Below are 72,089 nucleotides of genomic sequence, written 5' to 3' on the forward strand. Positions count from 1 at the left end.
CATTTACTGGAGGAGAGAGGTGTTTAATTAAGATTATATATCAATAAAAACCAAATTATAATTTGTTTTTACCCATCATAGTTGTCTATATAGGAAAATGTTTTACAATAATAAAAATAACATTTGTTAACTATAAAATTTCAATTAATTTTAAAACACAAAGTGTAGAAAATAAGAGTTATCCATCTCTCATGCCCAGAAATATTTTATTTCCTTTAAGGAGTTTAGCAAATATCATTCAAAACCTTTCCTTATATATATATGTATAAAGTATATTTTAACTAAAATGAAATAATACTATGTGTAAATTTTACAACTTGCTTTTCCATTTAACAATATATACTGTAGACGTCTTTTCATTTGAATTTACATTGATTTATCTCATTATTTTTAAAGACTGAATAGTATTCTACTGTCCAGATGAAATAAACTATATTAAGCCCTCCCTACTTAGCCTGGCCCTCTCCTTCCTAAGGTTCAGGTCCCTGCATCTGAGAAGGGAAGACGTGGTCTGGGGGGAAGAGCAGGACATGCAGGCAGAGGTGAGCAGCCAGGGAAGCAGGGCTGGCTGACCACCACTTTCTGACCCTTCCCTCTGGCTGTCAGCAAGTATCCCTTCATCTGACAGTTACATGAACTGCCTTTTTCTCCTTTCAAGTTTCAAAATTCCCTGCACTCAAAGAATTTTGGAGAAACATTACATGAGCATTTTCTGATTGTTAATTTCAGGTTCCTCCTTCTCTCTGACAACAACACATCTGGCACTAATCTAATACTCACGTAGCAAGACCAGCGAACTCACAGAAAGCATGAGGGGAAGGACCCCCTTGATCTTTCAGTCAACATGGAGGGTTAAAATTGTCCAGTTTAAAATACAGCTGGGCAGATAAGAATAAGAGATATTAGAATTTTTAAATCAAATACTTCTGGTTAACTGAGTCATATTTCCAAGTATTTAAGTCATCCAAACTCCAAGAAAAATATTTTACCAGGAATCTGGCCCTTAACAAATCCTATAAAACAGAAGTCAAATAGAACTGTCTGCAATCTGATGTTAAGAATCTATTTTTCTCAGAATGCTGGGCCTTTAATTCCAGAATGAAATCCAAGCACCTTACCCAAGCAGCTTACACCTTATACAGCAGATGGTGGACATCAATGGGACAGTTCTGTATTACTTTGTCAACAACATCTGAGATGGATTCCATAAAATCCGGGTTGGCAAACTGAATTTTATACAGATATAAAAGAAACATTACGCATTTCTCTCAACAACTTTTTTAAAAAGTAACTTTAACAAATACAGAATTCACTATGCCTTTAAAACCATCACATTGGAATGAATGTGTCAAATTAATCCAAGTGACTCTGTGCATGGAGTGATGATGACATGTCCCCTCAGGAGATGAAATGTGTGGCTTTAGTGAAGGAAAAACATCAAACAGTAACAAAGACAGACCAGCCCTGCGTTAGAATACACAGTGACTCACAATTTATGTGAGATTGTAAAAACAAGTGCACAGTATATGTGACGTGTAATGAAAAATATTGTGAGTAGATAATGAGCATATCATGTATAGACACTAATGTCATGAAAAAGTTAGCCAGGATATAAGAAAAAACCTAGTCAGTGACTCACACTGTAAATCTGAGCTAGAAGACTGGGAAGGGGGAATGGTGGTGGCTTCTAAGTGAAACAATCAATATGGTAACAATCATGTTATTGAGTAAAAAATCTTACATTCAATTCCATAAGTGAAATAAGCTAAAGTATAAGTAATTCAGCTACAAAATTCTGAAATATGCTTTAATAAATCATTGAAAGTGTTAATGTGCTCGAGGGAAGAAGGCACCATGTAGCTGTTCACTGGACGTTGTTGGTTTATGTGTATTTTAACTGAAGACTATCACAAACGATGAGTACCGTGATATTAGGTACAGTCAGACATACATTGTGTGCAATTTCCCTGAACAAATGATCATACACATCGAAGAACAGGCAGTGGTTTGTATTTACCTATTAAATGTAAACTGAATGAGGCAGAAAAATATACAAAATACAAATAAAGTCCATTTTACTTAAACCTTAAAATATTGCCTCTTAGTTACTGCTTTTGCAAAAGCAGTAATCATTCTTTGTGACTACTCATTAAACTGATAATATCTCTAATTCTTCTTTCCAAGGCTGTCCTCAGACAGAAGCTTTAACTTGCAGCAGGGAACACAGCAGGACCAGCTGTCCTGGGTTAAAAGTTGGAATGAGGACGGATCGTCATGAGTGATGGGAAGGTTATATGTACACTATCATACTTTTACACAAATTCCAATCAGTCCTTGAGATTAACTAGTTTTCATATTAGTATGAAATGAATTTCAAATCCATTATCTTCTATTGCTCTTAAAGCTTCTTCCTAACCACAGTTGGTTTAACCAACCATTAACTGTTTAACAGATAGCCAGACCCAAAAAGGAGCACGCTGAAACACCCAGTCAAGTGGGTGGACCATGCAGGAGCCAGAGCAGCCACTGAGGCTGCAGCCTACACTCCCAAGGTCCTCCCTGAAAGGTGGCCACCTCACTCAGGAGCCCCACGGAGAGCCACTCTTGCACAAACGAGGTGGCAGCATCGCTCCACACACATCATTCTCTGCACACTCAGAAAGCAAATGTCTTACCTCTGGATGAAAGAAAATTTCAGGGCCTGGGAACCTTTCGTAGCCAACATCCATAATGAACTTCTTCTGGCTGATGGTATTATTCCCTGTGTGCTGTTTGATCTACTTCCACGGATCCACGTCATACTTGGCAAACTCCTTGATTATATCGGGGCAAATGTGACAATACTTCTCCTGCAGACACACACACAAAGATGTCACCAGGCATTAGCCACCACCCAGTCTGCCCTCCAGCAAACACCCAGTAGCTCCAGCATCACATACCCCGACATCAGTCCTGCCCATGGCCACAGCTCCAAGGGACACTGGGCACAGTGATGTCTAACACCTATGCTCTGGCCATGTACATTTGCTTTCTTTCTAGCTCTGCTGTTAGTCCCAGCCTCACTCTGTCACATGTTGCTGCCTACTATCTGAGATGATGTCTGACGTTGCCTAACAAGTCCCTCGTCTCCATCTCCTCTCACCTTACTTCTTGTATGCCCCCACTTGGCACCTGCCCAGGAACTCACTGCCACCCACTGGGACCAGCAGACCCGCATCACAGCCCAACCCAGATCTGAAGGCAGCAGATCTGGCCCTGTGCTCACCAGAGCCGATCGGCAGGTGGTTAACCTGCTTTGCGGTCTGACACAGCACTCTCAGTGGCTCCACAACAGAGTGAGTGCCTAGGAACGTGGGATGCACAAGGGACTAAAACACACACAGACCCCTGCCCACTGGCCCATACACTGGTTGAGAGTCAGAGAAACCAGTGATGGTGATAAATAAGTAAATGGCACAGCACTTTTTAAGGTTCTGGGACCATGAACCAAAGAAAAGGTCGACTTTGGCAGGATGGAGCTGTCACACATTGGGCATGAGAACATTCTCAGTGCCAGCCCCAGCCTGTGCTGTGCAAAGTGTTTCCTCAGCTGATGATGCCTGACTGGGGGTCTCTGGGTTGATCATCTGTCCTTAGAGCTAACCTCACAAAAACAGCAGGTGGCCCCTGGGTACCGGATTCTGAAAGTCAGCTTCCGGTGGGCCAGGTGGGCTTTGTTCAATGCCTGCACTGTGTCAGGCCCAAAGCTGGTGCTCAGGAGGACCTCTGAAGGCATTTTCATGATACTAAGTTCAAAATTTCTTAGAATCCCTGAAATGAAACCTAATACTATCCTTGGTATACTCTGCACAACTGTAAGACTGATGGGCCAGACGCTACACACCCCTGTGCTCACTGATAACTGAGTGAGTTAGTCCATACAACTTCAAATCTACCAGGCTGAGGGCAGAAATAGTAAGTTGTCCTAAAACACCTGGTCAATGTCTTGTAGTATCTCAGAGGCTTAACTGAACACAGGAAATACCTCCACAGAGTTGACGGTGTGCAGTGTGTCAGCTCCAAGACCTGGACCACCGCTGCCCCCACCAACAGAATCCACGCATCCACAGGCCCACTCCTGCCCACAGGGGCAACAAGACACAGGGTAACTCTGACCCACCCCCACAGAGAGAAGTGGGGCAAGAACTAACTGACAATGGGGTTGGGGCAGCTGACCTGCAGGGAACACAAGGAGTTCTTTCACTCCCGACCTTCATGGCTGAGTGATACACTGTCACTGCCCAAATGGGCCAAACCTGGTTCAGGGTCAGAGATGGACCCCAGAGAGCCAGTGAGGAAGGTAAAGCCCACTACGAGGACTAGGAGAGCAGCCTCTGTCAGTCAGCACACTCAGGGCCCCGCTCACCTGCATGACCACCCTGATGGTCACGAGCCAGAGGCTGTGAGACATATTGGTAACAGGAGTGGGTTGGTGAGGGAACTTGGGTCAAATATCCAAATTTATTTCCTTGAAGAAACACAAGGAAAGGACTAGGGGAAGTTCTAGGAAATATTTTAACATGAAAAGAAAGTTTTATGCTACTTTTGTAAACCTTCCCCCAGAGGGAAAGTATTGACTCCCATGGGCTGCCCAGGACCACACACCCAAGATCTGAGGTGCCCCAGCCCAGGAAACTCTAGTCCTGGGCACACCCAGTCACTTGGCCACCCTACTCACAGTAGCCCTGTCCCACACCAGTGCACCCTGTCCTAAAAATTCCTCTGCATCCACCAAGAGTGTCGTGCAAAATGTAGGACTCCCCCCAGACACTACATTTCCTTCAACAAGCCTGTTACTGGGTGCAAAGGGGGGAGGCTAACCTCCCTTAAACTCCCCTGCAGCTCAGAAACTGTGTGTTCAATGTCACATGTCACCTCCATGCTTAAATTCTTCTCCAAAAACAAAATCTTAGCTCTTTATATAATAATTATCCTTGTATTACTAAGAATCTCTTCATTTTGACTAAAACAAAACAAAAATGAAACAGTAATTTGTCCTGATTTTGCAACCTGAAAAGAAAATTGTTTCAAAAGGGGTCTGTCAACTGCTACCTACAGAGTGACACAAAGACCAAACTGATGGATGAGACAAGTAGGCATTTTAAATAAGGACCAATGAGCCATTTTCCTCCGAATCTTACTGATTTAATTTTAGAGCATCCTGTAACTCCTCCAGCATGGTAACGGAGTCTAGAAAGCACAGGTGGACTCTGTTCAATGATTCACCCTCGAACAGCATCCCTCTGAATGGTAATTCTCAGGGTACAGAACCAAACATAGCAAGAGCTGGAAATGAGTTTGAATTCTGGCTGACTGCACAGGATTCCTCACAGTCACTGCTGCTGCTGTCTGCTCCTTACTTGGGAAATGAAGCCTGGAGGGAGAGGTGCAAGACACATTGGCTAATTGAAGGTTCTGTCTAATCAGGCTCCAATTATATGACATCATACTACACAGGATGCTCAATACCAGTTATCAAGCTGCTCTCATTTACAGCTGGAACCTCCACAAGCATCCATGTTCAGAGAAGAGGCTGAGCTTTCAGCCCCTTAATTCAAGTGGTAAGCAGATGGATACCCACATTCATGGGGAGGGGAGGGAAGACATGATGGGAGCAGGGGTGGCAGCCACAAGGGGAAATGTGCAAACACCATTTCTCTCTCACCCCCAAACTGGCCCATTTCCCATCTTTTTTTACATTAATGGCCTTTGTAGTCTCCAGTGGTTGCTCAGGAGGGATTCCCACCTCCCTGTCCCTTGGCAGCTGTTGAATGAAATTCATAATATCTCTACCTGCAATAGGGATATGTTTGATGCAGCTTCCAATTACCTAACCTTCCAGAGACAAAGAGGCAAAACACCATGTGAGTAACCTCAGGAGGGAAGCCCTCCCTGGACTCTAATTTAGACTCCTGCCCCCACCTGCCCTGGCAATGCAAGCATTTACTGAATCCCCACTCTGTGCAAAGCTCAGGACTGGGGGTGGGGGGATAAAATGACCATGCATGCAATTCCATTAGGAGAACCTGAGATGATCTGTAAGCAACCAAAGTGGCCTTTCCATTAGGAATGTGAAGAGAAAACCACAGAAGGTAGTTAATTTCCAAAATGCTGCTGTCTGTCTGAACAATGGATCATTTTACTTTGTTCCTCTAACAAAAAGGAAAAAGTTTTAACTATTAATTTTATAAATATTTTTATTGATTTATAGGCATTTTACAATGTTGTGTCAAATTCCAGTGTAGAGCACAATTTTTTCAGTTATACATGAACATATATATATTCATTGTCACATACATTTTTGCCGTTTAACTATTAATTTTTAAACCAACTACAAATTGGCTTGCATTTAAAAGTCAACAATCTGGTTAGCATGCAGGACTTAGAGTGTAACAACCTGGACTCAGATCCTGGTTCCATATCTGTGGGCAGAGTAACCATGGCCACACCTGTTAACACATATGTTTCAGTCTTGGCACCTTCACCCATCATATGGGGCGAGTGGGTGCACAGAAGGGACCTAGTGACAGGCAGTGGGTCAAGCACACAGCATGGTTTAGGCATGCATTAAGGACTCAATAACCGATCTGCTCACTCTAGAAAGAGCTGCACTTGGTAGGAAGGAACAGTCTGGCAGGTTCCCCTCAACCCTATGCTATGTGATATCCATGCTGGGGGGAGTTTGGATCTGCTCACCCAGCTGCCCTCCCGGGCCAGTGACCAGGCTGTCAGCCATCACCAGCAGGACAGGGCCAGGAGCTGCTGTGTGACCCCAGGGCCTCACCAGCCCACCAGGGTGCCACTCAACATTCAGGCCACAGGTTGGGAAGATCCAGCTCATGCTGGTGGGAGCAGCTGGGCAGAGTGGACAATGTCCCCAACTGCACCAGGTAGAGGAGGCACTCTGAGCTCCCTGATGGCACTGGCTGCTTGTCACACACTCATGGAGACAGAAGGCTGGAGCAAATCCTCATCCATCTGACAGATGTATCAGTTCCACCGAGTACAAGCACAGACAGTTACCAGTGAAGTTGCAAGAACAGGTGACTGAATTCCTCTTATGCCTTCTGAGGTGCCCAACTTCTAGAAGTGAGAGAGTGTGTAGCCTTTCTCAGGTGTCCAAGCCAATTGTAAAATATTTAAGATCAAGATAAAAGATATGTACATATTATTAAAATCAAAAACTTAAATTCATAAGAACAGTAGCTCTCACAAACAGAAACTATTCACGATTTCTATACTCAATACATTACATATAAAATTTTCTAAAATTAATTCAATCCATATTAAGTAAGTATCAGCTTCATCACAGATTAAATATATTAAAATAACCCACAGCCAACAATAGGAAAACAAGTAAGTGAATTGTGCTATACCCACATGATGGGCTGTTAGGTTGTTACTAAATATTTTTCCACAGAGTATTTAACCATAAAAACACATCAGGGATAAATCAATATGCAAAACACAACTTCAGGAGCACATTGTACAATTAGAACATTAAATCAGATGGAGGGTATCCCAATTGTGTTTAAAATATGATCATGTGTCTAAGAAAAATAGCTCAGAAGGCTATACCAAAAAAGTGTGGCACAGTCCTCTGGGCAGGTTTGTGGGTCACTCTATTTTCTTCTTTACATTTCTCCATTTTATCTAAATTTCATACAATAAATAATTTTTATAATTGGGGGAAAAAACTGCACTAAGAAACAGAGAAAAATTTGAACAACAACTTTCTCTGTAGGCCTGCGTGCAGTGTGAAACTTGTTTTAGATGCACAGGGGAGGACAGGAAGCAGGCCCACAGGCACTGGCCCTGACCTTGGCCTGCACTGACCTCTGAGGATATGACCTCAGAGAGGAGCCAGGTAGGACCACACAGCAGGTGGCACCAACACACCTCACATCCACGAGGGGGAAGTTTTCTGAGACTGGCTGAAGGGGCTGTGAGCACAGAGCACGCTCTGCAGGCTTCCTGCCTCTCCTCACCCCAGGGCAAAGGGAACACTGGCAGGGTGTGAGGACAGAGGGGAAGGATTTAGTTTTTTCCTCCTGACCGCAGACATGTCAGCCTCCCCCTGCAGTGATTTCTGAACTTTGAGGAATTAAAGCAGCATCATATTAGTACATCATCCCTGCAACGTCCTGAAATAAAACAGTGATTATTTTTTAATTGAAGTAAATGAATTGTTTTTAAAAACCCTAGTTTACATTTTTAAATTTAAGTCTCAGTTGATTTACAAAGTTGTGTTAGTTTCCAGTGTATAGCATAGTGATTTATTTATTGCATTTTTAAAAGGAGCTTAACATATACACACATAAACCTATATTCACTCAAAAGATAATTGTAATACACAAAATAACAAACATCAGTATCAGGGGTTGCCTCCAAGAAGGGACCTGTTGGAGGAACGGCAGGTCTGACTTCCCACTGTAACTGCCTCCAGATAGCTTCAATTAATTTTCAAAAAAACAAACAAACAAACAAAAACCAAACTTTAAATAATTCATTTAACTAGTCCATTGGACAAATATATATAGTCTCTTGAAGCCTGAATTAGGAATCACTTCTGTAATATTTTGAAAGTTAGAACCGAAAAGTGACATTGCAAAGCATCCTGCAAGTCAAGGTGAACAATCTCTCCTTCTTGGCTCTTAAATAATTTTTAAAAAACAAGAAGCAATCCTCTCCAGCCCGATCTTGTCACAGAACACAGATTCACCGTCCAAATGGCCATGCAACACACCCACTGATTTCCAGATAACAGTTCAGAATGAAAGCCAGGAAGACCCTCCTGGCAAAGTGACACCAGGGCCAAGCAGAGCGCGGGGACATCAGACTGCACCTGACTGCAATAACTGCTACCACAAATTTCCAACTGCCAGTGCCAAAGAAACTGGGCATCTTCCACTTTCTCACATATCTGGGTTTAAAGACTCTTGTTACCTTTGCTAAATACAGGTATGTCTTCAAAAGTGGTGTTTTAATTAACAGAAAGGTTTTTTCCTTTCACTGCTTCCTTCACCTCAAATCAGGTTAGGCCCACAGAAAGAGCAGAACTGGGTGCCCTGTTGACCACTGGGATAGCATGAGTGACCCCGTCCCTACTGTCAATGATGATTCCTGTTAATGTGTATTCACCAACTTGTCATGATGTCCAGTACACACCTAAGGCCAGGCCTGCCTGCACAAAAGCCACAGAGACCATCAGCATGGGGACTTTCTCAAGTGTTCCACCAGCCTGTCCTCAGGTTTGAGCAATAAGCCCTTTCTTTCTTACTGAGTCTGAATGAACTTTCCATTCCCTACCTTCAATCTTCCTCCCAAATCCGAATTCCAAAGTGGACAACTAACATGTAAATTTGGTGCACTTAATCTGGAGGAATCAACTTCTCAGTAAGATAAATCAATGCTTTGCAAAGAAAAGCCAGTGAGAAAGGAATTTTATTGTGGAATCAGGAGGTTTTAATTTCTAATCCTCTGGTTTCCAGTGTGGGTCCACAGATGGGTTGCAATAAGACTACTTGTGGAGACTTTAGAAAGACAAAATACTGGGCCTGTCACCCAGAAATTCTCATCTGGCAGGACCAGGATGGTGGTTCTCAACCAGGGGCAATTTTGCCCCCAAGGAGCACCTGGCAACATATGGTACCATTTCTTGCTGTCACATTTGGGGGAGAGGAGGCTGGTGGTGGTGCTTCCCCTGGTGGGTCAAAACCAGAGATGCTGCTAGACATCCCATAACACACAGCTCAGTACCCACCTCTCCCCCAATGACTGTCTGATCCAAAGTGCTGAGGCTGGAAACCCATGGTCTGATATAAATTCTGAGAATGTGTACTTTGAAAAACCCTTTTGAGGAGACTTTGCTGCACAGACCACTTTGAGAACCACTGGTCCAGTGTTTCCTAAAGTGTCTCCTAGTCCATGGAACAGAAACAGCTTAGGGGAGAGGAAATATTTCTGGTTAAATTTGGAAGTGGTGGAGTAAACAGAGTTCTCTAATGCAGGCATTCTCAAAGCCTTTACAATGCTGCTGTGTACTGAGAATCAGCACACAGTGGACACAGCATGTGGAATTTTCCAAGTTAATCATCTATGCAACTCCTCCTCTTTTTTCCTACCTTAAGGAAATAGAAAATGCAGGAAACATTTTGGAAACAATTTTATCATTTATTCCCCCAAATTTCAGTCAATCCCCTTATATAGAGTGACAGATACATTACACCTAAAACCAACAACCCCCCCCAAAAAAAACCAAGCAGCTCCAGGGGAAGTTCTGCAAACTCATGGATCCACAGGAGCTCAGATCCACAAGGGGCAACCCTTGAAAGGCATTTGTTTTCTTTTCTTTTTTTTTAAAAACAGATTCTATAGTATGTTTTCTTTTTTATGTTCAGAAGTAAAAGAAGCCAAAGAACCACACCTACATCTTTATCTTGTCTCCCTGATGGTACCTTAGATTTGAATGCATGCAAACAGACATAAGCTGGACAAATTACACCAGCAGTAAAAACAAAAATCACAGAACTTACTCTGTACAGTGTTTGAGTTTGGACCTGAATGGGACGTGTTCGTGTGCACTTGAGTGAATGGGAAAGGAAACCACACAACACAAACTTACCGAGGCCTCTAGAATCAACATTTCTTCCATATTAGACAACTAAGGTCACTTGGGAATCATGAAAGTCACTTGTCCTTACCTGAACTGAAATGTAGAGTCCTAGTACATTATATAATTCAAACATAATTTCTGCAAGATATTCTCTATTTTCTGGTGTATTCAGGGGAGGTTCTGTCTGTAAGAAAACATTCACTATATTTAGTGTTCACCCAAATTTCATGTAATTACATCAGAACCACAAAAAGTTAATCTAAAAGCATGTTCATTAAGATGCTGTACAACTCCCTAATTTGACAGACAGTGTACACCTAGAGTGATTGATTAAAGATATTTTGGCTGTGGGGTTTATAATCTTTGAGAGAGCAAAGCCTCTCTAAACACTTCTGCTCTTACTAATCCCCCCCAAAACAAGAACAAGTTACAGAAAAGGAAACTCCACCTCGGATAACAGAACACCCAAACACCGTGAATCTGAAGAGATGTGCATTGAGCTGCCAAGGGCAATAACAACCCCATCGAGACCAGATGAGTGAGGACATGGAAAGTGAAGACCAGTGACTCCAGACACCAGGCAATAGCCAGTTCTCCAGAGAAGAGCAAAAGCAGAGAGCCCTTGCTTGGAACCAGAGCAGTCTGAGCTGCACAGATGCAGGACCCTTGCTCCCCAGGCCCCTGCCCTCAGACCACAGGCAGAAAGGTGGGATTGAACACCTCCACCATCAGCTGTGAGAAAGACAAGCCCAGGGCAGAAGCTGTTTCACCCAGATGCTGCCCGCCACCCAGCCTAAACTCTCACACACAGCCAGTTCAGGAAGAGCTCCCCTCACTCAAAGATGAGGAAAGAACACAAAAAGATCAGCCAAACACCATATAAAAACACTCATAGAAAAAGAGATGGGAGGGAGAAAATAGGAAAAATAAATGGAAGATAAAAAACATGTATCCAGGAAAATATAAAAATAAAGCAGATGAAAATCATGACATAGATATCTGAATTTTTTGAAATGTCTATTTAAAATAATATCTTATAGGAAATTAACAGGATTACAGAAAGATAAAAATTAATAAACCTGCTTTTTGTCATTCAGCAATATGTTGTGAACATTTGTCCATGTCAATAAATATGGATTTACATCACATATTTAAGCTGTAAACAAAAAAAAAAAAAAAAAGAAAGAAAGAAAAAAAAATATCTGGGCTTTTTGACAAAAAAATAAATAAATAAATCCACATTACCCTTTGTTATATACTGGGCTGTGTGTCCCAAAACTCTTATGCTGAAGCTGCAACCCTCAGGTGACTGTGTTTGGAGATGAAGCCCCTTGGGGGGTAATCCAGGGTCAGTGAGGTCACAGGACAGCACTAACATCTCTGCAGGAAAAGGCAGAGGCACCAGAGAGCTCTCTCTCACTCACACACAGAGGAAGAGCCACACAATGACCCGATGAGAAGGAGACCATCTGCAAGCCAGGAAGAGAGATATCACCATAAATCAACCATGATGGCACCTTGATCTCAGACCTAAAGCCCCCAGAACTGTGAGAAAACAAATGCCTGTTATTGAAGCCACTCAGCCTGTGATGTTTTGTTAGGCTTATTGAGCAGAGCAACATATTCTTAAAGCAGGAAATAGGCAGCCTGTCTCAGCCATTGGCACAGCTACATGTAGGACACTGGGACACACAGGGCCACACTTACAGACTCTTCCAGGAGGAAAATACAACCCCAGAATTCTACACCTGGCCACATGCCAATCAAGACTGTTGCAAAAACAAAATGCCTTTAAACATACAACAACTTGAGAGAATTTGGTTTCTATGAACCCTTCATGAATTAACCATCAGACAATAAGCTTTAGCCAAATAATAAGAATGCCTAAAGTACAGCCAAAGACTTACAGTGAGCAAGTAGTCCATTTAAGATGTAGGGATAAATACTTTTCTTTTCTAGGAGAATCTATAGCTATAGCTAACAGAAGGTAAATATTATAAATTAAAACAGCAGAAATAGTATCAAGTTGGCAGGCACAGATGGAAAGGAGAAAAATATAAAGACACTGATACCCTTGTGTCATGAAATCAAAAGATATTGTTTTATTGGTAGAGCAGCAGAGACATCAGTAAACATAAAGTTATAAACATAAATATCAGAGTAAGTTCACTAACATAAACAATCAAAAGCAGGTGATAGAAGAAAGGATGAGGAGGAAAGAAATGTGGAAATGTACCAACTTGGTCACTAAGCACAGTAGGAAGCAATCATCCCTAAACAAATACAGGCAAATATATTATACATAAGTACAGTTATGTTAAAATATGTTTTAAAAGATACCAATTATCAGAACGAATATGCACCCAATAGAAACCAAAGAGAAAACCAAGCCTGGGTTTTAAAATATCCATACATAAATAAAACACATTAAAACCAAAAAGCACAGCGCCCAGTAAAGCAGCTGGGTCCACAGACACCTGCCACACAGCCCAGGCCATTTCAGCATGGTCAATGGGAGAGCTCCAAGTCCAGTCAGCCCAGCCACACCCCACCTTCAATTTTACCAAGCTTGGAAAGTGATTTCCTCTCTCCACACATAATTAGTACTGACCTCACAGGAGTCTAAACAAAGTGCTCATGGCAGCACCTGGCATGGGGAATGTACTCAGTGAAAGTGCATTATTATTACTAAAATCATCAGTGTGTACCAGTGAGAAACTCACCTACTGAAGAGAAAGTCTCTGGGCTAAGACTATGAGACAAAATCAAATCCCACTGTCCAGCCAAGGGACATCTAAAATAATGTACCTCAGAGAGGTGCACATTCAACACAGCTTCCAAGATCAGAAACAGCATAACTGCACATCACTAGGAACTGATTACACAGATTAGGCCACATCCATAAAATGCAACATTTTGCAGCAATTAAAAAGGATGGGCAGTGTGTCTGCAGATATGAAACAATCTCTACTATAAACTTGCCACATGAAAAGAGGTCTCTCCATACATGCACATTCTTAAATACACTTCTGTACCTACAACATTTTTTAAAAAAACAAGGTGTATGAGGGAAAGAAATGAGGAGCTGTTTATGGGCACAAAGTTTCAATCTTGCAAGATGGAAAAGTTCTAGAGGCCTGTTACACCACAATGTGAATGTGGGTAACATTACCAAGTGATACATTTAAAAATGTGTTAAGGGGGTAAATTTCATATATTTTAAATTATAATTTCTAAAATGTTTAAAGTAAAAATCAAAATATACAATAGTATGTGTAATTTGTTACCATTTTGTGAAAAAAGTTTATGTATAATCCATGTGCCTGCACAAAATTATTGCTGGTTAAGCACCAGTAAAGGTGGTTTCCTCCAGGAAGGGGATATGGAAGGCAACACAGAGGTGGGAAGGAGACACTCTTGCACTGGAAATCCTTCTGCATCCTTTGAATTCTGTGCTGTGTGTATGCTATCTCTTCAAGCAAATAATCAAATCTGGTTATCAACTAGCTGGGGGCTTTTGTTTATACCCCTGTCTTATACAAAGCTCAAACATCATGCCCCAAGTAAGTTTCAATTACTCGAATTAGAATCAATACACTCCCTGAATGGGAGAGAGAAAGCAATCTTAAGACATATACAAGAAGTAATAAAGTCATCAAAAGTAGATTGTAAGTAAAAGATCTAAAAGTCACTCAATAACACACTACTTATTTTAATGTGCCTACCTCAAGGGGCTGAGATCAAATTAGTTAATACCTTAAAGTTCCCAGTACACATTTAGCACTGTGTTAGTGAATACTATTCAGATTTTTTTTTTTAGTTTTCTTTCATTTAAAGCACATGAAGAATAGCTACAGATTCCAATATTTAGGTTACAATATGTCTCCTTTTGGCACCTCATATTAACCTGAAAAATAGGCCTAATAACTATCTACCTCACAATTGTCTGTGGGATTAAATAAGTGAGTGAATTCATGCAAATACTTGGAGGGGAGAGGGCTGGGCACTTAGCAAGTGCTGAATATATCAACAATCAACTGTAATATCAACAATATATCTTAGACCAGAAGAAATTGCATGTATTAACTCCAGAGACCTACAGTCATCTCTTACCTTGAAGAGGAATCCAAGCATCTTAATAAGTTAACTATATAAACATAACATTTAAACTTATTAGAGGGGGGAGTAGGATGAAGAGAGGAAGGCTAGAAAGGTATGCAAAGTGGGAGCATAGTCAGGGAATATTTCCTGCCTGCCTGGTTTAAAACAAAAGTGAGCCTATAGAAGACATTCCAACAAGAAGTAGATTAACCCTGGCTCTGGATTCTCCCTGGGTTTAAATTCAGTGTCAAGTGATGTTCCAAATAAATCCCAGATGATTGAAAAATATATATAAACATCAAAGGAAAATAGGTTTACTTACATAAAAATTTACAATTACAGATGTTCAAAAACATAACCTACAAAAAAATCAAGTGAGAAAAAAGTATCTGCTTATGACAAAAACTTCTTATCTGTTATATGAAAGAGTTCACACCATAAACAGATTGTGGTCATACATACAACAGAATATTATTCAGCCTTAAAAAAGGAAGGAAATTCTGACTTGTGCTACAATGTGGCTGAACTCTGAAGGCCTTATACCAAGTGAAATAAGCCAGTCATGGAAGGACTAATACTGGATGATTCCACTTATATGAGGACCCAGAATAGTTACAGTCATAAAGACAGAGGGGTGATGGTGGGGGCTAGGGCTGGGAGAGGGGGAAAGAGAGTTATTCTTTAATGGGGACAGTTTCAGTTTGGAAGATGAAGAAGATCCTGAGATGGATGTTGGTGATGGCTGCACAACAATGTCAATGTACTCAACTCACCAAAATGTACATTCAGAAATGGTTAAAATGGTATATTTTATGGTATGTACATTTTATCACAAAAGAAAAATTTAAGTAAAAAAAAGTTCAAAGAAATCATAGCAACAATAAAAGCAATAAAACACTGATATGTACAAAACCCAGGACATGAATAGGCAATTCACAAAGGAGAAAATACAACTAATAAATACATGAAAAAAAAGTTTAAAGTCAAAGTTATTCAAAATGCAAATTAAAAAGTCAAATAACCAAAAATGATATTAATCAATCCTGAGTTCAAATAATGTGGCTTCTTGTAGATTGAAGATTTCAATGTGAAATGGTATATCAGAGATTCAAAATTATTAACACATCTGGACCCCCAAATGATATATATATATATATATATAATTTTTATATTCTTAATATAAAAATGCTCTAAATACAGAAAAAAACTGTGCAAAGATTACTTTATATTATTTCTTACAAAACCAAGAATTAGAAACAAAAGTAAACATCTAAAAATAGTTGGGCTGCTAAACAGATAGGAAACATCCACTGAATACATGATTGTATGGCCATTTAAATGAGGATTATGAAAACCACACAAGAAAATGGGGGGAGAGGGATGGAGGACACAATATTGAATTCAAAATCATATAAAAACATGAGTGAAAAGATTAAATGTAGCTATACTAAATGTTAATATTTATGTTAATGGGACAGGAGTGTGAAAAGTCCCACGAGCATCTTCCAAATTTTCTAAATCACTCTTATAGTTCTATAATAAGAAAAAAAAAAAAAAACTTTACAAGAGTTGTGAAACCCTGGATTACAGCCTGTGTATGAAGGCCACAGAAACTCCTAGTACAACTTCCTGGTTTATTTCTCCACAGGCAGAGAAGCTAACAGAAAAAAGACATCAGCCCAGGGCAGAAGCTGCAGCACATCCTGGTGTGGATTTTCCCTAGCCTGTTGGCTCTGTAATGTGGACAACACTTTCCATATCCAACCACAGTTGTGAAGACAGCTGAATTCTTGTTCTGCCACTGTTTTCATACCTGTAGTCACATCATTATGGCAGGCACTGCAATTTCTGTATCCAGTATCTATTCTGCCTTCTGCCTTAATGACATACCACTGATAAATCACAGGCCCAGAAAGCAGCATTTCCCAGACTTCCTGGTGGACAGGGATGGCTAAATTCTGACCAATAAAAAGCAAAGGTTGTTGGATGTGTCTTCTTAGAAAGCTCCTTACAAGGTTGAAGGTAGACTCATGTAGTAGGCCCACTTCTGCTCTTAGCCCCTTCTTTCCTAAAATATGGAGGTGATGACTGGAGCTGCAGTAGCTAACTTGTGATCTAAGGCAATCTTAGAATGGAAGCCATATTCTAAATATACTAGAGCACATAGATTCCCTAATGACACCAGGAAGCTGACATACCAGCACTGCCCTCCCTACTACAAATGTCTTTAAGAAAAATAAAAACTTTAACTTTCTTAAATCACTGATTTTTACACTTTAGTACTTGCTGCCAAGCAATTCACTATCTGTGAAGAATTTACATTAAAATCTACACTTCCATTAAGAGAAAGTTTACAATAAAATTAGGTTCTCCTGGTTCCTGAATCAAATTCAGCATTATTAAAGGCACATTCTTCTGGGTTCTCAGAACCATAATCATAAGTCTATGTTTTCCTCAATCCTCCTTTTCTCCTGTTTACCACCAGTAATTGTTCCTTTAGATGACTAATTTAAATAAAACCTTCCAAAAACCATTATTTATATATAACAAGATCTAAATTGGAGATATCAAGTTTTTTCTTATTTTTTAAATGCTGAAGCATATGATTAAAACTTCACATGAATGCAAGTTATATAAGCATTTTTATTCATAATAATGGTAAAATATCATCAAGTATTAATTCAAAAATGAATAATTAGTCAGTACTATAAAAATCAATCCATATTTCTGGATAAAGAAAGCAAACTGAACACATGCAACTAATATTGCTCCAGTCCCAAAACTCTCCATAACTGCAGTAAAGAAACATTTTTAAAAACATGAATCCTCAAGGAAGGGCAAGTAGAAACCAAGATGACAATATACTGAAAATGGGAAGCACACGGTCCAGCAGTAACAGACTCAGCAATGCCAAGTAAGTCCAGTTCCACACTGGCCAGTTCTAGTGTACTGGACAGAGCAGGTCTGAGCCACCATCATGAACCAGGAAGGGAGTTACTGTGGTAAGCCAGGACAAATCACATGTCATGGTGAATTTCATGTGTCAGCTTGACTTGGCTAAGTGATACCCCGAGAGCTGGTATACCATTCTTTCTGGGGTGTGTCTGAGAGGGTGTCTCTGGTAGAACTTAGCATGCAGTAGACTGAGTAAGGAGACCTGCCCTTGCCAATGTGGGTGGGCAGCTCACAGGCTACTTGAGTGGAACAAAAGGATGAAGGAAGGGTGATTCTCCATCCCTGAGCTGGGACACCCATCTTTCCTGCTTTCAGGTGGATGGCAGAGCTCCTGGTTCCCAGCATCCTTGGGCAGCACTGCTGCTTGCTCTTCCTCCCCTGATTCATATTCAAAAAAGTTTGCAAATCTCCTCTACAGTTACAATTCAATTTCCCATCCAGAGCACTGCAGTTCTTTAAAATATATGATTCTGTTTTGAACTCTGGGCAATTCAGTATTAGAGAAAGAAGTGTGGTTCCCATTTGCTCTCTGCTCAGTCCACAAGACCAACATGAGTTGCGTCTCTGAAACTTCTTGAAAATCATGAGCAGTACTGAGCTCATTCCCACCATGGATGTGCAGACGTCTGTCATGGCAGTCAGAAGGGACAATTTCATAGGCTACTGAGGCAACTTTAATTTAAAACTTTTAGACTATGTTACACCAAGAAGCCATTAGCTGATGTAGTGGCTCAGTAAATGTCTTCAATGAATTTCTGGATGTGGCCACAAATCCCTTTACCTGCTTCACTCCCCTTTAATTATCCCATTAACTGATGACAAAGGACATAAGCCTGAGAGACACCCACCCTTCTCATAACTTCCTCTGTCACATCATGCAGCAAGCCCACCTGCTAACTTCAAAGTAAAATACAGGTAACACAATATTTTCTTGTGTTTAATGTAATAAACTTGATTATTTTTGAACATTCACTTCAGATACTCATTTTTGGCAAAGGACTTATGCCTTTCCATATTCATACCAAACACCTCCAATTCCTTCCCAGCAATTGGTTTTATTGTACTGCGCTGTATATGCCAGCTAGAGCAGAAAAATTTCTGGTAGGAAAAATTTCCTGTGGGCTGTGTCCTGGTGGTTGCATTTGCTCCACAGGCCTAAGACTCTGACTCCCTCTGAGCAGAGCAGGATGGGACAGGCAGAGAGAGGCAGCTGGGCCCCAGGCCCATGCCTGGAGTCCTACCACAATGTAGTTATGTAAAGTACTAGAGAAGGGAACAAGCCAATCATGACAGGTGGGAGTGTGTAATTTGTTTTGGCTGTAAAGACAAAGCCACTCAGACATACTGTCAGTTTCCTGGCTCCATGTATTTTACGTAAACCATCGTAGATACACAAGAGAGAAAATACACAGTGGCCTGTAAAACACAGTACTTGGATGTGGCAATTCCTAGTTGTGAAGACACAGCCAAAAAAAAAAGATCAGAGCACTTTCAAGGACTTGATTTAATAGACACTAAATATATAAATTCCACTAACTGCTTTAACAGCCTTGTACTTCATATATTTTAAGCCAGATAATTCCAAAGAATATTCCATATTTAACATTAGAAAGAGTTATATAATTGGATCAGGGACCATTTGACAGTGCACTAGCATGGAAAAAATCCAAAGCTAAATTATGTAGGTTTTAATATGCAGCTTATGTTACATGCAATTGCTCCCTTTAAAGTAAGTGTTTTATACATGTAATTAATTTTAACTTAAAAAGAACATAGAACAATGAAAACAGACTCCACAACCAAGAGATACTTCTCTTCATTTCTCTGTATTGTTTTATTTCACCTGAACAAGGTCAATTACATCCACAATATCAGGGCCCATAACTCAGCTCAGTGTTAGAGTGAGATTTAAACCTTGGCAAAACAGCACCTTGACTCAGCTCCCTCTGTTGTAAGAAGCAAAAGTCAGAGCCATCCAGTTATTTCATGAGGACACCTAACTACACACGTGGTTTCCTACCCAAACCCCTTCCTGCCTCCTCATTCCTTGCTGCTGGAGGCTGGATTAGGTGCTTACCTCTTGGGGCCAGGTAATGAGACGTGGTCCCCTCACCAGCAACAGGAGAGAATCTTGACTCATCAAAATGTACCAAAGTAATTTTGTTCCCCTCTAGGGCCCACACTGGGCACAGACAGACAGGGCAAATCTGCCAGGAAGGTTTCTGAGGAAGGGAGTCTTAATTCTAAAACTCTGAAAGTAAATACACCAAGAGACAGTACAGGATCTCGGGCAGCCACCCTGGGGCCTGAGGGGAACCAGCACAAGAGGCCAAACAGGTGAATTAGGCTGGGTTCTCACCTCCATCTCTGAGCTGCTCAAGTAACCAGCCCTGAGTGGCCTGACTCTGGCATCCTGTTTTCTGGGATAATAAGCCCTATTTGGTTTTGGACATTTTGGTTGAGCCTTCTTGTTATTTGCCCAAAAAGCACTCCAACTCATACAAAAAGCTTTAGTCGGAATTAAAAACTCCCCAGGGAAGAATATCCTGGGTTTCAAATCTAAGCAACCCACAATCCACATAGCTCTTCTCTCAGTCCCAGTTACTCACCATCAAAAAGTGATGGCACTTTGGTTCAGCTCAGGGAAAATTAAAAATCACTTGTTCCATGAATCTCTCCATTAGATCTTAGTCTTCAATTATACCATGTCTTATTGGCCACTACAGCAAGAGAAATCAAACTATGTCAAGCTTCAGTCCATGTCAGTAACAGCAACAGTTTAAAAGCACTGGCCCAGAAGAGACTGAGTTATTAGAGAAAACAGGTCCTTTGCACTGGGTGAATGTTAATTTATGTAAAGAAATAACAGGCACTTTACCAGAAATATTAAGTTATATTATTGTTTATATTCTACTTCATATCTCTAAGTACAAAGTATCATCTTAACAGTGGAGTAACAGATGGAAAAGTACAGCTAATCCACCATACCATTCCATTTGGAGTTTGGAGGTTTTTAGAACAAATACCTAGTTAAACAATTTTAGTGCTTCTTTTTAATTAATCAAGCACTTCTACATCTGACAGGTTAATGAGTCAACCTGCAATTTTCCACAGAAGCAGGTCTTGCTCTCACATGAAGCCCAGCATTCCCAGAGTCAATCCTGCATTTTGGGGTTTTGTAAATTCACTTGATTCCCCACATGAAAAATACCTTGTTCAACTAGCACAACACTGTAAATCAACTATACTTCAATTTTGAAAAATATCCCATTCAAAACCAACAACAACAAAACCTCTTTTCCAACACAAGAATAAAATACACAGCTCACAAATACAATTGCTATAAAATCTACCATTTTGCATTATTCATCCTACTGCTCTGGTCTTGGTGATACACTTACAGAAGCAAATCCCGTTGGGGAGTTTACCTTTGTGGCATATGTGGGTTTATCTATGGCTTCATCCCCTATGAAAAAGTCCAGGTCATGAACTCCCCTTAGCACCCTCCTCTGGGCTTGGTCAACCACATTTGCTGACTCTCTGATGGCAATACCTTAGGGAGAACAGCACAAAGATTTCTGTCAGCATCCATACTCATTTCAAGGATCAAGGAAGCATAATATAGCCCCTGTGTATGTACAAGTAAATTTTCAATGTCAGGGTCTTATTTGGAGTTGAATGTGCTCACAGAAGAGATGCTATCACAGAGCACATAAAGTAATACAGAAACCTTTCTTATGTTCTGGTATTATTTTTAGAGCTGCACAAAGGAACTTATCTGGTCTGCTTTTAATACTGACAAAAGATGAATTACTAAATTTTTCAGTTTCATCTGAAAAAACATCCCTCATGATAGTGAAGTGAAAAGCACATATCAATCGGTTCCAAATTTTAAAATACAATGTAGAAGGAGACAAAATTAAAAATATAATGTGAAAGAAGAAAGTAAACTGAAAAATGCTCATACAATTTCAAGTCATTTTAATAAAACTCTATGTCACATAGATTTAAAATATATTTTTATTCTTGTTACAAAACCACTAAAATAAAAAACTAAGAGGTTGCTGACTAATATCTGACAAAAAGAAAAATTCAATAATCAAACAACTGTATTGTGTAAAAATATTAATGGCTTTATGGTACATTATTTTAATAACAGTTTAACCATGATATTTAGGAATATACTTATAGTTAATAATCATATGAAACTTCACTGTAGAATTTAACATCTAGTGAAATGTGGAAAGCTTCATGAAGATTCAATTTTCCATTTAAATTCCTAATCCCTGGTCACACTTTGCTTTTCCATAAACTCATCTTCATCAAATTTATTCCAAAACAAATGAGTAAACATATACAACTATTTTTAAAAGTAGATTATTTGTAGTTCCCAATGTATTAGAAATGAAGAATAGCAACAAAGCTAAGAGAGTGAATTTTAATCCTTGTCCTCAGAAAGGCATCTTGAAGCAATAGCTTGAAAAGGTGAAAAAAAAAAAAAAGAGGTACAGGACAGAAATCACTTTGCTCACCTCCTCTTCTGACTCCAACTCACTGCCGCACTTAGTCCAGAAGATTTCAACTTACAGAAGGTGGCACAAATCCAAAGGACAGTATTTCTTCAGGACTAAGACAGCAGGCGTGATGTGGAAATGCTGGGGGCGGAGCCCAGAGAAAGCATCCAGGGCAGAAGCAGTGGGCATGTCAGGACCACGAGGCTGAGAATGGGGCTGGGGAGGGCTGGAGGGCCGGAACCAACTGTGGCAATTGCAGACAGAAACACACCCGTCCCCGAACACAGACCCCGCCACGAACGGCACACTGACAGACACCGCACAGAGTCACCTGTGCACACTCAGCAGGTCAGAGGCCCCGCAGCCGACCTCAGAACACCTCGCGCGGCCGCGGCGCTGCTGCCGGGCCTGAGGGAGCTCCTGCAGCCGTCTCCTCACTCCTCGCACCTCGCTCCTCGCGCCCGGCTATGCCCTGGGCGGCGGCGGCGGGAGGGAGCCGGGGCGAGCGGGCGGCGGGCTCCGGGGAGAGCGGCAGACGCCCGGGCGGAGGCCGCGCTCCCTCCGCGGCGCCCGGCCTGCAGGGACCGGCGCTCGCGCCCCGCCCTGTGTTGGAGCGGCCGCCGGCTCCGTGACTGACCGGCCTCGCCGCCGTGCGTCCCTACTCGTCCTCGCCCCCACTCCCTGGAGTGGTGGCGGCCTCTGGAGGAGCGGAGGCAGCGAGAGCCCACCTCTGTGATGAGGTCCAAGCTCCACCGGCCACGGACCTAGGACCGCGAGGGCTTCAAGAAGCGGGCGGCGTCCCTGTGCTTCTGGAGCGAGCAGGAGGACGAGGTGCTGCTGGTGGGCAGCCATCGGTCCCAGACCAGTGGACTGGCCCAGGAGGAGGACCGGACCCCCAGGAGGAGCCTGCTGGTGCTGCCGTGAGGGAGGTTTACCAAGAGGCTGGAGTCAAAGGAAACTCAGGCAGACTCCTGGGCAAATTTGAGAACCAAGACAGAAAGCACAGGACATATGTCTATGTCCTTACTGTCACTGAAATATTAGAAGACTGGGAAGATTCTGTTAATAAAGGAAGGAAGACAGAGTGGTTCAAAGTAAAGGATAACATCAAAGTCCTCCAGTGTCATAAGCCTGTACATGCAGAATGTCTGGAAAAATTAAAGCTGGGTTGATGGCCAATCAGTGGAAATTCCACAGTCCCTTCCCTTCCAGATAGTAACACTTTGTTTGTAGCTGCTGCACAGAGAACCTCTGGGCTGCCATCTAGCATAAGATAGACAGGGTTGGAAGGTCCTCTTCCACCATGTGCAATCTCATGGGCAGAGGCTTCTTTATTTTCTTTGGCAAACATCCAAATGATGTTTACAAACTGTCTGAATTTGCCATGTGGGATTTTTTTTTTAACAATTTGCATGTTTTTTAGGTGCTTTCAAATCTTCTTTTTTAAAAAAACCAAAAAAGATAGTGTAAAATATTTTAATAAGCCAAAGCCATGTGAAATTTTTTAAGTTCCTTTAATGTGCTCTCCCACCCAGCCGACCCACCTTGTTATCTTGGTGGCATTTTCACTTTTTCCCAGTATTTTTTATCCATTTGATGTCAGTCTGTGCTTTTTGTCAGATCAACTTACTTGTGGGTATATTATCCCCATGAATTGTTTTCTCATTCACAGCATTAACATATTCAATTAATCCATTTGTCAACACATTTATTTCAATTTTCACAACTGGTACTATGCCACTAGCTACCTGATATGGCCAATTCCCCTGTAACTCAATAGTCCTTTAACACAAAGTTTAACTCTGTGGAGCTGGTGATTTTTAGGCAGTTAACTGTAAGCAAAATGCGTGTAGTAGATATCTTATCATAAAACCTGTATTCATAGAATTTGAACTATGATACTCAGTTGCCAGTTCCCTTTATTCATAATCTCTCTTTGCACAGAACAAACAAGAACCATATTTCCCTCTATGTAAATTGCCTCTTTTAAAAATACATTTTCAGTTTGAATTTAGTGACATCTATTCAGTTAAACTTGCTGGTTACCAGTGAACACCTTAAATGCCAGTCAGTGGTGACTGAATCACAATTGAGTAAAATGACCTTCTTGTTCAGCTGTTACAGACCTAGATTTTTAGGGTGCCTTAGAATGTCTCATATTTTGTAGGTGGTGAGCAGGTAGGTACTATTAATCATGTAACTAACTACTGGGACATTGGAACATACCTGAAGTAAGAATTATTTTGTCTTATCTTTATATTCACATAAATCCAAGAATCCCATCTAAAACACACAAATACCTAGTCCGAAATGCCTGTACTTCCCCAATCAAGTCAGAGATGAGATGGGGCAAGTAAAAGATGCTTCTCTATGTAGATGTTAGCTTTCTGTAAACATCAAAGCTGGTGAGTATAAGGTAGGAATAAGCGTAGTTAGACATTTGTTCTACAAATTGTTAACCTTTAAAAATATAATTGCTTCTAAAAATAGTGCTGTTATAAGGGAAATCAGTGCCACTATTTTGAAACTGAGCTCTTGTGCCATAAAAGCAGCTGAGCTAAATACAAGTATTAGTCCCCAAATTAATGCTGTCAAAAGAATGAGTAAGACAGAAAAAACTTTAAACCAGTGACATTTCATTCTAAATTATGTAGTGTGATCAGACATGATCATCCAGAATTTTTATATTTTTCTTTGTACAGACATTATGTTTTCTGGGTTTTTTTTAAAAAAGGAAATATTTTTAAATCCCACAGATTGACACTTTGTATCAATCTTCAATGAACTAAGTTTTTTTCCTCAGCAATCTCTGAAGTTTCTTTAAATTATATACTTAACAGAGCAGAGAAACTGGATTGTTTTTGTACATAACACTGTGTCCACCTGAAATGTCACAAGTGCTGGGGGGACTGGGTATCTTGTACATTGATATTCTTAGAGGTAATTATACATGAATTTCTTTTATAAACTCCTGGATTATGTATTTGACATGTAAAATATGTACAGTATTAATGTCAACCATTTCTTAAAGGTGAGCCTATAAATATTGCTGTGTAATTTTCTTTGGTCAGTAACATTTGGACTTAGTAGTGACACTTGGGTCAGGATTTTCTTCAGTGCCATTCAGCAAACAACCTGTCTTTGGCCTATGCAACTAGCAAAATTTTGCATAATGCATCAGAATACTTCAGAGTTGTTACAATTTAAATTTCACATCAGGGGTTCTTCACTATTCTTAAACTCAGTCCATCAAAACTAGAGGAAAGGCCCTGAGGAGATTTATTTCTGTTAAGAGAAAAAAGCCTACATTTGCAGTCTCAACAATTGAACCTACTACAGATAACAAATAGTGTCTAATCTCTCAGTCCATCAAAGTTTACAGAGTGTTCAGACTGTCATTTGTGCTGCTTTCTGTGAGGCAGTTGGATAAAACTGAGCAGCTAAAATTTTCAGTCCCATGTGCCTCCTAAATTAAAAAAATATTTGTAAATGGACTTGCAGACACAAAGTAGCAGGTATCCTACATGTTTGATTTTGAGTTTTCTTCTTCTTCCTTTTTTTTTTTTTTGTAAACAGGTGAAATTTTCCAACTAGGCACATGCCATTCAATTTTCTGTCGATCACATAGTTGTATAAAGTAGCAAAACTGAAGGGGGGAATGATTGCTGTATACACTTTAAAATTGCTTTGTATGGTCTCATTTGAGATAATTGGTGTAAAAATCTTGACGTTTTATATATTTGGAAATATCAAATAAAAAATTGAAATTAAAAAAAAAATCCTCACACAGTCTATCAATGCAAGGTCCAGTCTATCAGTGCAAGTTCCAGACTCCATCCTCTGTACAAGATTAAACTTAATTATGCATGGACTTAGAATTAAACTGCCAAGTAAACATGAAAGACTATAATGAGAAAAAGGCAAAAAGGTTCTTCAATTCATGACTTTACTCAAGTCACCAAGAACTTGTGGGCAATATTTCTACTCAAAAGCAAAAATCACCACCCTAAAGAAAAAGTGCTAATTTAGTGAGAATGAAACTACTGCGCTCAAAAATTTAAATAACAACAAAGTAAATTTTATCTTTCCCAAAATGTAGATACAAGTACTCTGACCCCAAATCATAGTAGACCTGTGTTTTAGTGCCCCTTAGAAATAACAACAACAAAGCACATAAATTCTGTTAACTATTATGTGGAAGCACCTAAACACATGAAAGTGAATAAGGGTGTATAGAGCTTATAATCAAAGCTTTTGTTGACACCTATGAAAAGCAAGCTGTGGACCAAAGAGCCCTTGTGAACTTGATGAAGAACCAAGTCTAGGAGAGCAGCTGTAATGAGTATCTCCAAATACTTATGGAGTATACATATGACTTATCATAGAATGAAATTAAGTCACCAGCAGCTGTCTCCAACACACTTCAGCTTACACAGGACCCTGACTCAGGTGTACACAGAAAACACAAGAAATGTGCAGAAGACACTAAGATGGAAGGGAAAATAAATATATCAGGTAACAGGACAAACACCTAAATAGTGCAAGTGGTTACATACACATGGCATCTCCATGCACTGAAACAGCATGAGGCCATGAAAAATGGTGAAGCAGTCTTCTTGTATGAATCCAGAAGATTCACTAAAATGGAGAGTTATGAGAAAAAAAAAAAAACAGGATGTGATATGGTGTATGCAGTATGCCACCACCTGGGTAACAATGCATCTGTGTACCTCTGCTGGTGTCTGTAAAGTTACCTCAGAAGGAAGCACAAGTAACCAGAAGCACTGTTGCCATCTAAGAGGGGAAGTGGGTGGGAGAAAGTTAATTTCACCGTAACCTCTTTTTATACCATTCAAGTTGTGTGTCACATGAATGTATTACCCATTCAAAGTTAATTAAATCTGGACTTCTGCTTCTGGAAAGATGGATAAACATACTTTTCCCTGCTCCTCCCACTAAGTATGGCTAGACTCCCTAGACTTTATATTTGAAAGAAACATAAGAAATGCTGAAAGGTGAAGAGAATGTGGCAGACTGGCCATGGATCTGGACCTGAGGAAGTACACAGTGGTGACTTCCTGAGTTTTCTTTTTGTCTAGTGTATCCCACACTAGGTGCCAGGGAAGCCAACAACCCAGAAACACCGAAGGGAGCAAACTAAAAAGGTCCCCAGAAAGCCTGATTTCTCCAGCCAAAGGAGATGAAGGGGCAGTGGAAACACAGAAAACTTACACAGTAACTGCCTGACTCCAGCCAAACATTACAGGAAAACAAGCCCCCATCTGCAGTGTAGACACCACATGGGGAAACAGGACCTCCATTCCCCTACACTGCCTCCATGTTGGGGTTATGACAGGAGGCCCAAGTGGAACATCAGGAATTCCACCAATGACAGCAGGGCACCCCTTGCCATCCCAGCCAGATGGTACCTGCAGAGGCCTTGGGGGGAAGCCCAAACTCTGGTCCACAATCAGCAGTAACATGGAGCTCCTCCCCAAATGAGTGTCAACAAAGGCTGAGAGTAAAATCTGAACTTCAATTCCTAACTGGCATTATCCCCTTCTCCCTGCTGAAGCAATAACAGAAATGACTTACTAAAACATAATATTTAAATAAGATCTGGAATCTCATAATATAATACCCAAAATGTCCAGCATTGAATAACAAAAATTCTCTCACCATAGCAAGAACCAGGAACATCTCAACTGAAATAAGAAAAGATGATCGAGAGATGTTACCTGGCATGACACAGGTTAACAATTACCAAACAAGAAATTAGAAGCCATCACAGAATGCTTCAGTGAGCAACTACAAACACACCTGAAACAAATGAAAAGCAAACAAACAAAAAGTCAGGAAAGAAACACAAAGTCACAGAAAAGGTAAAAGGCCACATGGAAAATTTAGAACCAAAAAACATAATACCTGAAATAAAAATCTCAATACATGGGCTCAACAGCAAAAAAGGACAGAGAAATCACTAAATTTGAAGACAGGACAATAGAAATTACCCAATCTGAAAAACAAAGAGATAACAGACTGAAAAACAAATGAACAGATCCTCAGGGACATATGGGCTCAATATCAATGGATGTGACATTCAAACATTCTGAATCCCAGAGAGGATAAAGAGGTAGGGCTTGAAAAGTAGTCAAAGAAATAATGACTAAAATTTTGCCAAATTTGGCATAAATAAATAAATATAAACAAACCTAAATATTTAAGACTGGACAAACTCCAAACAGGATCTTAACACAAAGAAATCCACTCTGACATATTATAGTCAAATACCTAAAACTAAAGACCAAAGAAAAAATTCTGAATGCCTCCAGCAAATTTCTCATCAGAAATCAGGGAGCCCAAAAGGAAGTTAAGTATTTTTCAAATGTTCAGAGAACTGCCCACTTGGAATTCTGTATTAAGCAAAAATGAAGAACAAATCAACTAACTATTATCTATAAAATAGATAAGCAACAAGGTCCTCCTGTACAGCGTGGAAATTCAGTATCTCATAATGGCCTATATATATAAAGTTGAATCACTCTGTGGTACACCAGAAAGTAACACAACATTGTAAATAGACTGTACTTCAATAAAAGAAAATGTTTTTACTTTATATATTTTTAACTGAAGTGTAGACAGTTTACAATGTTGTGTCAATAATTTTTTTTTAATAGCAAAGTAAGTCAAACTCAGATGAACAAAAGTAACAGAATTTGTTAACCAACATATCTACTCTAAAAGAATGGATAAAACAAGGAGGAAATTATAAAAGAAGGAATCCTGGAACATCAGGAAGGAAGGAAGAACAATAAAAAGAGTACAAATATGGACAGTTACAGTTTCCTACTCCAACTGTGTTTGCTAAATTTTGTTTGGTACTTGAAGCAAAAATTATAATGCCTATGTGTTTCTCAGTGTGTGAAGAGGAAACATACAAGACTATTATAACAAACTGGTAAGTGTTGACAAAAGCAGACTAAGAAAAGTTATGTGTATATAATGTAATATTTACAGTAACCACTTAAAAAGATACACAAAGAGGTGTAACACAGGGAACTATATTCAATATCTTGTAGTAACCTATAATGAAAATAATATATCTGTATGACTAAACTACTATGCTGTACACCAGAAACTGACACAACATTGTAAACTGACTCAACTTCAATTAAAAAAGAAATGATACACAAAGAGAAGCAGTCAAAAACACCACAGATAAGTCAAAATGAAGTTCTAAAACATGCTCAAGTAAACCACAGGAAGTCAGGTAAAACAAAATAGAGAAATGAAAAACAGAACAAACAGAAAAAGCACTAATCAATAACCACGATAAATCTAAGTGGTATAAACACACCAATTAAAAGACAGTCAATTAAAAAAAAAAAAACAGAATGACTGAGCTCTATGTTGTCTCTAAGAAACTCTCTTCAAATTTAACAATATACAAGCACACTTGTTTTACTACACCACTTTTTTTTTTTTTTTACAAATTGAAGGTTTGTGGCAATTCAGCATCAAGCAAGAATATCAGCACCACTTTTCCAACAGCATTTACTCACTTTGTGTCTCTGTGTCACCATTTGGTAATTCTCACACCATTTCAAACTGTTTCATTATTATTATATTTTTTATGGAGATCTGTGATCAAAGATCTTTGATGTAACTACCATGACTCACTGAAGGCTCAGGTGATGGTTAGCATTTTTTAGCAATAAAATAGTTTCAAATTAAGGTACATACATTGTTGTTTTAGACATAGTGCTATTGCACACTTAACAGACTACAGCACAGTGTAAACATAACTTTAAAATGGACTAGGAAACCAAAATTTCATATGACTGGCTTTCTTGTGATATTTGCTTTATTGCAGTGGTCTGGAACCAAAACTGCCACATCTACAAGTTATGCCTATATGTAAGTTAAAACTAGAAAGATGAAAAAAGATATTCGACATAAACTTTTATCAAAGAAAGTATGAGTGGACACATTGCTATCAGAAAAAGTAAACTTTATGGCAAAGAAAATTACCACTAACAGAGAGGGATATTAAATAATGAGCAAAAGTCAGTCCCTCAAGAAGACATAGCAATTCTAAATGTGTATGTACCAAAGAAGAGTGCTGCACAATACATGAAACAAAAACCAAAAGGAGAAGTAGAAGAGTGCACAGTTACAACTGCAGACTTCAATCCCTTCTCTCAGTAACTGACTGCACAAATAGAGGGGAACTCAGCAATGATACAGAACTCAACAATACTATCAACCTGCAGGGTCTAACCAACATGAAGAGAGCACTCCGCCCAACAGAAGCAGAATGCACATTGTTTACAAGTGCACAGGGGACCAAAATAAACCTAATACTAACCATAATACAAATCTCAACAACTTTAAAAGAACTGAAACCATACAGACAATGCTTTCTGACTACAATGGAATTAACCCAAAAATCAGCAAATGATGAGTAATGAGAAAATTCCCCCAAACACTTGGAAACTAAACAACATGTTTCTGAATAATCTGTGGATCAAAGAGGAAGGTTCAGGGAAACTGAAAACTACACGAACAGGATGAAAATAGAAAATACAAAATATTAAAATGTGTGGAACATAACTAAAGCAGTGCCAAAATGAAAATATTTTGAAAAGAGAAAAAGTCTCAAATCAATAATCTAAGTTCTCACCTTAAGAACCTAGAAGAAGATAAAAATATACCCAAAGCAAGCAAATGAAAGGAAATAAAGAGTGGAAATTAATGAAATGTAAAACAAAAAAATAGAGAAAAATCAATGAATCAAGAAGACAATTCAAAAAAGTTAAAACTTTTGCTCAGTAAATGACCCTGGGAAGAAGACGAGAAGACAAGCTATGTGATGGGAGAAATTACACACAACTGACAAATAACTCATATCTAGTATATACCAAGAATCCTCAAAATAACAAAATTATGGAGATGGAAACAGATGAGTGGTTGTCAGAGGTCAGGAATAATGGGGGGGAGTGTGTAATTATAAAGAAATAGCATGTGAAAGATCTTTGCGATTGAGACAGTTCTGTATCTTGACTGTAATGGTGATTACAGGAATCCGTACACGGGATGAAATAACAGTGAAGTGCACTTACATTGTACCAATGTCAAACCTCTGGTTATGATGTTGTACTATAATTGTGTAAGATGTAACCTTTGGAGGAAACAGAAAGAAGGGCAAATAGAACTTTCTAAACTCTCTTTACAACTTCTTATGGCTCTAAATTTGTTTCAAAATAAAATATTTTAAAGACAAAAAATAGTTTTAAATGATTTAAACAAATTAAAAATTAAAACACCTCAGTTATCTGTAATGATGAATCAAAACTAATGAGATTAAACTCAATAAAGAACAATGTAAAAATTTTTAAGATTTTTTTTTTTAAATAGAATGTGTGTAACCAGAAGAGACATGCTACTCTCCAAGTGCTAAAAAGTCATCTGAGGGCAATCTAAGGAAGATGCTTAGGGACCATATATCTAGGGAAGGTTTCATCTAAAGATTTAGATATAAATTCTGGATCTTAAGAACACCTGCTACAGCAGTTGACAATAGTAATTTTTAAAATAAAAATATCCAATATGTTTCCCAAAAGAATGTCATATATTTTACTAAACCTTTACAGAATAAATATTCCTAACTTATATAAACTGTTTCAAAGAATAGAAAAAGAAAGCTAACAAATTCATTTTACAAAGCCAGTAAAATTCTGACACAAAAACTGGATTAAACTAGTACAAGAAAGGAAAATTATCTCACTTTTGAATATTGATTAAAAAAATCCCAAAAATATGCAAATACAATTTAGCACGTACTCGATATTTCATAACCAAGTAGGGTTTACCTCAAGAATAAAATAAAAGACTGTTCAATATTTGAAAATGTATCAATGTAATTCATCATGTTAGGAGCTTAATTATAAAAGCTATATAATCGTCTTAGCAGATATACAAAAAGCCTTAAATGTCAACATCTATTCATAATAATTTTTAAAAAAATAAAACCTCTTGGTAAACTAGGAATGCAAAGGCATTGTATTGACCTGAAAAAGCATTTCTACAAAAACCTAATCACCAGTGAAACACTAAAATCATTATTTTTTAAGTCAGAAATAAAAAAGTGCCTGCTATTCCCAAGTTGTAGCCAGTGCCGCCAGGCAAAAAAAAAAAAAAAAAAGTATTGGCATGAAAAGTGACACAATAACCATCATCTGCAGTACATATTGAAGGGTTTTAATAGATATTGTTCAAAAAATATTTACACATAGCACATAAAAAATAAGTACATTAAAAAATATCAAGCCTCATTAGTCATTAGGGAAATGAAACTAAAAATCAGTATGAGATACCACTTCACACCTTCTAGGATGGCTAAAATTTAAAAAAAAAGACAATAACAACTTTTGGAAGGATGTGGAAAAGTTGGAACCTTCAGCTTTGCTGGTGTGAATATTAAACGGTGTACCCACTCTAAATAACAGCTTCACAGTTCCTCAAAATTTAAACAAAGAGTTATTATGTGTGTAACAATTGCATTCCTAGGCATGTATCTAAAAGAATAAAAACATATGTCTACACACAAACTATACACGAATGTTTATAGTAACCAAAAGTGAAAACAACTCGAAAAGCTATCAATTGATGAATGGACAAAAGCAAAATTGAATACCTATATACAATAGAATATTTTTTTTTACCAATTAAAAGGAATATAGTACTGATATATACTACAATATAAATTAATCTTGAAAATATTATGGTAATGAAAAAAGCCTCCAATTGTATGGGTTAATTTATATGAAAACATCCAGAATGGCCTAATCTATTGGGACAGAAAATAGGTTTGTCTTACCAGAAGCTGAGGGGGTTGGGTGCTAGAAATAACCACTAATAGCTATGGAATCCTATTATTCTAAATTTTAATAGCTTTCATGACTGAATAATGTTGGTACTATATTAGGAACCACTAAATTGCACATTTAAAGGGGTTAATTTTATCATATGAGAATTATATTTCAATAAAGTTGTTATTAAAAATAAATTATGTATGGAGTACATAAAAATGAAAAATTAAATATATTAAAATAAAGCCATATATCACTTTGGCTAATGGAATCTTTATGAATATTAAAAAAATTAGAAATCTAGAAAGAATGATCAATATGTTTCTCTAAAGAAGAAACACTGCATTACAAAACATTGTAAGCTTGAAAGATAATAACCCACAGACTATGTATGCAAAATGAAAAAGCAAATCATCAGTGCATTTGAATCCTACTTACATAGAAGCTATTATATGCCAGATACTTAATCTAAGTGATTCATACATATTGACATATTTGATCTTATAACAAACCTATGACAAGAGACTACTACAATCCTCCCATTTTAGAGTGGGGGATACTGAGAAGTCAAGTCATCTCCTTAGTTTCACTTGGTCCCTAGTTAGCAGTGCTAGGCTCAGACACCAGGTAGGTTTCCTCCAGATTCTGGGCTTTTAAGCCCCTACACACACTGCTGACTTTGTCAATCATGAACTGAAATCAGAATAAAGACAGGAAAGGAGAACAAAGAAGACAGCAGAGAGAAAAATGCCCAAGTCAAAAGAGGTCAAATATCCTGGTAGGTCTGAAGACGAGAGGCTAGAAATAGAGTGGAAATGCATTGGTAAAGGTGAGAAAAGTGGACAGTTCTCCTGAGATCAGAAAACAACAGCCTGTAAACTAGAGTCAAAAGTGGTGTCTTCACTGTCACAGCAGCAGAGAATGAGGATGACAAGGAGGGTGATGGTACACCTGACTTCTTAAGCTGTGATTTGCACATTTTCAGTATCTCTTACTGTAGGTGTTATTTAAAGGTGTTTGTTCATATATTTGGTAATGATTAGGATGTACCCTCTAAGAATTGTTTGTTTATTATCTTTTCCAACTTTTAAGTTTTGAGTTTACTATTTTTCATGTTGATTCCCCAATTTTACTTTTAATGTATTTCTCATCTTTTAATTTTGTGTAGAACATTTTTGATTGGGATTCTTTTTTTCATTCCTTATGTCAACTTTATGATTAGGAAACCCTTTTTCATTCTAATTTAACACATTTCCCAATATATATTTCCCTCATTCCCTTACTGTTGTAACAATTCCATCAAATCCTTTAACATTTCCTTTCAAATTGTTTTTAAGGAAGTGAGTATCCATCTTTACTTCTTTTTTTAACTGTAACTAATTGTGTCAACATCATTTGTTTAAGAAAACTTTCCCCCATCTGTTATTTTTTATCCCTGTATCTTTAAAATATGGTAGCACCCAGAGGATTAGCAATATTCACAAAGCATTGCTCTAAAAATCTACTGTACAAGTTTCTGAATTTACCTGTATTCACAACATATGCATTTCATATGCTTCCCTCCAACTGATAGACACAGATTGATAATAATCAAGAAAAAAATTATTATGTGGCTGTTGAATCTAGGTCTTGAGTGATGAAAATATTCTCTCCATCAAGAAAGTCAAGAAGATGGTAAAGAGGAGGAGGGGCTGAAGAGAAAGGGAAACATCCTGTGTGTTCTGGCTGCCATATTATTTAGCTCAAGAAGAATATATTCTTAATAACTATCAAATAAAATTCCTCAACGTCATATTATAGAAGATTATGCATACCATGTTTATGCAGCTCCCAGGGGGAGCTTTTGTGGACTTACAGGAAAAGCCTCATGACCTGGACAATGGGAGAGGATTTGGGGCTTAGACCCTAACAAAGATATCGCCATGTAGCACTAATGTGTGATAACACCCCCAACACCACAGCAGGCTATCATGAAAAACAGGGTTCCTGGTTGAGCCCTTAGGCAGTAGAACAGAGATTCCAAACAGAAAGGCCAGAGCCATCCCTCCAGTTAACACCAAGGCAGGTAGTGGACACATGGCCAGGTATCATAGGGAAGAGGTCAAACTTCTGCAGATATCAATTCAGGATGATTCAAGTTAAAAATATTTTGAAAAATCTCATGAGCTATAAAGAATTCTTGATGACCTGAAGTGTAACAGTAAGATATCCAGTGTGTGTAAGATAGACAAGCACACAGGGATGCAAGTATGAGAAAGATTTGTCACAAACAGAACAGCTCAGGGGGATACATCAGAACAAAGATGAGCCCCTTTGCTGGATAAGAATAACTGGAAATAATCATCAAAACACAAAGTATATCTGATATTTGTAATTACATATATATTCTTTTATGCCAAACTGCATAACGTGTTTTTAAAGTCTATTTTCAAATAATCTTTTAAAAATAACCCTTAAGATCTGAAATACACAAGTTTTCCACCATTTTCCTGTATGGCTACCTAGAAAGCACAGCCCTTTTCTATCTGCTATAATCAAGATCCCTTCACCCAGTGAAGTGAAAATTATCCAAGAATGTAACCTTGAGAATGTTTATTAAAGTATCTTATTTTGCTATCTTTGTCATTCTGCAATAGGAAATCCCTTTAATTTAGATATTTTCCCAATCAGAATATTGTGTGATCACCTCTAACTTACATATCTTTTCATGTTTTTTCCTCTTTCTTCTAAGTAGAAGCAGAATCTTCCAGACTCAACTTCTTTCAATATACACCTTTACAATCACCATTCCAGACAGCATTTATGAATAAGTCATATTTTAATATTGCCTCCCAACTTTGAATAAATCATGGATTTTTTCACTACACTTAAAGTAAAACTCGATAAATATTTATTGATCACTTAAATATGTCAGGCAATGTGATTAAGAATTTAAATAAATAATTATATTTCATCCTTTAAACTATCTTTTTTAAATGCACTACTACTAGCCCCATGGTATATACAAGAAAACTGAAATATACTGATGTTAAATTAAGTTTGGGGGTCATCGAACGCTATGGGCTGAATGTGTGCCCCACCACACAGTTCATCTGTTGAAATCCTCATGCCTGTGGGAGGTGATTAGGTTGTGAGGGTGAAGCCCCCAAGAATGGGTCAGTGCCCTTAGAAAAGAGACTCCACAGAGATCTCTCACCCATTCCATCATTTGAGAACACAGAAGACTGGCTATGAGCCATAAGATGGGGCCCTCACTCAGGACATTAACATGCTCATACCTTGATGTTGAACTTAGCCTCAGAACTGTGAGGAAGACATTTTTGTTGTTTATGTCACTAATGTGGTAGGATTTTGTCACAGCAGCCCAGCAGAATAAGACATCTGTCAAAGCAATGGTCTAAGATTGGTATCCAACCAGTCAGACTCTAGAACTGACCTGCTCTTATCATTTTACAATTACTAACCCACCTTCCTCTTTCCCAATTCTCCACTACTTTAACCAAACATCAAAATCACTTGTTGAGTTTTTCTTTAACACAGATACATCAGTTCTACTCTTTACCTCCATCCTGATTCAACATTTCTGATCTTTTACTCTTTGATTTTCTCAGCATTCTCCCAATATTAAATAGATGAAATCAAATGTCTGATTGTGATGCTCAGTCACCAGTGAGAGCTACGGCCTTAGAGCCGACACTTCTTATATTCAGGGACAAAATCTTGACTTATTCAGAACCCCTATTACACCTCTATAGTCTTGCTGCTAATAGACACTCCATAAATATTTCCTCAGTGATTAAATCTTTATAGGCCTCAACACCATTAAACAGTTGCCTCAGGGCCCTAATATCTGGAAAGTCAATAGGAAAAACCTAAAATAATGTATTATATTTAGTTGATTGCTAATTTTATTTTCAAGACAGTACAGAAGGGAACTGTGGATGGGGGAAGAAAATTTGTAGCACATTTCTAAAATTTTGAAAATTTTATGGCTAGTGCTAATTGACTGTAATATATTGTGTGAGAATAATAATCACAAGGTTTGACAACCTGTAGATGATGAGCACTTTTCAGTCAGAATGTACAAGGCAGTGAATATCAGGTGTGATTACACCAGACTCCAACAGCTGAATTTCAGACCTGTATTTAACCACAGGTGTTTGTCACAATCTAAAAGATAAATTCTGTCTGTTACAATGTGGTCAATTTTAAATTTAAGTTTGTTTTCCCATTTCATATTATGTTTGTACTCACGGTTCTAAATTACATGGTCTCCACATATTAGTACAGTTTAAATGTGGTTTTCTATGTACTATACATTGCTTTGATATACAGTGACATTAAAGTCATTTCCTTTCTAAGTTTGATTATGTCATTATGCTTTTTACTTTGTAATATTGTGAAAACTGTTTTCCTAGCTTTTTATGTGCACACAATATATGTTTATAAAATAGCAATAAAAGTAATTTAGGCTAGCTTCTAATTATTGAAGGTCACAGAAATACTATTATCTAAAAATGTATGTGATTTTCTAAAAATTATGTTAATTTTTTACTGGCCTATTTACTTAGATATTTAATCTTTCATCAATAAATAACACAGTGAAATATAAATTAAATATATAAATTGAATTTGATAGATACATTACTCTTAACACTTTCCTTTCCTAAAGTAAAAAATTTCATGTATCAATTCAAAGAAACACAGCAAAAAACGAAATGTACAGGAATTAAAATTCTTATTTCAAATTGGTAGCAAACAAAAAGTGAAGCAACTGCGTTATTTGCTAGAAAAACTACCACCAGGCGACGCAGCTGAGCCCCGAGCCAGGAGTGGCCGCGCGCTCCCGCTCGCGCGCGCCGCGCTGGGTAATTGGGAGCCGGATCGCTGCCCTTTGAGCCTGGGGTGGCTGCCGTGGGGCGCCAGCTACCAGCTGGGGTGGGGGCTGGTTTTCTCGCCGGCCATCGCGGAAGGCCGCTGGAGAGAGGGGAGGGAGGACAGGGGGTGGGAGGTGCGGGAGGGCAGCTGGAGAGCAGGGCGAGGAGGCGGTAAGGGGAGGGGAGGGGCCGCGGGAAGCTGGGGCCAGGACGGGAGGAGTGCGGGGAGGCTTGGGACCAAGAGAGAAATTAACTCCAGGACGAGACCGGAGCGCCCCGAGTCGCGGGCAAGGGCGGCGTGCCTGCGCCCGAGCCCGCGCCGCCGCTCCCGCTCCAACGTAAGCCCGGCGGGGGCGCCACCATTCAGCGATGCGCACCCCTGTCCCTAACGTGGCTGCGACGCCCAGAAAGTGGCCCAGCCGGGATTCGGACCTGGGCAGGGGCGGCGGGAACCGTGGCGCGGGGACATCCAGCATCAAGGCCTGGCGTGGAATGGGGAACTGCCCACGTGGCCGGCCCTGGCCCCGGGTAGAACTTGCAAGGCAGGTTGGGGGCTCAGGTCCTGGCACACGGGCCTCAGTGCAGGGCCGGCGAGTATCCGGGGTCAGAGCCCGGCTCCCGGAGCTGGGGCTTTGGGCTGAATGGGCCGAGCTTGGTGTCCAAATCAGAGAGAGAAAAGGTCTCCAAGCGGGATAGATGTGCGTCCTCTGACGCCCACCCGCGAGTCCGAATTGGAGTGGGAGTGGCTGGCGCGCTCCTTGTCATGCCAAGCACGCGGAGTCTAGAGCCCCAGGCGGGGAGCTAGGAGACGTGATCGCCCCGCGGGAACCCCGCTGCCCGCGGGCATCCCGGGATCTGAACCGTGCACCGCATGCACTCGCAAACAGCCCCCTCCCCCGGAACTGGAGCTTATTTCCCTTCCTCGTCCCCCACCCGTGACTGCAGAAAGATAAGCTTCAAATTTTCACTCCGTGTCTCAAATGTGCCTGAAGGAATTTAACTGCACGAGTGAATAACAGCATTAGGTTCAATTTCTTTTTAATCCCTGCAACAATCAACTTTGAGAACAACAAAAAAAGAAAACTAAAACCAAAACTATGAAAATTCTATGTGACAATATTATTTGATGGTACATGTGCTTAGTTAGATTAATTATATTTTATTTCACTTAAGAAAACAATAATATAAATTTCTATTAACATGCGTAATAAAAATATCACTTACTTTTACAGAACTATTATTCAAAGTGTTTTACATATGTGGAGTCAGAATTGCCATGAAGCTGATGGAATTTGTTTCCGAGCCCCTCATTTGTACAAGCCTTTCCAGGGACCTGAAAACAGTCCTAGAATGTGTTTATATGGTCAGTTATTTTTGTTAAATTTAGAAATATATTTATAATTGTGATTTTTTTCTTATTCTAATTAATATTTTATTTTGTCACTGATAGTTATTTATAATTTGTCTTCTATTTCTTAAGTACAGCCGCTTCAAAATGGACAGGCTTTAAAACTTAAAGGGTTAAATAGCCTTGAGCTGTATTAGTTAGCTATATGAATCGACTGCATTAATTTGTTTAATTAATATGACAATATGTTTTACACACAAAGAAACAGGACAGGGAAGTTAACTAACTTCTCGATGAAGGCTGTTAAGTTACTGATATAATATTTAAAACAAGGCCGTCTGGCTCTTAAGTTCATGTTCTGAAAGTCCACACTATAGACACAGATATTAAAACAGATAGAACTCCAGACTCTGTCATATATGTACAGAATGCAGTATGGCTCAATTTATGTAAAATCCCAAACAGGCAAAAATAAATGGCATGTTTTACAGATACATACATTTACAGTAAAAATACAAAGACTAGCAAAGAACTGGTTAACATAGGACTCATGGTAGGTGTTACCTCTAGAGAAAAAGGAGAATATAGTGGGGAAGAGCCTCCAAAGGCTTCAAGTATCTTTGCCATCATATATTTTTAAATGATTATTAATTATATAGTTATCAGAGTATTATTTTACTTTAAGTCGTATGTAACTTATAGATACCCTCATGTGTGTAATACATATAAAAATATTCAATAAAAAATTCACATATTTCAAAGTATATAGGTTCCATTAAGTATGTGTAGAAAATCCCAAATCTGTTTTTTATTACTTTAAATAGACAGGAACTGTATTTTTTAATTTAATGGAATAAAAATAAAACATTAAATTTTAAGCTATATTTTGGCATATTTCAAAGGAGAACACATCTTTGTTTTGGTTTCATCAAGAAATATTAATAACATAGTAACCAAAAGCACCTGGAATCTTGGTAACCATGAATAATTAGTGATTTAATCACATGTATTACAGAGACATGGTTCCATCTAAGGATAGATACATGGAAAGAGTGTCATACTTATCAAACCATAAGAAGAAGCTGGGAAATCTGCAAAATCACACTGCTGCTGAACCCATCAGAGTGCTGACTTTGAAGGGCTACCATGAGGGTAAAATTTGAGGAACGCTGGCATGATCCTCCAGATAGATAAGACACTGGCAATACCTCACCTGTCCCAGAGCACTGGAAGTGGTAGGCAGTTAGATAAGTAGGGGCACCAGGCAGACAGGTGGAGGAGAGGGAGGATGTTCTGGAAGATGGTGGCATGGCTGCCTCCAGCATAAAGGGGCTTTACTTCTAAGTGAGTGCCAGCAAGAAACTAGTTAGAACTAAAAGGCTGGAACTGCATGGTAGTGACAAGGAGCTAACTGGACATGACCCAGTGCTCATTGTAATATAATTAGCATTGCAGTTCAGGCCCCTTCATGGGTTTTTCTGTGTTCATCATGGATAAAGGCATTCACAAAAGGGGACAAACATGACTGAGCACTCCAGGGTCAAGAGCCATCAATCAATCAAAAGACCACCTCTAATTGAGGGTACAAGAAGAGGGAGCAAAGACCATTGCTGTCTGCACTTGGATCAGCCTGACTCCTGTTCTTGGAGGGGTACTTCAGCTTTCCTAATAAAATCTTTCACTGCACAATGCTTGCATCTCCCATGTGAATTCTTATCTTTTGGGTAAGTCAAGAACTCGGGTCTTTTCCTTCCCCCTTTTAGGGTAACAGAAGGAGACAAGTGGCCATGCAAACAGATACAAAAAATATCAACTAACTCCTTAATGAACTGCTCAAAGCTGAGCACTCCCAGTTGGGAGTGTATGGAGTCCTGGGAGCACAGATGGTCACAGCCCCTTCTCCATGGACCTCACTGTTTGCTTGTGAAAAGGCCTGGGGGTAGGAAAGAGTGGAGAAAGGCCCCCTCACAGTTGGTGTGTTCCTGTTGCCCTGGGATGGCACTGCTGAGGGAGAAAACAATTCTTAACTGGTTGCTTTCCCCAGTGGAATAATGTCTTAAGATGCTGAAAATAAAGGGCAGTAAATCCTGTCACTTTCAGCCAGTGAAAACTCAGAGTTTGGTTAATGGAGACAGGCAGACATCCTCCTAATTTCAGAAAATTAAAGTTTTTTTTTTTTTTTTACCATGGATGGCAGGGCAGGATCACCAAGGAAACTTGGCTCCAAAGACTCAGAGACACGTGAGCTACCTAAGACTGATGCTAAATGAAGAAAATGTGGAAAGCCTCTTTGTTCCTCACCACCTGGAGTAACCAGGACCAAGAAAAAGCAACAGCAGACCAACCCCCAGCAGAGGGATAAGAGCACACAGGGACAAAGATGCAGGGTCACAGGGAACATCTACAACTGAAGGTGGACCGAGCACATTCCAGAATAAAACTCAGTCTATCAGTGTAGCTTCTGCCCTAACCACAAGTTGACACTGAAGGAACCTGAGGTTGGCCATGCATGGCAGGTAATTGAAACAACCAACAAAACAGAAACACAGCTCAGCTCCTCAATGAAAACCTAGCAGGAAAAGAGGCATGCCTATTTCCAGACTTAAACATTATTTACTTAGGTTTCTGATCCCCTACATGGAATATGTAGATTTCAACTAAAAGTTATGAGACCAATGAAATGGAAAGAAAAAAAAGAAAAATCCACTATTGAAAGATAAAACAAATAATAGAATTGAAAATCAGACAGGGGATATAAAATCACTATGATTAATACATCACAAGCTCCAATGGAAAGACTTGAAGACATTCATGAATAGATGGGTCATTTCAGCAGAGAAATGGAAACAATAAGAAAATGTCAAAGAGCAGGCTAGGAATAAATTTAAACACATGCCCAGCAAAGGAGATGAAGAACGTCTTTGACAGGCTCATCAGTAGAGCTGACACATTCAAGGAAAGCCTTGGTGGACTTGAAGATAGGTCAACAGACATTACTCAAATGAAAACAAAAGAGGAAATTCTTGGAAAAATTTAATAATTTAAATTTAAAAGAACAGAGTATCCAAGAGATGTAGGCCAATCAGTCTGAAATATATTTAATTGAAGTCCCAGAAGGAAAAAAAAAATAAAAGAATGAGGAAAAAAATATTGCAAAATGAATGGTCAAGAATTTTCAATAAATAATTAATTAAAAAACAACCTAGAAAGAAATTCATACTGCTAAAAGCCAAAGATGAAGGGACGCATTAAACTCTGTCAGAGAAAAGTACATGATCATCTTTAGGAAATGGGGTGTCTCCCAGGTGTTTGAGACCAGGTGGAACCAGAATAAAGTTATTCATGTGCCTAAAAACATTATGTATAATTTAGAGGAGTGAATGATCTGCCAAAGTGGTGAAGAGAAATCAGAGAAGAGAGGTAACAATGTCAGTTAAAATAAATTATGCTTTTCCTGGCAAGAAGTTGGATCACCCAGTCATATATAATCTACAAATCAATCAATCAATCAATTAATTAACTGTATGAATGCATATAAATAACAAATAAATACAATTTAAAATTATCAGATTCTGATGCTATTATATATTCAAATGATAAAACAAATTATGTCTTGGTATTTGTACTCAAATAATATTCATTTCTGATGTTTTTTTTTAATGGAAGTATAGTCAGTTTACAATGTATCAATTTCTGGTGTACAGCATAATATTTCAATCAGACATATACATACATATATCCCTTTTCATATTCTTTATTATAGGTCACTGAAAAATATTGAACATAGTTCCCTGTGCTAAAGAGTATAAGCTTGTTGTTCATCTATCTTATACATAGTAGTGACTGCAAGTCTCAAACTCCCAATTTATCCCTTCCCACTCCCTTTTGATTTGCTTTTCAATAACATTTGCTTCTTTCTTTCAATGTAATTTCAATAATTACCTTTCCAATATCTTAGGTTGATATTAATATTCTACTAAGTTGAGCTTAATATTCATTGACAGATATTAAAAATTTCATAGATTAAACTGACAAATAATACTATGCAAAATGCACTCAACTTTACTACTGTGAATCATGTCTTGAATCAGAAGAGCTCTGGGACCCTGAAGGAAGCAACACATCAGTCAAGAACTAATCCAGAGGCAGGAACCATGTGGTACCTTGAATGTGGACATTTTAATTAAAAGTATTAACTATAACAGGGACTCTTCTACTAAAGTGTAAAGGGTCCTATAAAAAATCTAGGAATAACAGATAAAATAACAACCAGATCTCCTAGAGATGAGATCATGAACCACAGGGAGAGACTCATTTCCTGAAGTGTGGAGAACACCCAGAACTCTTTTTAGAGGGTGGGTATATCTATGGATCATGAGAGAGTGGAGAAGTTCACTGAGGCCACAAGCCTCCCAGGGAGTACAGGAAGAAAATTTTAATAGGAGGTACCTGCTGAAAAATTCCCACTAAGAAGCCACTGTGGAGTTGCTGGAGAAATCTACCCCCCAGGACTATAATGAGCTGCTTATAAGTCAGGTACTTCTAGAGTCAAGGGACTGGAGGAGCTGTGTCTTCTGCTGAGCTTGGAAGTTGACATGGTGCAGGAGCCTGCCTAGGAAAACACAGCAGACTTGGAACAGAAACCCCTTTCTTACTCTAGTGTCTCTCTGGTACTCTCTACTAACAAAGCATGCCATCTGCCACAGGAGAAACACCTACAGGGTCCAGGTATATTATTTCAGAGCAGCCATTTCAGGGTGGTTTTCAGCAGAGAGGCAATGCACTGATAACAAGTATATTGCATTTTAATGTCTCTCAAGAAAAATGCATCTGGAAAAAAAACATGGTCAGCTATCTGGTCTAGTGTGAGCCACATATTTTGCACTACACACACTTGCTATTCTAAGTATTTGCCAATAATATTGGGAAAGAAAGAGACAACACAGAGAAAACATTCAAAAGCATCCCAGAGCTGGTTATGTCAGTGTTTTCAATTTGTGAAATCTCATCAAGCTGTAAAGTTAAGTTTTATGCACTTGTCTTATCATTTTTATATTTCAATAAAGACTTTTAAAGTAAAGCATATATGTGGCAAAGTTTAATTTCTGATTATGTAGCACTCCATAGAACTCATGTATTTAGCTGTATTGGCACATGGATTTCTTTATATTTCAATTGCCAATTCAATTGCAAGGACTTTGAATTGAACATAATTGTATTTCCAGGCTCTCAATAAAGATGTTTTTTAAATTGAAGTATGAGTGTATTTTGGAAGGAAAGACTTGTCAATCATACAAAATATGTGTTTTCTTTGACTTCTTAGAAGTTCCCAGTTTACCTCTAACTGAAAGTTATAGCCATTATAAATGCCATCAGGAAACTAGTAATTATTGTATGGTAATTATTTTATGGTAAAAAACCAAATGACCCTCATTTCATTCACTAAGTACTTTTATTTTATACTGAAGTGTTTTTGACTTACAATATATTAGTTCAGGTGTACAGTATGGAAATTCTATATTTTTATAGATTATACTGCATACAAAGCTATTATAAAATAGTGACTATTTGCCTTGTGCTATCCATTAGGTCTTTTTGTATCTTGTTTTATGCATAGTAGCTTGTATTCCATAATCCTCTATAATAGCTTTGCCCCACCCCACACCCCTCTCTCCTGACAACCAACAGTCCATTCTCTGTATCTGTGAGTCTGTTTCTGCTTTTTATATCTGTTTCTTCATTATTATTATTATTATTATTATTATTATTATTATTATCATTATCATTATCATTATCATTATCATTATCATTATCATTATTATTATTATCTGTCTTTGCCCTTCAATGGAGAATCAGTCCCTGTCTTAGAAGACAGGTCTTCAACAGTATTATTAATAAGTGAATCACCTTTTGTAGTAGGCCAATTTCATTCATGGTCTCATAAATTCTTCTCTAAATCCTGTCATTTACTTCGTAATTTTCTGCTCTTCCCTTTTACAATGGACTTTTCTACGTTGCAAGCTCTGGTCAAAGCAATGTTAGCAAGTGTGATACAAGCTGAAAATTAATTGAAGATAGAAGAGTGCACTTTTGCTTGTCCTGTTGATGACATGACCTACTCTCTTTTGAATCCTCACCATCAACCTGAGAATGAGCTGAGACTAGCTTCCTGGCAGCTAAGAGACCCCATCAAGCAGGGTTAAGTCACCCCAGCTGAAGCCAGCCAAGTCTGGTCAGTTCACTACTGACACATAGCTTATTATACAGGAGAGAGAACCTTCAGCGATATCAGTCCAACTCAATTCAGATTAGCAAGACCTCCAAACTGAGGCAAAACCTTGCAAAAAGTAACAGGTAGATGTGATTTTAAGTCACTGTATTTTGATATGTCATGGGAAAATATCTACATAGCATAATTTTTCACTTCTGGCAGAAGTTTTCTCTCTCACTCAATATTTTAAAATTAAAAAAAATGTTTTTTGTTTCCTTAGGAAATATTATTCATAGCACTCCTCTTGAGTTTTATGCATTGACAAAGAATGAAGAACCAGAAAAAGCACTGATATTCTTACACGAGATGGTCATGTGAATTTATTATAGTTAGAAAACATTTTTCTTCATACCAGCAAGAGAAATTGTGAATCTAAATTTCAATATAACTAAGATACAGGATATTATGTACTATGAACTTGTAGGGTTCCTCAGGAAGAGTTAAAAGTGTAAAGTTAAAATCTACAAGTGTTGAGTCCACCAAATGAGAGAATTGATTAGATTACTATATTTTATGAAGATGTGTGTGTGTGTTGCTCAGTGATGCCATGTGTTGGGCTCAACTGTGTTTAATGAATCAAGAGAGAATGAGGAGCATTGTTCTGCTAATTGCACACACCACAGCTAAAACACACATCATACTGCAAAACAATGACCTTTTTTGTTATATTTATGCCGTCTGTCTGTTTTGGAGATAAGAATAAACAAGAATTTTAAAAATGAAGAGCACTAAAAACATTCTCTAAGACAATTGCTTTGAGAAATGTTTATTGAGCACCTCTTCTCTACCAGCCTCTGTGAGTCACAGGCAAAGACTGCCTAACTCTTCTTTCAGAAGTTGGATTTGTAAGAAATAATTTCCTTTTAACTAATCACAAAGTAAAAATATAATTGATGTTGAGGACCTGAAAAAAGCCATCTGATTCTTATTCTACTTCTAATCATAAATAATTTCAACTCTCCAATTTGATGTTTGCTTATATAGCAAAGAAGATATTTACAGTATTCTTGGATGAAGATTATTTCTCATCTCTAAATGTTTTTCTTTTGACCTATTCTTTCTGCTTCTTTGAGCTACGATGATATTATCTATCCACATGTGCACAATAATTTTCCCATGAAAATTATGCTTCTTAGACAAAACCTATTGTTGCTTGGGGTAACTTTACAGTACTTCAGATCCAATTATTTATTTAGGCCATCAAGTGTTTGAAAAATAAAGACTTAGATTTGAAACACAATTTGGTCACTGACTGGTTTCAAGAAATTGGAGAAAATTATTTCCTTTCTCTCTCAGCTTTGATTTCCGTATGTACAAAATTGGAATTAAAACATTTGCTCACTTTATCTCACAGATAGGTGTAAGGAGAACATAAAATGCAGTTTCAGAAAGAACTTAGTAAATTACAATGAAACATGAAGCATATTCTCTTAATGATAAGGAATTAAAAGTTCATACATTGACATATCTGATTTCTCATGCACTTTAGGTTTCTAAAATGGGGGTAAACCTGTTAGGGTTGTAAGGATGAAAGTTTTATAATTACTTCTAGCCATTCATTCCAATATCATATCCCTGTATACTTTGTGAGGTTGGTAAATTTAAGATGTTCTGGGTTCCCTTATAAGTGAAGCTGCATATTCTTGCTTTCTCAGGGAAGGACTACATTTCTAAGGGTCTCTTTCATTTTGGCTGTGAGGGATCAGACAGCTTCATTGTTTAGATGATAGCTTCACTTTCAGAGAAAAATAAGAATGAAAAGAATAACTGGAAATCAAGCTATTTTCACAATTTGGAAAATTTATACACATTTCTAAAATCATGAAAAATCATACAGTAAAAAGTCATGACTCTAAATCTTAAAAGAGTAATCTAATGGGTTTCTAGACTGAATATATTATAATGCCTCTCTAGGAAATCATTAGTACATATCACTAAAAAATATTTCATATCTTAGGTTAACAGTTATAAGGGGGAGACATATGGTACAATAAAAGAAAATGTCAAGAGTGTTTTTTTTTGGGGGTTTTAAATTTTATATCAAAAAGAATATCTGATTGCCTCTCCGCTTTTATCTCCTGCCATCAGGCTTGGCCCAAAGAGGCCTCATCCAGACCCTCCAGCAGCCCAGGATCCTTGGTATCTTGTGGTCCTCATATATGTCACCTAGGATACACTTTCTGGAATATCTCCTACATATCCTTGAGACATTAATTCTCTTCTGGGATAACATATATTAGTTCCCCTTTGTAAAATCTATCACTTGACATGTTGTTAAATAATAATTAAAAAAAAGTCCTATGTTTGTGGTGAATATTAGGTTGTAACATTCTGCTGAATACAATCCTCACTGGTATATTTTTATAATTGTATAATGGGTATATTTTTGCTGAATATCTTTCAGGTTAAGAAATATTATGTTGCTTTAATTTCCTTAAATCAAGTCACTTGTATATTAATACCTCTTCCTTATGTGGTGAGAAATATTTATTCTATTCAGCCCAGTTACTCAATGGGGAGCAGTTTCCTCCTCACTGGCATTTTTACATTTGAACCTTAGGGACTTTCACTGGCTGGTATGTTAGACAATGCATTCCCCTATGCACAGACTCGCTCCCAGATACATGATCTATTCAACACATCAACCTTAGGTCTCTGCTCATTTTGAAAGCATCCAAACTAGTTGGCTTATGTCCTATTACTACTATCATTCACATAGACAGAATTGAGTTTGTCAGGCTCCAGGACAAAACCCTATGTCTAATTTGAGTCCAGCCATAGGCAATTGCAAATGATTTACTTGAGGAAACTCACAGGGGAAAGCGGCTCAGCCCAACCAGACTCAGTGCCCAGCCAATGGATTGCAGTCTCACAACCCAGGGCCCCTTGTCATGCATGCCTTTACACTTACCTCAATTCCTGGCCCAGGCCCTCCTCTTGGAGGCTTCATCATCAGGATCTCACTGCAGAGGAGGCTCTCAGGCACCTCTGCCCAGATAATCTTATCAGAGACCCTTGAAAATATTTTTCCCTGTGCTATCCTAGCCCTTACCCTTTGGCTTCCCACAGACCTCAGGTCCAAAGTGACAGGAGCATTTGGTTTGGGGGCTCCCTGGAAAGTAAGACAAATATTTTCACTGATCCACCTGACCATTGCCTTGGGCAATATCCTGGGGGAATGTGAACCACCATGGGAGATGGCATTTTCTCCTGTTTAACCTCTAACTGTGTCATCTCAGCAAGTGACTGTTACATTCATCTGGCCTTTTGTCTTGATCAACTACTTCAACATCTGACAGCTTACCTCTATTTAGCTCAGTGAGCTCTGGGCAAGACCCAGAGGTGGTGCACAGCAACAAATTCTGTGTGTAGTAATAGGGCCAGAGCTTAGGAAAATACTCTATGAAAATCATCATTTCGGGCCATACAGCTGTCTTTCATTTATACCCTTTTGCCTTTACACATTTTGGAATACTCTAATTCTAAAATTTGAATATTAAAATTAGTTTCTCACTATTGTCCGTTTAAGTCCAGAATAGCCATAATTCCCAGGACACAATGCTTCTCTGACTTTGAAGAGGAGGGTTACCATGGTCTCTCACTCTTTGCTGTGTAGGATACAGTTGTAAGAATAAAACAGAAATTAACATTTATTAAACAATCCTGTCAAATGTGTGATAGGAAAACCTTCTTTCTGTGTTATCCTTCCAAGCCTTAATCTCTCCTGTATCTTAAGTCAATTGCTCTCTTTCTGGGTCACACCTGCTACATTGCTTCTGTTTCCTGTTTGTTCAATATTTATGCTAGTGGGTTTTTGACAGCATTCTCTCTTATGATCTTCCCCTCCCCACTACTCCTCTTCTCTTTCCTTATTTTTTTGGGTTTGTGTTTTGCAATTGTATTGATTTGTTTGTTTGTTTATGCATGTATGCTTTTTGATGGAAAGGATAGTTCACCAACTTCTGGCCACTCTGCACTGTTACATAGTGTGAGAAGTTAATGATAATACAATGGGGAAATGGAGAATGTGCACACAATCAGAAAAGTGAATCTTGTGTCACTCATGTTGTCATGCTTTATTCCTTTTGACACTATATTTTTTATACTCTGGAATTTGCCATGCATCAGTGTTTCATGCAGATTGATTGGGTGGGAGAGGTGCAGGGAGAGAGACACCATTTGTACCCTTGACTCATACAGCATGGTTCCTTGACTCTGTTGAGAAATTCCAGATCCTTTTTTAAAGTAAAAACATTTTTCCCTAAGGGAAAAACTAGATTTTAAAAGAAATAAAATCAGAAGAATATATGTCCTATGGAAAAACATGATTGGCAGCTTCAGGTTTAAAACAAGAAAGAAAAGAAAATAGTAGAACAAAATGTATGGTTATCCATATTTTGTTTTCTAAAACTGAGTTTCATACTTGTTTCTATTTATTTACCATTCCCAAGTTTGAAATGGAGAATATAACTAGTCTCTTAAAATATAAATTCTCAAACACTTTTTTAATATTTTAAAGAAGAAAACATTTTGAGTTTATTCCTTTAATAAACTTACAACAATTAATTTTTGAATGTCTTAAAAATAGCTTTTAAATGCATCTGAAACTATATACATCAGACATGTTATTAGGATCTGATAGACAGCATAATATCAATAGATGAGAAAGTACATCTGCAACCCTTCTTGTCTTCCTTTATGAGTATGGAAATGAGATACTGTCAAATATCTCTTTTCAATTATCCATTTTCAAATATTCATTGTCAATTGCTCAAACTTTTGAAATTTTCTGGGTTTTTTTGACTTGTAATAAATCATAATTGTATCAGATCCACATTTTTTAAAAAGCAACATCTTTAGAAAATAGTGTTCCCAAATTTGTATTCTAACCAAATAAATTAAACTGACTTTTTTTTTCTTTGATGTAGGGCAGATCTCAGAGGGTATTATGTCCCTTTGGAGAATTACTGAGGAATAACACTGATAGAAATTGAATACTGTTTGGAAGAAATCTGTGAGAATAAGATTTGTAAGAGGACAATGAAACATGTTTTACTGCTGCGTTATTCAGTAACCATTTGGTTAAAAGTGACATTGATTCAAACTAGTTTAAGCCATAAAAGATTACTTATCAGTCCATACATTGAGAAGGATAGATACTGTGATAAGGGAAATAAGAATTGCCATGGTTCTTAGTGAACTGAAAAAAAAAATAATGAGAGAAAGAAAGTGTGATATAAGCAAGATTTTTATTAGTAAAGTAAAAAGGTTAAAAAGAGTACACTCCTGAGAATCGGGAGCATGCCAACCGAGAGGAAAAATGCTTATTTCAATTGAGAATGGATTCCAGGTTTCAAATATGTCACTAGCAACCTGTATCATTTTCTGCATCTCGTTTCTGACTTCTTTCTGAGACTCCCTCTCTTCATCATTATGAATGCTGCTCATAGAGTTCCAGTTTAACAAATAACTTATTTTTCAGGACCTCACATGCAGAGATATCCTCCTTTCCAAATTCCACCTTGAAAACTCCACATATGTCTACTTCTACCACCCAGAAAAAAGAGTCAATCAAGATAAATCAAATTAATCAAGCAATCAGGCAAACAAGCAATCCCAATTCTGTCTTGCTTAGCTTAAACCACATAATCATCCTTAAACCAATTGCAATCTGTGGAAGATACATTCTAACTGAAATGTTGGTCTCTGTGTTTTGCAGTGACTCCTTCTTGACAAATTATCAAAACTTTAGTTGTGAAAATTCATTTTGCTTGTTGGTTCTGTGGGTCAGTGATTCATACAGGGAATGGTGGGGAAGCCTTGTCTGCTTCACTTGACATCTGCCAGGGCATCTCAGAGGCAGGGGTCTGAAGTAATCTGAAGTCTCTCTCACTCATATGTCTGCAGGTTGAAGTTAGAAGGAGTTGGATAGCTTAGGGACAGAATAGACAGGAATTCTATGGCATCTCTCCCTTACTCCATGTGGTCTCATCACCTGACCTCAGTATGAAGCTTAGGGTAATCAGGCTTTTAATGTGTCAACTCAAAAGTTCCAGAACAAGAGATCCAGGTGGAAGGAAGTTGCATTTCCTTTTTCTTAGAGTCAGAAGTTATACAATGTAACTTCTGACACATTATATTCATTAGAAATGAGTCAATAAACCAGTCCATATTCCAAAGATTTATATATGTTGTGAGAATTTGAGAACATGTTTGAAACAACCTCAATGTACCTAACTTTGGGAATGGTAAATGACACATTTTGATAGAAATTTCCACAATGTAGAAGAATAGATAACCAAAAAAAAAGTGGGTGTATGTGTTTGTTACAACCATGTAAGAAATAAATACATAATAATCACAATCAATTTTAGTTTTAATGGCCAAATATTCTATAGATATTATCTTATTAATTATAATTTGCTATTACAGTTCTAATAAAGTTAACAATTATTTATATTATCTCTGAATTACCACTAAGCCTTGTTCATTGTTAGAAATTTTAATCAATCTTTCCATTTATGAGTATTAATTTTCCTTTTTCTATCAATTGGTTAAAATAGATCTTTACGATTTTTTTTAAGCAAAGTAAACAGGTTCAAATTCTTCGTGAATCCTGTTTATTTTAAGTGGATTTTATCTTGAAAAGGAATATCTGATCATAAGCTTTTATTTTCAACATTAAACTATGGATGATGTTGTGAGTTTATTTTTTCTTCTATCATTTTGAGTTTCAAAAGAAAATGTGAGGAATATGAGTTTGTTTATTTGCTATTCTTGTTATGAAGCTAACCTTTATCTTTGACTTTTCTGTTATGTATTTTATGGGATGAAGTTCCTTCCTCTCTCCTCTGTGTTTACATGTAGGTGTCTTAAGAATTATATTACATATACCATAGTGAGCATTTCATTACACATTCAATGATTTTTAAACATTTTTTTTGTCCAGAAAACATATCTACACTATAATTTTGGCTACTACTTCTTCCCTTTTTGTTCTGTTCTATCAGTAATCACCAGTAATCTGCATTTTAGAGTCACCAGTTTACAGATTCTATAGATACGTGCATCTTTTTTCTGTTAATTTTCATCTTGTCCTGTGAATTCAGGGAAACCTTTTCAAATTGTTCCCCATGTCACTTAATCAATAACATTCTGAGAATTCAAAACAATTTCCCAAACATTTTCCAAATTATGGAATAGATAATTTTCAGAATTAATATCCTCCTTTAAGTGTTTTGTATTTTGTTCAATATATTTGATTCTGCACTATACTTTCATGGCTCACAAGTTGGTAGTAACTATGTTTTTCTTGTAATATCATTTGAATTGTAATCCCTCCAACATTGTTTATGAAGAGGTGGGTTATGTTAAATTGATCTCTATCCTTCTGTCAGTGCCACACCATCTTGAATAATGTAATTTATAGAAAGTTTTGAAACAGGGAAATGGGAGTCTTCTACCTTTGTTTTTCTTTTCCATTTTTGTGGTATCCTGGACCCTTGAATTTCCATATAAATTTTACAGTCAGCTTATCAATTTCTGTGAAAAATTTAGGTAGAATTTCAATAGGGAATTCACTGAATCTAATCAGTCTGGGAACTACTGATCCCTCAAAAATATTCTTTGCCAATTTATGAATATGAGATCCCTTTCCACTTATGTAAGTTTATCTTAATTTCTTTAAAAGAGGTTTTACAGTTTTCAGTGTACAAGTCTTGTAGTTCTTTTGATAAATAGATTTTAAATATTTTATTCTTTTATATGCAAGATAATAAATGTATGGAATTTGTCCGCTGCTATTGTATAGAATTACAACTAATATTTTATACTGATTTGATATCCAACTATCTTGCTAAACTCATTTGTTACTTCTAATTGTGTTTGAGTGTGTGTGAAATCCTTTGTAATTTCTGTATCCACTCACATGTCATCTGTAAGCATATGGAAACATTTTTATATTTGGCAAGGCATAACTCTCATGTTTTCCTTTAGTTCATTAAACATGATTTACTTTAGTTCTTGGGAGATATTTGTAGAAGTTGATATAAAGTCTTTGTAAAATGTATCCCAAATCTAAACTTTCTCAGGGACAGTTTCTTTACTCTTCTTTTTTCCCTACTGTGTAGCATAGTTTTATGATTCTTTGCATGTATTATAATTTTTTTTTTTGAAAACTGAACATTTAAAGTAATATAATGTGGCAATTGTGGAAATAAGATTTTTGTTCTTACTGCTTTTTTTTTTTTTTGGTACATTTCCTGAACAAATCTGTAAAGTCTGTGTTCTATATCACTTGTCAGCAGAACTATCTCTTTATTAGCTTAGTGGTCACCTAATAAGTGCACACATTTTACTTAAATGAGATGTTCCAATAAATCTCCTGGATATTGCTGAGGGGTTTTATGTGCATGTTAGACACATCTTTAATGCTTCTTCAGTTTACAGCTATGCTTCATCTCTCACTTTGGAGTTTCAGTATCAGCCAGAAGTGAGATATTTAGACCTTCTCAGTTCCTCCTGGGCTTAAAAACTGCTCTATACATGACCTTCCAAATTCTCAGGAATATATCAGAGCTATTTAAAACCCCCTATGGATGTCCTATTTTCCAATTTTTCCTTTTAAGTCTTTTGGTCATCTTCCCATTTGCCCCAGTTGTTGTTATTGGCTCAAGCAGTTGTGGTACTAAACAATTATGGCTGATGGTTTTAAATACATGTCCTGGGGTAAAAATTTCCACTCTACATTCTGATTCATATCAAATAAAAAGCAGCTGTTGAATTTGGGTTTACAGGGGGCTGTCATGCCAAATAATAATAAAAAAAAAAACTGTAGAAATGAGGTTATATGGGGTAGTCCAAATCTATTCTACCCTATTGGGACACCAACTTCAGGAAGTGCTTCATATTTGTTTATATTTAAATAGATACATAAAAGTACTTAAAGAAAATTATACTATTAATGCAATGAACAGAGGGTAGCTATTTTAAGATTGTAAATGATATATAAATTTCTGTAAAGGTTAAATGTACTAGAAAATTTTATATGTTTTTTTTTTTTTTTGGTATTAGCTTCAGGTATGCAGCATAGTGATTCAGTATTTTTGCAGATTTTATTCCAGTATATGTTATTACAAGATATTAGGTATAATTCCCCATGTTATACAGTAAATCCTTATTGCTCATCTATTTTATATATTGTAGTTTGCATTTGCTCATTCCACATTTTCTTAAAATTGACAATAAGACCAGGTCACCCACTATCACTACCCAAATCATTATAACTTCAATGAAGTTTAAATTATAATTCTTGACAAATTATTTTTAGTAAATACTCAACATACATACACAAGAGCATCTATTTAATAATAGTTCAATCATTTTTTAAGAAAAGAACCTGGAAGAATTTTCCTACCTGAGATGTCATATTTTAAAGAAATAAAACAATGTAGTATAAACATCACAGTAAACAAATCAGCTTCTTGGAATAAAAAAAAAAATTTTTAAATAGAAATAAAACACATATGAATGAATCTATTCTGTGATAAAATTATCACAAAAATTGGACAAAGTGTGGCTTGTTCAAGGGAAGGTGTTGGAAAAACTGAATCATGGAGAAGATTATAACTTTGGATCTCTACTTATCAATATACACAAAGACCTATATGGGAATAGTAAAATTGTAAAGGTAATAGAATAAAATCAAGGAAACTATATGCACCATTGTGTTCAGTAAGGGATTTTAATAAAGCATTTGAAAGCACATATACAAGGCCAAAAATCAAAAATTCTGTTTCAGTATTGGCAAATTTAATATTGTTGTTCAATCAAAGGCACAGTTGAAAAATAAACTAAGATGATAGAGATATGAAGGTATTTGTAAAATTAGTATCTGAAAAATATTTCACATCTATACTATACAAATTCATATCAACATAATATAAAACAATAGAGACCAAATGAAAAGAGGACAAAGCTCACTAATAAGCAAAGGAAAGAGGGACCTCTGTACATATTCTGTACATGATATGTCCTTTAGTGTATATTTTCAAGATGTTTATTACACCATTCTTTGTGGAAGCAAATAATTCGAACAACCCTTGTGACTGATTACTAAAAATAACAATGCAAATGTAGGATATGTGTAATACATAAGATGCCATAATAGGTAGCAAAACAAATATGTATAAACTAGAGGCCCCCAGAGCATTTTGATGGATATTAAAACATGAAGTTGAGTAAAAACAAGAAGAAAAATAAAATGTCATTTTATTATCATTTCTCAACCCCATTTATGCATGTAAACAATGAAGATATGCAAGAAAAATACATTATACTTAAAAGGATACATATATATTCCACATATGTGTGTAGACACATATATTCAATTATTCATGCCCAAAACATTAGAATATCTCTGTTGGGGGAACTGGGGATGTTGAAAGCATGTAGAAAGTAGAATGGGGAAATATGTACTTAATTCTTGCACTAAAAGTCTGCAATATTGAGAGGAATAACAAAAATAAAGCTATTCTAACCTAATGGGTAAAATTTAAATCTTAACCTGTGATACACTGGTTATATAATTTACCTCCTACAATCTCTTTTCACAATGAAACTATTATTTATATAACAAATAAATGTTAATTTCCTGGATGCTGACACCCAATATCTTGGATGTGTTTTCCTATAATATCAACATAATAAAGAAATCTAATTCATGGTGTTGTTTTAAAGATTACATGATTTAATATGTGAAAATGTTTAGAACAATGTTTGAGACATATTAAATGCTCAGCAAAATTGCCTTCTTGAAATATTTGATTGTTTATATATATATATATAAACAAAATTATAAAATAAATAAAAATACATGTATACTATACTATGTACAATTTTTAGAATAAATGATATTGCAATGTTATTTCTTCATTATCAAGTGATTAGAAATCTGAATTCAGTATTGTTTCACTTACTTCTAAGGCTTAATGGTAGTCTCAATTTTGAACTTGGTCTTTGAAAAATTTAAGAGTCTTATAGTTAAATATGAATATATACATAATATATTTAATATATGAAATATTTGTAAATAAATGTATATATACTCATTTAAATAAAAAAGTAACTGATTAGATCACACAGCAGAAAAACTTAAAAAGAGACCTGGATTCTTTTGAATGTTAATTTCCACATTCACACATCCTCAGAAATTTTGCTTTATTTCTGTGTATTCTGTGATGTTTTGGGCATTTTTCTCCTCTGTGAGTCACTTTCAACATTAGGACAGCTCATCTGATGAGTTAAATATATATAGGAGTTCCTAAAATCCCTATACTACTCCAACAAGCCCAATATTCTGTTGTTCTCATGAAGTTAGACAAAGCTTCTTTCCTTACTGCCTTAGCTAAGTGTTCTCAATGTCACGTGGCCTGGATTAGATTTTTGTGATCATCTCAGAACTGAATTCTGTGGCTAGGAGAATGGGAGTCCTTCACGGAGTTTAAGATTAATCATTCCCATAGAACTCAAGTAGAGAGTGGAATGGGAATGCCATTTCACAAAAGAAAAGCTGAATGCTCTAGTTAGAATTCTAGGGAGTGAGTCTTAAGTAAAGAGCCAACAAATCGAACCTTTAAAATGAATACACAATAGTTCCATGCATTCCCTCTAGAGTCTTCTTCTTTTTTTTTTCTTATTATAAAGGATTATTCAAGATGTGTGTCTCCATTTAATCTGTTTTCCTCATGTTTTTAAAGACTTTCCCAATATATCTAAGTTCTTGGCTTCTCCTTATGACATTTCAGATATTGACAAATCCATTGGTTTCATTTGTTCATATTGTTTGTGGAGTATTTAGAGGCTCTGCTGTAACAGACAAAAAAAGAAGAAGAAGCACATATATTTTCCTGGAAAAAAAATCTGTCCTACAAAGATATTCAATGTTGTATTTCTTTGTTATTCTTTAGTTTTAGACAAACAAAACCAAGTGCATACAGTTTGATGAAGTCTAACTGTGAAATTATCAGGGTCAAGCTAAGGATATAGGTTGGTTGCATCATCTAACTACATACTCAGTTTTCCCTACAGTGTAAGCATAAAATCACTGATGCTGACACTCTGAAAAGGCCCATCAACATGATGCTGGAGATATGCCTGTGAGGGAACCAGGATAATTTCAGAGGATGTACTATGCTTTTCTTTAGAGGCATGATATATATTTGAGAATGCTTTCAGAGAATGTGTATAAAGAAAGAAATGAGTGTAGGGCTTTTCTCTCTCACCTATAGGTGTCAGATTGCAGAATAAACACAAGCAAAAAACCTCACATTTGGCGGATTGAAAGATTGTTTAGATAAAATAAAACATAACAACATAAATAACCATAATAAATTTATCTCTGACCACTGAATAGCAAGGATTATATTTTATCTAGGAAACTTGGATTTTTTTCATGATTAGTCTAAGCTGCAAGTGAATATTTGATGTTGCAACGTGTAACATGAAAAGCACTAATTCAGCTTGTTTTGCTCCTTTCACAAAGTATTTAATAAATAAAGAAGGTACAAAAATTAGAGGAGCATATCTCAGTACTGCAAATTTTGCTGTTTGAAAATAAAAGTTAAAATATTTTAAGGTACAGATTTTAAGCCTTAGGCCATAGTTTATAATATTCAAGTGTTAGATACAAACTTTCTACATCCCAGAAACAATATTGTAAGGCAATAAAGTCCATCAGGAAATTTTCTAGAGAATCAAGCACAACAGGCCGGTACATATTGTTAGATTTCAAATAACAGAAGACTCCAAAACAATTTGCATTTAACGGTATGTATACTAATATTTGTATACAAGACATTTAGAGACAGGACATCATGAAACTTTGTTTGTTGACATGCAGTGACATCAAAAAAGACCCAGTTCTTCCCATCTTTCTTCTCTGCCACCCTGAGGGTGTTTGATTTGTCCAGCCCTCAGATGAGGCTAATGGCTGATGAACAGGAAGGAAGTTGTTGCATACTGAAGTAGCCAAGGTGGGTAAATTCATCCTGCAGTAATAATTTCTTTTTCTGAATATAAAGTCATTGAATTTATCTAGAACAATGTCCACAAGCTGGGATTAATAGCCCAGTGACCTGCATTATCAAAAACTCATGAAAGTGATCCCATAGTGCCTTGCACAGCCAAATAAGCATATGAAAGACTGGGCTAGACTAAGAATTTCAATGAGATTTGTGTCCTGAATGGATGATTTGCTTTTTCTTCACCCAGCAGGGATTCCTACAGAATTGAGAATTTTCTTAATAAATCTGAATAAGATTAAGAAGCTTTCTCATCTATTGTGATACTGGAGGACATGAATGTGGCCATTCTTTGATTCCTATGTGTTCAATTCTGCTTTACAGATTTTTTGGCTGGCAAATTTTTGAAGCTGGCTTTACTTGTTTTTGTCTGGGTGTAACTTTTCAAATGTCAAATCTGTGAGTAAATTTTAGTCTATTTTGCTGATAGAAAATTTTACTTATTTTATGTCTTGATGATTTCATTAGAAATGTAGAAGACTAAGCCTGTGGGTGGGAAAACACATCCGATTTCAATATGTTTTACTCTTTACATGATACCATGTGTTTCTATTTTATGCATATGGACATTAATACATTAAAAACATTTTGCATCAATATGAACATTTTGATCAGCTGTTTTATCTTAAGTTACTTTATAGAAAAAAATGAACTGTCATTGATGGTAGTACTATAGGATATGTAATTATTGCTATTCATATAATTCCTTAAGAGGAAAAGATAACAAATTATTTTAATGAGTCTCCCAGACATAAATTTGTTTCAATCTATAAACTCATTTATGTTCTTGTGGTATACCCAAATTAAATTGTCATTCTCTGATATTCTCAGAATTGTTCTTTCTTTGTAAAGTAAAAAACATAACACATAAATCAAAACAATTTCTTTACTCAAGTGTTATAGCACTTCCAGGAAATTATTAACACTTCTGGCAAACTTTCTACTTATGTATTTAAAAAACAATATTATTATTTTCCATTCAATATGGTAAACTCAGACATCACTATATGATGATGTGCAATAGAACCACAAAAAGCCTCTTATCTAAAGAATCTTATTTAAAATATATCATAATTATTTTATCCAAACAATTGCAGCTATCACTACATAAATGTATAAATGTTTAAAATAGTAAACTCTAGAATAAATTGCGTGGATTGGAATTCTGGCTCAGGCATGTTCTAGGTATAATCAAGTAACTTAAAGCCTTTATGCTTTAGTTTCCTTATCTGTAAAACTAAGGATTAAAATAGTACTTTCCAAATGAGTGATTATGGCAATTGATATTACAATATAGGTAAAAATACTCATTGAAGACATATTATTTTAATTATTAAATATATTTTATCTTGAATATATGCATATATATGAAACATAGGATATATATTTGGTCTTTGCCACCAATTTCTGACACAGAGCATCTAAATCTCTTGTAATTTCCTGGATGATGAGAATATCTTGTTCTAATGAGTAAATTCTTGGTGGGCTTTTCGATAGCTTCAGCATCAGAGCTGGTCACCAGAAAGACCAAGCCATTATCAGAAGTTTGGAACTTTCAGCCTCATCCCCTGTTCTACAGGGAGGAGAGATAGGCCAAAAATTGAGTTAATAATCAGTCATTTCTACATGTATCTCAGCACCTCCCTGTGTCTCAGGGCTGACAGCTTTTCCTTTTCTATGTGAAGAGAAGTGTTTCCTATGTTCTGTGCATTCTCTGAAAGGCAGAGAAGGGCTCCTTGTTTCCTTTTTTTCTGGACAACTACTTATCATCTGCTTCTAAGCAAAGATCACTCATGCTATTTAAACTTGAAAAGATTCAGTGCTACTATCTTTAAGGTGTTAATAAGAAAGAAAAAAGACAAAGATGGAGAGCACAAAAAATAAACAAAGAGAAGAAAAGGAAGGAAAGGAAAGGAAGGAAGGAAGAATGATATACGGAAAATGATAGGCGACAAAAATAACATTTAACATTGTTTTGTTAGCTAAACTATAGAATATAGGATGCAACAGAAACATCAGAATTCTTTGATATGACCCTTTAACATCAGGTAAGAAAACTGAAGAACTGCTGTGCTTGGTATCCTTGAGTTCATTCATCAGTGTTTATTTAGTGCTAATAAAAGTCAGGCTTTGGTCTAGATGCTAGAACACAGCAGTAAATAAAAGAAAGTCCCTATTCTGGGGATCTTCTTAGCAGAATTAAGATTCTTGTTCTGATTTCCAATTCCCAATTACTCTGCCTACCTCATTACACCCATGCCCTAGTGAAAGTGACCTCAATGATGCCATGATCCTGGTGTGTATTTTTGGAAGAAGTGGTTACATTTAGCTTTTTAACATGCTAAGAATCTCTGGTCCTAAAAGTAATTATTTAAAACATCAAATTATTAATTAGAAACTTATTTCCATAACATGTATTCTACTGAATGTGTGCTGGCCTCACTAAAAAAAGAATAAATGACTTGTGGTTGGTAGATAAAAGCAGCAAAGGGATCATTCTTAGAAAGTTACATTATTCTTTGTTTATGTTTCCAGTCTTTTAGTGTGCCAGTTATTCTGGCAAACAAACAAACAAGCAGCACTTAAATGTTGTTACAACACAGAAAACATGCTTAGGAAAAGATAAAGGCTATATTAGAGGGGATTTTAAAATACTTGGAAATATTGCAGATGGAAAACAGATAGAGGAGTTGCAGAAAATGGTACATTTTTACTTGTCTTCATTGGCATAGGTAGAGGAGTGTAAATTGCTTGGGGCCCATCAAAACATGGCAGGGGACTCAAAGATGCCCCATGTGACATTGTACAAGCTAGACAATTTGTCTTTAGAAGCCTCTTTTCATTTTTGAGTTTATCTTTGTTTGGAATCATATTGTTGAATTATCACATTTTATAGTACATTCAGTATGCACTTATGTAAAATATAAACATTATTCTGCAAAAAATGTTAATCATTTTCTGAGAAGAGATTTTAAAAAAATGTTTAAGAGCTTTGTAGCAGGAAAGCATAAACTGAACAGTCCTATGTCAGGGAGGTCTACAACCTTCTCCTGGTTTTACCTTCTCTTCTTCTTTATCAGAGTCTCTGCCTTTTCTTTTCCTTTTTTTCCCCCATGGGGAAATGTCTGTCTCTTTATCAAGGTCAAATTTAAATGTCAGCACATTGTGAGGCTGGTCTCACCTCCAATTCTGTCTTTCTTTTGTCAGTCTCTTCCTTTCCTGCCATTCTGAATCCTTCACATTTACTTCCTTTATAGTAGTTTAGAAAGATCAGTCCTGTAGCATTGATAGGATTAGAATAATGAGATGGGGAGGCTGGAACACTAGTTAAGAATCTGATTGCATGATCCAAGTAAGAATTGATGCTACCCTGATGTAAAGTAATGTGGTGGAGATGAACAGAAAACAGTATGACAGGTATTAGGAAATATAAAATAAAAATATGAAATTAAACAAAGTAAAGCACAAAATCAAAAAACAAAATAAAAGCAAAAACAGAAAACCAGATGAAATAAACTAACAAAAAAACCCTTGGTTCATCAAACTAAAGAAAAACAGTAGAATAATTTGGGTGAATATATAATTTATCATCTGAATCAGGAAACAGTTTAGGGTGAAAAGGAACACTATTGATAATTAAATCAAACAAGAAGCTTCTAACTAGAGCAGGCTTGTGAAAATCTGGGCATCTTGTCACCCTGAGGATATTGGAATCATTACTGAATTATACATTGAAATGTATTTAAATCCTAATCTTAATTAATCACTACTTTTCTGGGAAAAATTTTGAAAATTAGCTAAATGAATTGAGGATTAGTTTTATCTTGCCAAAATTGGTCTAGATGTACTGAAGAATGGTAGGTGAAAAGGACTGAAATCTAAGCATCTATCTATTTTTCTAAGATTGTATGAAAACAAAGAAGATCAAAGCTCTCCTTCCTCTCCCTTCCTTCCCCAACCATCCCCCAACTCCTGAACACAAATAAGCAAACCAGACCTCCTCTGAAGAAGCCAGGTGCTCACCATGATCACATTGTCAACCCATGGGAAGATGTTACTCCTTGCTAACCAAACACACTCTTTAATCAAATGATTAAGTTCCAAAGCTTCAACACCATATTTTTACTGATGCTTTCAAAATGTGTATCTCCAATCTCAATACCTCTAATGAATGGAAGACAATATATTTTATAGTGTACTCAACTCAAATCTTTGAAAACTAGCATGTATTTTACCCTTAAAAGATATCCCAATTCAGATACTAGATTTTCATCAATTACTTGATCTGTATTTGGATTTTATAAAATTTGTAGTTCAGAAAGTAGAGTCACAAGCCAAGTTGATCCAAATACAAGGAAAATTTTTCAGTGAGTTGAGTAGCAGCTTTAAATTTAAGTTCAACTTCAGCAGATTAAATAAAATGCAAAATTTGGTCTCTGCTTAGTATCAGAGGCTACCACATAAAACAATGTAGGAAAAACATGTGTCTCAAAGTTACAGATTCACAAATTGCATGTTTACCCTACCCTCAAATCTGCTTCTCTCCTAGGCTTCCCGACTACAGTACCTGGCACTGTCATTTACCTGTGGGCTAAGGTCAAAAAACTTGAAGTCGGACTTAACTCTAGGCTATTTCCACCCCTCATATCCAGTGTCCAGGAAACTGTGATACAAATGTAAAAAAAACCAAAAAAACTGACCACCATTCACCATATCTGCTGTTAAAGCTCAAATATTTATTGATTCTTCTTCTTTCACTTTTAGTGCCTATATGGTATTTCCGAGGCTAACTAATCCTTTTCATCTGAATGTGCTACTTAGTTGCTCAGAGTTACTCAATATATTTTCATTATTCGTAAAAAATATACTGCAATCAAAAGTCTGACATGATCTGGTCATTTCTCATTCTGTTGACTCATCCACCATCTGCAGATCATCCAAGGTGTTTTCTTGTTTATGCCCTGACCACAGGAAGCACATCCCACAGTAAGGCTTTACCTTTGCAGACCCCTTTGAAGTTCTTTCTCATCTAGTTACTTGGCTAACACCCTTATCTTCTCATTGAGGCTCTCCTATTATTATTTTTTTATTTTATTTCATTTTTTTAATTGAAGTATAGTCAGTTACAATGTATCAGTTTCTGGTGTGTAGCATCATGTCCCAGTCATGCATATATACATACCTATAATCATTTTCATATTCTTTTCCATTAAAGGTTATTGCAAAATATTGAATATAGTTCCCTGTGCTATATAGAAGAAATTTGTTTTTAATCTATTTTTATATATAATTGTTAACATTTGCAAATCTCAAACTTCCAAATTTATCCCTTCCTAACCCATTTCCCCCAGTAATCATAAGATTGTTTTCTATGTCTGAGAATCTGTTTCTGTTTTGTAGATGAGTCCATTAGTGCCCTCTTTTTCCTTTTTCTTTTCTTTTCTTTTTTTTTTTTTTTAGATTCCTCATATGATTAATATCACATGGTATTTTTCTTTCTCTTTCTGGCTTACTTCACTTAGAATGAAAATCTCCAGATCCATCCATGTTGCTGCAAATGGTATTACTTTATTCTTTTTTTAAATTACTGAGTAGTAGTCAATTGTATAAATATACCACAACTTCTTTATCCAGTCATCTATCAATGGACATTTAGGTTGCTTCCATATCTTGTCTGTTGTATATATTGCTGCTATGAACATTGGGGTGCATTCATTTATTTCCTTAAATAAAAACTCTCTCACCTTTCACACATTCATTCTATTTTCTCTTAACAAGTTACACTCTAATTTGTTTTCAGAACTCTTCTTACACGGAGAACTGTCATAGTATAGTGTTTAAGATCACAGATTTTGGAGCCATATTTTCTGGGTTTTACTTTTTAGTAGTAATGTGACCTTGAGCAATTTTACCTTACCACTCTGTGCTCTGGTTTCCATAACCCTAAAAATGAGGCTAATAATAATACCTTGATAATGATAATGTTACTTTTTTCTACAGGGCTTAAAACAGTGACTGGCACATGGAAAATACCCAATGTTAGGTTATGTATTTATTTGTTATTATTTATTTCTCACATTAGAGTGAAAGATACATGAGAAGGGGCAATTTGTCAGTTTATTTACTACAATCTTCCTAGATCCTAGAAAAAATGCCTGGCATACACATGAATAGAAAGATCAGAGTTAAAAAATATACATACAGATGCAAGAAGACATCAACAAATAATTATAATTAAATAAGATAATGCCCAGAATAAATATTTAAACAGGGGGATTGGGAGAAGAGAGGATTAAAAAGAAAATCTATCTGTACTGTTTTGAATTAAATTAAATTGTTCTTTTAGTTTCACTCTTTTGTTAGCTCATTTCTGCATCTATCTCTTCATTTAATGTTTTACATAGGTAAGGTTAACTTGCCTTGGCTTATCAACAGGGCAAATCAAGTGACATCCAAGATGCTCCATATGAAAGCACACTATGTAATGCAATTAAGAGAGGACGATGTCAGTAAATAGGAACCTGGATTCATTTCTTGACTATACCACCACAAGGGATTGATACTGCTTTTTGTCTCTCATCCTTAGTTTTCTCATGACTGGAACTGGATTAAGTAGTTACTATTAACCTTCTAGCTTTCTAATTTGTTGCATTTTTGTGGTATACTATGACTTTCTCCTGAATGTTTTCTATCATTGTCCTCTTTCTGTCCTCAATTGGCACCAGTAGAAGGCATCCAAGTAATTTTAATATCATGGTAAACAGACCATAATTGCAAAGATAAACATAAGGCACAAAATTATATGCTATAGATGTGTACTCACTGGTAGTTGAATGTTAGGCTATTTGGATTAGCATGGATAATAATTTCTTATCTTGCCCAACCAAATATGGTAATATGAATTGATGTTAATTGATAGGATAAAGCACATGAAAATGAAGCAGTAAAAGTAAGTGAAATAGAGAAAAGAAGGGTACCAGATAAAATTACAAATGGAAAAAACAAGGGCAAGCAGACTCCATAGCCATCATAATTTATATATTTCCTATGGCTTCAAATTCTTTCTGATTTCACAAATTAACCAAAACTGCTTCCTGGTGGAATAAGAGAATGGAGAAAATCAACAAATATGTGTAATCCTGAATCTGATTTCCAAGTGGGCATCTGATTCAGTGAGGATGTGTTGTCTTCAAGTTGCAGAAAATCTGAATAATTTTGGCTCCTACTGTAGGCACTTGTATGCTTTCCTTTAATAGAAATTCTAGAAAAAGAGAATATCAAAAATGGTGTTCCAGTGATGGAATGATGGAATCCTTTTCAAGCATTCTGCTGAGTATTTGGGCTACTACTCCATTCATCAGATGGTGCTGGGGTTTCAGTATCAAATCCTCAGTTAACAACATCTGAAAGCAGCAAGGAAGAAGTGTGTAGAGGAGATCTTTCTTACTACTCTGCCTTTTCATCAGGAAGAAATAATGTTCCCTGAAACACCAAGTATTTTCTCTTATGTTCTCTTTGAAGACAATCCCTGGCAAACTAACCCAATTGGGCTGAATATTGGTCATTTCCTGAGTTTAAGGTGTCATCTGAAAACACTATATCCTTATTAAGTTTATTTGTGGTTTTTGACAGAGAAGTGGGAAGGAAAGACAGGCTGTTGGGATCAAAGGGTGTTTGTTTATTTGTTGTTGTTCTTGTTTTTCACACGTCCTTTAATAAGTAATAGTTCTAAACAAGGTCTATATTATTTTTGACCTTGTATATGATTGTGCTCCATTTCTTTACCTTTTGTTTTAATATGATTTGCCCCTCAGGCTGAATATCCCCACCACCTTCCCAGGAGCAGTAGGTGAAAAGATTGAGTCCTTCTTTGGAGTTTTGCTGTAGGTTTTTGTATAAGTAAAGCTGATAAACACACATGGGAACATATTTGGACCTACTAAGTGGTGGTGCACTTAATGCTTTTTAGATTTTTAAGTATCATAACTGCTGACTTCCATTGATCTTCACAAAATGAAAGATAGAATTAAGTTGTGAACAAATCACTCATAAACTCTTTAGCCACAGTTGAATCAATCATTTCCTTGTGATGGCATTTTGGGAAGAGGGTTACCAATAAAACAAAGTCCCTACTGGGAGAGTTTCAACCACCAAAACAACAAAACAAGTGTTAGATATGACACTGTCTTCTTAAGAAGGAGCCCTTAACATTGGCCAGTATATGATTTTTGTGTGTTAGTGTGTGAGTGTATGTGTGTCTGCATGTGTGTGTATGGAATAAATTATTAAATATCAGGGCTGCTGTTAATTCTTAGAATTATTTGTATTATTAGGAATAAAGAAGTATTCCATAAGGGCAAAGCATTTGCCATGATTTTTTGTGTCCTTTATTATAGTATTTTAATAATTTATCAGAAAACTATATACCCATATATTTTTATTAATTATATAATTTATTGTAACTTCATAAACAGTAACTATATAATTTATTACAATAATATTTATAATAACTTATTAGAACATTTTAAGGTGCTCAAATGTTTTATTATTTTGATATATAACAGAAATATGTGAGAAATTATCATTTAATATATTAAAAAATTAAATAAGGATAAAAATTAAAATAAATTCTTAAATGCTAAGTAGTACACAAATTTCATGTTGTCATGGTAACCTAAATATCAGAGATCAACTGGAGTATCAGACAGAATGGAAGACAGCTTTAATACATTTGTTTTAGAATTTTTGCCTCATGTAGTGATATTTTATGCATTTAACTATAATTTCATTCATGTATTATCATCTAATGAGTAGTATAAATGACTGTCAATGAACCAAATATGTTACTGTAGAAAACACATTTTTAAAAGACATGAAATAAAAGTGAATATTGTAAAAGTACCATAAATGCAGGCTTCCTTCTCATCACACATTAATTGAAACATTATTATTAAAATTCTCTCAGTACAATGGTTTTCCAGCAGAATAACATATATTCAGCCCTTAAAATCACCTTTATATGTGTGTCCTGTTTTCCTGTGGAGTTTCAACTTAAGTGACCATTTCTTCCTCTTTTGCTGTTGTCAATCAGGTGCATATTCAAAACATAGAGCTTACACAGTCATTGTCAAATGAAGAGCCAAACCGAAGAAAAACAAACAAAGAAAAATAATTATCATGGACATCCTTTGAAAGCAGAATCTAAATAGCCAAAACTAATGCCAAGTAAATGCAGGGTTCTTTTTATTATTATTTTTTTCTTTGTCTCATTACTGCTGTGTTTCCTCTGATAGAAAAATTCTTTTTAAAACTGCTATATAATTTTAGTTTTATTGAAAAGTCTCCAATTGATTTTAAATACATGAGGATTTAAATCAACCTATCTGAGACAGGCCTTTAGGGGCAGGAAAATGGACATTTCTGCCTCTTGAGGTCTTGAGGGTTTTTACGAGTGACAAGATGACAAATGCTAAGGTCATTGTCCTGGATGAACATATCAGTGATTTGATATATGACAATCTGTTTTGAACCACTTGTTTGGGATATTGAGATTGAATGCTATTGCATCTATGTGAATGAAATTTTATTAAATTTTATTCTCCACCCCCCATATTCACAATCAAATAACAGGGGAAATATTAAATCAGTGGTTATAGATTATCTCATTATGTTTCATTGATGGATTTCAGAAAAACACATAATCCTGATACTTATCACAATTAAGTCTTGATAAATGCTCTATACTTGGTCACACTTTGGGGAAAAATTATCAAAGTATTGTGAGAGAAGTCCTTAGTGTTTATGAATACTAGCTATAAAATTGGTAGCCTCCACACCAGTGTTTGTGTTTTAGTGCCAGTCTAGCAGTTGTACATTCTTAAGTAATGTCCTAGGATTTAAATTTCCTAATGTCCAAAATGACTAATTTTTTGGCTTCAATCACCAAATATGTACTGATGCATCTCTCATCTTTATCTCCAGATTAAAGAATCTTTGCATTCATCTTAATTTAATGTTGTTATAATAAACAGCAAGGTGAGTTTTTAGATTTACCAAATTCTCTGTAACTCACAGGTTACTATTTTAGTGGGTCATTTTAGGAAAAAGAATAAGAGACTTTGCTTCATTCTAAAGAATGTGTTATTAACCCTTTAAAATAATAGAAAAAATTTAGTCTTTTCTCTTTAGAGCTTGAACTGAATGTAGGCATTAAGAAATAAAGAAATTGTGGTAACAATAGAAGTTACACATAGAAAAGTAAAGAAAATGATCACTTTTAAGTCCTAATTTTAATGACTTTGATAATGATAATAACATAAAACTATAGTATAAAAGTCTAGATGTTCTTCTGATAATTTAATGTATTCTATCCTTTTAAGCCTCCCTGATAATTCCATGAGCTAGATTTCATTATTAATCCAATTTTACAATCAAGAAAACAGATATTAAGAATTTAAGTTACTTGTCCAAGATCACACTTCTTATAAATGACAAACAGTATTACAGCCAATGGAGACTTGGCTTTTTACTCTAGGTTGATACTTCTTTCTCATAAATTTCAGTCTTCTTTGGTGTCCAAACATCACAAATTTCTCCCTGCTTCTTCTTAGTCTATACATTGCTTTTATCCTGCTACCTTTTGAATATATATGAACCAGAGTTTAGTTCTAAGATTTTATATTCTCACCTTGTACCTAGATAACTTGTTAATGTAACTAGAGTAATTTACTCACAAGGCAGCAATCTTTTGGAGATTAAGACATTTTTACTCCATATTATGCAGTGGCTGCTGGAGGCATCTTGCCAATGATATTAAATCTTAAATGCGATTGAGCTCTGCAGTCATCACATAAGTTAATACAGGCAGACTTCCAAGTTTTCATGCTATTGGGTGTAAGCCTCCTGGGAAGCATGTGATAGCTCTGCCCTGTTTGCCATCAATTAGAATCTCATATAAATCAAACCCTTCTTGCGTTTCATCCAAGAAAATTTGCAAAGACTTGTATACAAAAATACTTCCCTTTAATGCATCAAGCTTGTAAATATCTTGGGAACATGCTTGATGGCAAGATGTTTTCCAAGGCAGGGTAAACTTCTTCCATGAGGAAAATTCATTTTTCAAAAAAAGCATAAAGCAATAAAAAAGATCAACTTATATCACCTTTAACAAATGGAACTACAGTGGACTTAAAATTTTTCCTGAATGTTTTTCCTTTGATGAATGTGGTTAAATTGTATGTCACATATCTATGGACAAAATGATGAGTTTTCTTTCTTTGATTTACTAAGGCCTGTCATCTACTTCTGCTTTCCAACACACACTCCACTTTCCCATTCACAGGACAGTAGGGAAGAGAGTTCTGGATTTAGAAATAAGAGATCATGGAGTAATAGTCCTATTTAAAAAAAAGATCAACAATCACTTAGGCTCCTACATATGGATATGTCTAATACAGTCTTTCTTATACACATAATGTGATTTAAAAATAAGATACCACATGTATAGTTCACACATAAAAAAGGAAGTCCTCTATATAAGTTTACAAATATATATAATGGATATTTTGTATGTTTGCTTGTGGGTGTGTGGATGTGAAACTAAGTAAATGTATTCATATACACATACATATATATACACATATACATATATATATTTATATACACACATATACATATATATATTCTGTGCTGTTCCAGAAGGTAGAATATTACCTACAATTTTCAGATATACTGGAGGTACAAATACACTAATAAACATTTTTCAAAGACGTTAATCCATGCATAAAGTCTCTATGAGTTTAGCTATTTGCTTAGTTTCATCATTTATATTATAGTGGGCCTCATGATGTTAGATATGAATGCAATATTGTCCATTATGTCAGGACCCAGGTGTAGGGGCCTTATTTCCATTGCTAAATATTCCCAGTGAGCTGGTAATCTTCTCAGAAAATTGCATTGTCCTAATAATTGTCAACCACAAGCAAATATTAAGAACTTACATCATTGTGCATTGCTAATTGCAGGATAATTAGTTGAAGGGTTTTGTGACTTACAGAAGCAAAGTCCATGATCTCTCTGGTATCATAGACACAGTTATATAACAGCCTTAGGAAACAGAGATAGGAAATGTTAATTGAAAATGAATATTTGGATAAGTACTAGAACAATGTAAAACAGACATCCAGGAAGATTTTCATGAAGGAACACCAGAGAAGAATGACATAGAGATTTGAAAGATTTGGAAAAAATTGGTAAAGTAAGCTGGGAATTAGACATGTATTTTTAAAGGAGGAAGGGATATTGATTTGGAATTGGATCAAACATCTGCCTTCTTTATGTGATTTAAAGGACTTTTCAAACATTTCTTCTTCAATGATTTGATGAACTTAACAACCACAATACTAGTTTTCAGTAATTCCTGTTAATCCACTGAAGAACTTCATTCTAACTCAACTATCCACATATATATGAGTTTTAAGTTGTTATTAGCTTGTACTAGTAACCATCACCCATAGCTAAATAAATAATTGTACAATTATTTAGATGTCACAATTTACAATATTTTCACTCATACATTTGAACCTCAATATAATGTGAGTTAAGGGGGACATGGTATATATTTTTTCAATTTTGCACATGAGAAAAATGAGCATGGAATAAGACATACTTGATTTCAAATTCTGGCTTTATAACTTACCATCAATTTGTATTTCCATGCATTCTTCAGTATTTTTTAAATAAAATGTTTTGAACAGTTAAATCAAATAGGGGAGGAAAGCTGTTAGAACAGTCTAACAGATTAAGAAATGGTAGTTATTTTATTTTAAATTTAAAGCCAATATTTTCTCACTCTGTCAAGTTGAATGCTAAATCTCAATCATTCAGGTATTTTAGAATTTTTGTATACTAGACAGTGTATTCATAAATATTCATGCAATTTAACTTTTAAACCCTGAGCTGTATGTTTTGGCACATATTCTATTCCCTATGTAATGGCAAAGATATGCGAGTCCCAGTCATTAAATTGAGTTAGGTGAGGCAGAAAGGAGAAATGACACTGATAAATAATTCCGTGCAATTTCTGTGAACCATGGATGTTTAAGTCAAGCTGATTAATATTTCCATAATTCACAATAGATTAATTTATTGTGGGTTGCCACCTCCAGCTCTTTTATAAATCAAGTTTTAAAAATTGTATTTAATAAATCATTTTCATTTTCTAAAAATATGTAAAAAATTTAGCTGTCATATTAACATATATTGTGAGTCCACAAAGGAAGCTTTTTTGAACTCTAACTCCCATAATACAGAAAGAGATTTCATATATTGAAATACAGACAGCCTTTGAAAACATTTGTACATCATTATTAGATAATAAGTTTAAGGCAGATGTCATCTTTTCATCTTTATCAATCTGAT

At 36.5% G+C, this 72,089-nt stretch overlaps 1 long non-coding RNA gene across 1 annotated transcript; it reads right to left on the reverse strand.

Annotated features, from left to right (window-relative positions):
* Positions 1-6,218: 6,218 nt before the first annotated feature.
* LOC141573437 (uncharacterized) lies at positions 6,219-12,394 on the reverse strand. The gene is made up of 2 exons (XR_012499125.1): positions 10,743-12,394; positions 6,219-7,145 (listed from the first exon to the last, which is right to left on the reverse strand). It is a non-coding gene; the product is annotated as an uncharacterized LOC141573437 (long non-coding RNA).
* Between the last annotated feature and the right edge of the window lie 59,695 nt (positions 12,395-72,089).

Source organism: Camelus bactrianus, chromosome 15 (assembly GCF_048773025.1).
Source record: "Camelus bactrianus isolate YW-2024 breed Bactrian camel chromosome 15, ASM4877302v1, whole genome shotgun sequence".
Classification (NCBI taxonomy): domain Eukaryota; kingdom Metazoa; phylum Chordata; class Mammalia; order Artiodactyla; family Camelidae; genus Camelus; species Camelus bactrianus.